Source organism: Equus przewalskii, chromosome 5 (assembly GCF_037783145.1).
Source record: "Equus przewalskii isolate Varuska chromosome 5, EquPr2, whole genome shotgun sequence".
Taxonomy (NCBI): domain Eukaryota; kingdom Metazoa; phylum Chordata; class Mammalia; order Perissodactyla; family Equidae; genus Equus; species Equus przewalskii.
The window spans coordinates 40447077-40519165 of NC_091835.1; the positions used below are offsets into that span (position 1 = coordinate 40447077).

A 72089-nucleotide genomic window follows, 5' to 3' on the forward strand; every position below is an offset into this window, starting at 1 on the left:
GATGAGTCTCATAATATCTGGCTTTGCCGGCTACTAACTACAATGGGGAATACCCCTAGAAAAGCTACTGACATAGTGGAAAAAAGCTAGCTCTTAAAGAGCCCATGCACAAATTCACCAATCTCAGAGGGTAATGTAAGATCACCAGAAAGAAAGGTACACAGTTTTTGGTGAAAAGAGACTCACTTGGTAGGCTCTGGGTGCATCTTGGTGAGAGGTGAGACCTTTCCAGAGACTGAGACATTGGTGGCAACCATTGTTGTGACCTAGTACAGGTGTGCTGACACAGACACTGGCAGACACCATTGGAGTTCTTCTCCTGGCCTGTTAGCCCAGGGGTCTGCCATGCCCACTAGGGCACAAATTTAATCCACTTCAGCTAGAGCAGGTAGCCTGGCTTAGGGACCAGCACCACCCAACAGTAAGCCCTTGGGCAATTTTTCATCCTACATGGACTGAGTGCTTGGATCCTCTACAGGCAGGTAAGTGTGCCTCTGTGGTGCAAAGCCTGTTGAGGACCAGGTGAACTGTGGTGGGCATTGGTGGAGAGGTGGGGGCCTCTGTAGTAGGGTGACTTGGTACATTCCAGGGGGTCAGGAAGTGTGCATGGGCCAGGACTGTGTTGATGGTGTGTGTAGACATGTGGGGATGGGGCTTATCAGTGGCAAAAGACCTGTGTCTCACAAACAACCACAAAGGTGATCAGCTCCACCTTCCAAAGCCTGAAACAGTTGGGTGCTCCCAGGAGCCGTGGCCAGCCCCACTCAGCTGCAATCCTAAGGGAACTGACAACAGCCTTGAAGGCCTCAGGCCTAAAGCAACTGTAAGCCTCTGAGCCTAGAAACCAGCTACACTGGGTGCCTACTCATTTAACAGGAAAATTGTGACAGGAGTGTGCTATTAGAACTTGTAGCCAATGATTCTGGGGCTCCCCAAATCCGATTTACAAACAGCCGGCCAGGGACAGAAAGCCTAGGTTCCTGGGTATCTGTAGTAAGAGCAACCCTGCCACAGCAGAAGAACACAAGTAGCCTACACAGGTGTCACTCTTGGAACATTTGAACTGGTGACCAGAGGGAAGCACACTGCTAGGCCTCAATTGGCCTCTCTTACATAAGCCCACTTCTCCAAGAACATGAGACATAGCTGACTGACCTAATACATAGATATAAGTACAGAGAAAGAGGCATAAATGAGGAGGCAAAGGAATACCTTCCAAGCAAGGGAACAGGACAAAACCCCCCAAAAAAGGACTAAATGAAACAGAAATAAGCAATCTACCTGAAAAATATTTCAAACAAAAATTCATAAGGATGCTCACTGATATTGTGAAAAGACTGGATGAACACAGTGAGAACATCAACTAAGAATTAGAAAATATAAAAAAGAACCAATCAGAAATGAAGAATACAATATCGGAAATGAACAATTCACCAGACGGAATCAATAGCAGAGTAAATGATATAGAAGAAGGGATCAGCAGGCTGAATGAAATACTAGAGGAAATCACCCAAGCTGAACAGATAAAAGAATTAAGCACAACCAGAAGGAGCTACAACTACAATATACAATTATGTACTGGGGGGCTTTGAGGAGAAGAAGAAAATTAAAAAAAAAAAAAAAGAAAAAAAGAAGGTTGCCAACAGTTGTTAGCTCAGGTGCCAGTCTTTAAAAAATAAAAAAAATTAAAAAGAATGAGAACAGTCTAAGGAAACTCTGAGACAATATCAAGCACACTAACATTCGTATTATAGGTATCCCAGAAGGAAAAGAGAGAGACAAAGGGGCAGAGAGTGTACTTGAAGAAATAGTGGCTGAAAAATTTCCTAATCTGTGGAAGGAAACAGACATCCAAATACAGGAAGGATAAAGAGCACCAAACAAGATAAACCCAAAGTGGCCCACGCCAAGACACATTATAATTAAAATGTCCAAAATTAAAGATAAAGAGAGAATCCTAAAATCTGCTAGAGAAAGGCAACAAGCAACATACAAAGGAAAACCCATAAGGATGTCAGTAGACTTATCAGCCAAACCCTACAGGCTAGAAGAGAGTGACACAGCTTATTTAAAGTGTTGAAAGGAAAAAACCTACAGCCAAGAATACTCTATCCAATAAGGTTATCATTCAGAATGGAAGGAGAGAGAAAGAATTTCCCAGACAAGCAAAAATTAAAGGAGTTTATCACCAAGAAATCAATTCTACAAGAAATGCTGAAGGGACTTATTTAAGTGGGAAAGAGAAGATCACAAATAGAGATAAGAAAATTAATCCAAAAAAAGTCAATAAAACCACTGGTAAAGGCAAAAATACAGTAACGGTAGCAGGTCAACCACCTATGAAGATAACATGAAGGTTAAAAGACAAAAGTACTAAAATTACCTATTTCAATGATGAGAGTAATGGATAGACACACACAAAATAAGAGATTAGATATGATTTGAAAAATATAAAATGTGGAATAAGGAGAGTAAAAGAATAGAGCTATTAGACAGAGGTCAAACTAAAGAGATTTGTCAACTCAATATAGATTGATATATACATAGAACACTATATATGAACCTCCTGTAATCACAAACCAGAAACCTATAATAAATAAACAAATAAGAGGAAAGAAATCAAAGATATTACCAAAGAAAGCCATCAAACCACAAGGGAAGAGAGCAAGAGAAGAAGAAAGGAACAGAGAAGAACTATTAAAACACTCAGAAAAAAATAGTAACAAAACGGCAATAAATACTTATTTATCAATAACTACTTTAAATGTCAAAGGACTAAATGCTCCAATCAAAAGGCATAGGGTGGCTGATTGGATAAAAAAAAAAACAAGACCCATATATATGCTGCATACAAGAAACACACGTCAGACCTAAAGACACTCACAAACTGAAAGGGAAAAGATGGAAAAAGATATTTTATGCAAATGGCAAAGAAAAGAAGCTGGAGTGTCAGTAACTATATCAGACAAAATAGACTTTAAAACAAAAACTGTAACAAGAGACAAAGAAGGGCACAACATAATGATAAAGGGAATAATCCAACAAGAAGACAAAACAGTTGTAAATATCTACGCACCCAACATAGGAGCACCTAAATATATAAAGTAATTATTAACAGATATAAAAGGAGAAATAGACAGTAACACAATAATAGTAGAGGACTTTAACACTGCACTTACACCAATGGATAGATCATCCAAATAGCAGATCAACAAGGAAACATTGGCCTTAAATGACACATTAGACAAGATGGACTTAATAGATTTATATATATAGAACATTCCATCGAAAAACCGCAGAATTCATGTTCTTTTCAAACGCACATGGAACATTCTCCAGGACTGATAATATATAGGCCACAAACCAAGTCTCAATAAATTTAAGAAGATCAAAATAACACCAAGCATCTTTTCTGACCACAAAGATATGAAACTAGAAATCAACTACAGGAAGAAAATCAGAAAAGCCACAAAAATCTGGAGATTAAACAAAATTCTACTGAACAATGATTGAGTCAATGAAGGAATTAAAGGAGAAATCAAAAAACATCTGGAAACAAATGAAAATGAAAATACTTGTATGGGATACAGCAAGAGCAGTTCTAAGAGGGAAGTTTATAGCAATTCAGGACTACCACAACAAAGAAGAAAAATCCCAAATAAACAATATAACAGTGCACCAAAAGGAAGTGGAAAAAGAAGAACAAACAAAGCCCCAAATCAACAGGAGGGAGGAAATAATAAAAATCAGAGCAGAAATAAGCAAAATAGATACTACAAAAACAATAGAAAAAATCAATGAAACCAAAAGCTAGTTCTGTAAAAAGGTAAACAAAATTGACAAACCTTTAACTAGACTCACCAAGAAAAAAAGAGAGAAGGCTCAAAGAAAATCAGAAATGAAAGAAGAGACATTACAAAGACACCTCAGAAATACAAAAGATTATAAGAGACTACTGTGTAAAACTATACACTAACAAATTGGATAATCTAGAAGAAATGAAAAAAATGTTAGAATCATACAACCTTCCAAAACCGAATCAAGAAGAAGGGGAGAATTTGAATAGACCAACACCAGTAAGGAGATTGAATCAGTAATCAAAAACCCCCCAAAACATAAAAGCCCAGGACCAGACGGCTTTCCTTGTGAATTCTACCAAACATTAAAAGAAGACATCTATCGTTCTCAAACTCTTCCAAAAAAACTGAAGAGGAGGGGAAGCTTCCTAACTCATTCTACAAAGCCAATACTACACTGATACCAAAACCAGGTAAGGACAACACAAAAAAATAAAACTACAGGCCCATATCACTGATGAACATTGATGCAAAAATCCTCAACAAAATATCAGCAAATGGAGTACAACAATACTTTAAAAAGATCACACAACATGATCAAGTGGGATTTATCCCAAGGATGCAGGGATGGTTCAAAATCTGCAAATCAATCAACGTGATACACCACATTAACAAAATGAAGAATAAAAAACCACATGATCGCCTCAATAGGTACACAGAAAACATTACACAAGATATAACATCCATTTACAATCAAAATTCTGAATAAAATAAGTACAGAAGGAAAGAATCTCAACATAATAAAGGACATATATGAGAAACCCACAGTGTATCATTCACGATGGATAAAAACTGAAAACTATCCCTCTAAGAACAGGAACCAGAAAAGGATGCCTACTTTCACCACTCTTATTTAACGTAGTATTGGAAGTCCTTGCCAGAGCAATCAGGCAAGAAAAAAAACAAAAGAGATCCAAATTAAAAAAGAAGTGAAACTGCCACTATTTAGAGATGACATGATTTTATATATAGAAAACCCTAAAAGTCTTTTCCACTAAAAAAACTTTTAGAAATAAGAAATGAATACAGTCAAGTTGCAAGATACAAAATCAACATGCAAACATCAATTGCATTTATATACACTAACAACGAAGTAACAGAAGAGAAATTAAGAATACAATCCCATTTACAATTCCAAAAAATAAAATAAAATACCTAGGAACAAACTTACGCTGAAACTATAAAGCATTGTTGAAAGAAATTGGAGACAACACAAAGAAATAGAAAGATATTCCATTCTCTTGGATTGGAAGAATTAACATAGTTAAAATGTCCATACTTCATAAAGCAATCTATAGATTCAATGCAATTCCTAGCAAAGTCCCGACAACATTTTTCAAAGAAATATAATAAAGAATCCAAAAATTTATACAGAACAGCAAAAGACCCAGAATAGTCAAACGCATCATGAGGAAAAAGAACAAACCTGAAGGTATCACAATCCTTGATTTCAAAATATACTACAAAGCTATAGTAACCAAAACAGCATGGTACTGCCACAAAAACAGACACACAGATCAATGGAACAGAATTGAAAGCCCAGAAAAAGCCACACATATATGGACAGCTAATTTTTGACAAGGGAGCCAACAGCATACAATGGGAAAAGGAGAATCTCTTCAATAAATGGTGCTGGGAAAACTGGACAGCCACATGCAAAAGAATGAAAGTAGATCATTATCTTACACCATGCACAAAAACCAACTCAAAATGGATTAAAGACTTGAATGTAACACCTGAAACCATGAAACTTTTAGAAGAAAACCTAGACAGAATGCTCTTCACCATCGGACTTAGCAGCTTTTTTCAAATACCATGTCTGCCTAAGCAAGGAACACGACAGAAAAAATAAGCAATGGCATGATATCAAACTAAAAAGCTTCTGCACAGCAAAGGAAAGCACCAACAAAATGAAAACACAACCTAAAAACTGGGAGAAGATATTTGCAAACCATATATCAGATAAGGGGCTAATATCCAAAATATACAAAGAAATCATACGTCTCAACAGCAAAAAAACTAGCAACCCAATTAAAAAATGGACAAAATATCTGAACAGAGATTTCTCCAAGGAAAATATACAGATGACCAACAGACACATGAAAAGATGTTTAACATCATTAACTATCAGGGAAATTCGAATCAAAACTACAATGAGATATCACATCACTCCCATCAGAATGGCTATAATTAAGAAGACAGGAAACAGTAAGTGCTGGAGAGGATGTGGAGAGAAGGGAACCCTTGTACACTCCCAGTGGGAGTGCAAACTGGTGCAGCCACTATGGAAAACAGTATGGAGTATCCTCAGAAAATTAAGAACAGATCTACCATATGATCCAGCTATTCCACTGCTGGGTATTTATCCAAAGAACATGAAAATACGAATGCATAAAGATACAGGCACCTGTATGTTCATTGCAGCATTATTCACAACAGCCAAGACTTGGAAGCAACCTAGGTGCCCATCAAGGGATGAATGGATAAAGATGTAGTATATACACACAATGGAATACTGCTCAGCCGTAAGAAATGATGAAATCTGGCCATTTGTGACAACATGGATGGCCCTTGAGGGTAGTATGCTAAGCGAAATAAGTCAGAGGGAGAAAATCAAATACCGTATGATCTCTCTCATATGTAGAAGATGAAAACAACAACAATCAAATGCATAGCAACAGAGATTGGATAGGTGGTTACCAGAGGGGAATTGGAGAGGGAGGAAGGCAAAAGGGGTGATTACATGTGTGTGGTAATGGATTGTAATTAGTCTTTGGGTGTTGAACATGATGTATTCACCTCAAAAATCAACATATAATGATGTACACCAGAAATTTAAATAGTGTTATAAACCAATGTTACTGAAATTAAAAATAAAAAGTTTTTATAACTGTATAGAGGGGGTTCTAAAATAAAAAATATAAAGAATAAATTATCAGTAAAATAATCTAAGATAACTTTTCTAAAGTGAAAATTATTCCAGACTCACTAAGTGCTAATAGAAAGTGATGTTAAAAACACTCCCAGAAAGAATCTGGAAAAATTTATGAATTCAAATATAAGGAGAAAGTTAACAAGCCTTCCAAAGGTACAATAGGAAACTAAAACGTAGACATCTCCAGCAAATAAATGAGCATCATGTTGACTTTAGACTTCTCATCTGAAATTTTGCAAACTTAAGATATTAAACTAATTTTTTCAAAATTCCTGAAGGATAACTTCTTAAACTAGGATATATACCATTTAATTGTCAAAGCACATGAGAACATTTCAGAATTACAATGATTTTTGAAAGAATTTGTCCACTAAAATGAACACAAAAGGGGCCAAGAAAAAAGAATAAGGACAGAGGATTAGAAATAATAATTTTCTCAATAATTACTAATGAAATAGCAATAAAACTTAAAGAAATCAGAAATAATGTCCAAGAATCTGAAGATAACTTTTTTAAGCTAAAACAATATTCTAGCTAATTTTAATCGAACGTGAGTAAGAAATAGTATATTAGCGAAAGAGGGAAAACAGAGTCTTCAGAGGGGATTTGTGTTGTGTCCAGAGCAGGCCACAATAGATGCTGATTAGTTATCAATGTTGAAAAAACACAAAAATCTTAATCCAAAGAAGCCGTTTATGCATAAAAAAATTAATTAATCTCCTATCTCATGCCATTAGGAAATAAATTCCAGATGATTGAAAATACATTAACTATTCATCTCAACAAAAATGGAATAAGAACAATAGAAGAAACCTAAGGAAAAATGGGCAGGAAATCTATTACCCTAAAGAGTAAAGTTCATTAAATTACATGATTGATAAGCATTTAAAAGGCAATGGTTAGAATGTGCACAAAGGCCTTCCCGTACAGTTTTGTATGCTCAGATACATTTAATACGTTATGTAAGTACAAACAAAATTTCTGACTTAAGGGCCTTAATAGTCTTTCTCAACGGGACCGCCCTGTGCTGAAGTTTTAAACCCTCACTGCATTGCCTCTCAGTAGCCACAGGAACGGTTGAGTTTAAAATTCTGTACTTATTCCTAATAGACATCCCTTAGTAATCAATGTTGAAGGACAGCTCATGACAAAGGGCATCAGTCAACACGTTTCTAATAGTGCAGAAGAAAAAGGAAAAACTCTAAATTGTCACAAATGAGTAAAATAAGGGATTGAAGCTGAATTGCTTGGAAATTTAAACTAGGATTAAAGAGCTACCTGTTCTCTACTTGCCTTTAACCTTGACCTTCATCCTTGGCAGGAAGTTCATACACACTTCTCTGGTACTCTTTTTGTTTCATGTAGGGATATTGTTTCTGATATTTTTTCTGTAATGGTACATTGATAACTTCTATGCATTCCCATTATTTGGGAAAATGTTAGGAAAACTTCCTGGGCTAAATGACACTTTTACAATAAGCATTACAAAACCAGCATTAAAAAAGAAACCTACACGATAAGATTGCTGACCTCAAGTCAAAAAAGGAAATTTGGATTTCCTCTGGCTCTTCCATCTATCTTGAAATTATATAGAGTGATGAGAATCTATCCACCTGAATTTCTGTGAGGGCACAGAGCCCATTCATGAACATCTCTGGAAAAGACTGACAAACTTCATGTGTTTGGAGGAGGGGATCTGAGGAACTATCCCTCAGCCACAGATTCATCCTTAACTCCAATAGTCTACTCACTATACTTCTCTTAAAGACTAGGTACGATTTTATTTTCTTAATACTGCTTACACTCTTAACGCTTACTGAGCTAGCCATTAACTGAAACAAGCAGATTTTGCTTAAACTGCTACTTGAGTAATTAATTTTTAAATCTCATAGAGAACTTCATACAAGGTTGATTATAGCTTAGAAATGAAAATATTTCAGATTCTGATTTTCATATCTACCAAATTTAATAGAATTAAGCTTTATGCCCTCAAATTGATAAATATATTCTCTATCTCTGTTCAAAATAGACATGCACTTAATCTAATTCTGGTAACTCTTGATAAGGCTTTTTCCATTTTGCGTTTGTTCTGCCAAGCTCTAAATAGAAGGCACACATTATGCCTACCGAAAAAGGCATAAAACAAAGAAGATCTGCATGAAGCCAGTTTGGGGAAAAAAAATGGCATGCAATACCAACTTTCCCCTCTAGCCCACCAAAACGCCTCCAAATATGATTGGTCTGGAACAGCAAAAGGGGCTCCAAAGAGACAGAATATGACTCTTGTTGCAGCCAGTCGGCAACTTTAGGAAATCCAATATATGGAATTTTACAGAATAATTCTGAGTTGTTTCATAAAATGTGTGTTACTACCTTACTGACATAAGTCGAGTAGTTTTTGTTTGAGGAAGAAATACCTCAAAGTGTGTGCTTTGCAGTTAGCGCTCTTTTATCCAGCAGGATCACTTTGGCTCCGAATGCAAGAAACCCAACTAAAATTAGCTTAAGTAAAAAAGGAAAACTGAATATGCAAATAATGGGGACCTAGAAACTACTCCTTTCCTCCCACAAAGCCCAGCTAGATCCATTCTGCTTTCCCATGCAGCCAGAAAAGAATGGCCAACTGCTACTGTATCCCCCATTCTGGAATATAGCCATAATTATGCCAGGAAAAAAAAAAAGAGAAAAACAGTCTGCCTGATCACCTTGCAAGGGCAAAGTTATCTGGAGCAAATGCCATTGTACTAGAAAACTTTCCTTTAATGTTTTGTGCAACAGTTTAGAAAGGGCCAGACTCACACAATCAGGTGCGTAGCACAGGATCCACTTATCCACAGTTCTCAAGGGCCTGTCTTGAGGGCTTCCAGCCACATGGCCCTCCTTGTGATATCCCATCCAAACTATCCGCAAATTCTCTCTAGCCCTGCGCAAAAACTGAACAACATATCAGAGAGGGCACAACCCAGACACTCACGGATCCACTCATCCACATTGCTCATGAGGCCTACATTTAGGGTTTCCAGCCACATGGCACTCCTTGTGATATCCCAGCCTAACTATCTCAGATTCCCACTAGCCCTGCAAAAAAACTGAGCAATAAGACGAGACCTATACTTGTTCTGAGATAAGTGGCAGTTGATGACACTGAATCATCTTGATTTTCACTGAGAAGGATTAGCTGACAACTACTGAGTATGACAGAATGACCAGCAGCTGAAAGGGCAATGAATGCAGGTAACTTAAAAGACCTTTTTGGAAACACGAGAATTTGGTGCGAAATTTTACGCACAAAAGCAACAAAGCTATTGGAGAGCTGCCCCTGATTTAGATGATTAAATAAAGGAATTCTCCCAAAATGCATAGCCAAAAAAAGAAAACACAGACAAAAAGCTGGAAATGAGAGGAAAGGAAACATAGGGCAGATTGATCTAAGAGATTAAATAGCAACAAATAAGTTTCAGAGGGAGATTGGGGAGAAATGAACATCTGAATATTGCAGAGAAATTTCCCTGTGTTGAAGAAGCATCTGAGAAAACACATTCCAGCACAGAACCGGAATGAAAACTAGACGATCAGTGTAATGCAAGAGAGGATTTTTGGTGGGCATCCGGCTATATTATTGGAGTGGATAATTTTAGCCACTAATTGATAAGTGGGGGTGGTAAAATGTATTTCCTAGAAGAAATAAGGCCCAAACTGAATCCTACAGGAGACTCTAGAAAAGGGAAACAGCATAGAAGTCTTAGAGACATAAAATAGCATGATTCATTCAAACGACTCTGTGTTCATTAGTTTAGATATAGAAATCCCACAGTGGCTTCTGTGTCCACCATTGTTTTCACTAAATATCATAATGCCTAAGAATAGTAATAAGAACAGACAGTTTTAGTTCACCTGTGTTCTACAGAGCCACTTCCCTGATTAAAGACAGATGCAGAGAATCTGGAATGATCTCTGTGAGCCCGAACAGGCTGAGGGTCAACTTTCTGTCATCCATGTGAGCCCAAACATTTGTTTTCCTCACACATTTCAATGTTACACAGAAATGATCTAATTTTCATCAAAAAATTTTGATAAATATCATAAAGACAGGTACACACACACAATGATTCATAGAGCCAGAGGTGTAATAATGGCCAGAGATAAGGACCTTCTTCACTTTTGGCTATAAGATCACTGTCAACACATACACACACATACACACACACACAAAAGACAATGTTAGTACAGAGAAACACTCTCACCATCAGTCTGAAAATCAGATGATGACATAAACATTTCTAACATCAGTACTGACTGCTTGGACACAGTTCCTTCAAAAATGACCCAAGTCACATGTGGTGCCTTTTAAGAGTGAGACAGCAACAACAAGCTCTCCACACCATCTTGCTGGGCAAAGTCCCAAAAGGAAACAAGGGATGCACTTGACTTGACTGAGTAAACTCTCACGTAGTCGATCAGGTGACGAGGTCCATCCAGAGTGGAGCTCAAAGATTCCATTGTTCTGTTGTCTTTATAAAGGAAGCCGCCCGGGTTCTCCCAGCACAGAGTCGGGAGCAATTCCAGAGCTTCCTCCAAGATGCTGCTGGTTGTGCTCTCAGTGGCCTTGCTGGCCCTGAGCTCAGCTCACCGCCCAAATTATGGTAAAAACACAAAAATGGCGCGGGGGGTATTGGGACTCTGCTTGGGGCTTGGCAGATGACACTGCAGTGAGGAAGGAGGTATGGAGGGGAGAGAAATGAGAGGAAAGAGGAAGCTACAGTGGTCTTAAGACAAAGATAAGGCCAGTCATGTCCTCATTGCATGCCATGTCCTTATATTTTATTTAAAGTGCAGTTGGAACCCAAGAAAGAATTTCAGCCATGGGAAAAACAAGGTAGGGTTTATGTTTTGAGAAAAGTCTCTCTGACTGTGCTGTGAAGGATGCACTGGACGATGGTGAGACTGGTACAGGAGACGTTCAGTTATGAAGATATTATGGTAATGAATATAGACAGTGAGTGAGGTAGCATTGCTAGGGGATGCGATATAGACGAAGATGAACACACATCAGAGCTATTTTAGAGACAGAGAAAAGAATAGGAGATTTCTTTCTCTCTACGTAGAGATAGAGAGATACCAGGGCCCAAGATTCTCATTTTTCTCCCACCCACATTTAATATTTCAGTGTGCTGTGGGCGATTTATGGAAGACTGTATCCAAATATTTTCTCCTGGTCACCCCTTTTGAACAGCATGTTAATATAAATCTAATAGTTAATGATGAAAGAGGGCAGAAGTATACTAAAACATGAAATACTATAGCACTTAGCTTAAATTAGCATTAGGCTTTGAAGGATCCTAGGTTGGTTGATTCTCAGGATACTAAAATCCTTGCCATCCCCTTACATCTTCCTCCCTATCCAAGGGCATCACAGACCATGACAGACAAGCTAACTTATGAGATATACAGGTAGTTGTTGGAAGGGTGTCTTTCCCTGTAGAACAGTTGTGAGCTCTCAAAGATTTGGGACTTCATTTTTCACTTCATCCTGTGCTTCTTTTCCTAGATGATTCCTATGAAGTGTATGCCGACCTTATATCAGGTAAGTCCCAATTAATCCTCAATCAAAATTCATTCCTTTCTTTTCTCAAGAATTTTTCAATTCTCCAATGTTTTATTATCATCATTTTCTTGTCAAATATTGATTAATGTTAGTACCCTAGAGAAATAGGCCATCCTTTAACCAACCTTAATTCTGGGAACCAAGAGCAGGTCCCCAACTTGAATAACAGAGATGTCTCTGGCCTGGATGACAACAGGAGTGTGCTGCCTGTTCCCTCAGGCCCGGAATGACTGCTGAGAGGTGACAGAAAAAGGGCAGAAGTCTTAATTCTGACTCCTTCATCCTACTGAAAACCAACCCCTAGGTTTTTTCCTTCTTCCCCAGTGTTCCTCTCTATAAACCTGTGGTCTAACAAGAAATGCAAAGAAATAAGGATCTGGATCCCTTTTCTCCATGTTTCTGCACTTGACTGTGTCCCTGTGGCCAATAACAATTTGCCACAGATCTTTAGTGAATCCTGTGTGGGCCATCACTGTCTCTCTCTCTCTTAGTATTTCTCTACCTGGGTCTTTCAGCCTGAGGTTCCCCCATGGAGCCCAAGTGGCCAGACTGGGAGTCACAGTTGGCAAGTTATGTCAGTGGCTCGAAATAAAACTGGCAATATAAGTGAAATTAATAATCACTTTTCTTTTACTCTGCCTTTGGAGACATTCTCTGGGAATTTTAAGATATCTAAGAACTGCTGCTTCATCAAACTCAAAGTCACATGTTTGTCTCAGGAGCAAAGAACTAGCATTTCCATATCACTGGTGTGCACATTAAGATTTTACTGCATAAGGGAGCTGTGGACAGGAGTGAGGTTGGAAGTTAGGAGGCAGGCTCTGAGAAAAAAGGGTGTTGGAAAAGGTCATCAGAAATGAAAAGGAAAGGGGAGAATTCGATCACTAAGCTCATCTATTCTTCTGTCATACCCTTGCAGATGAAGATAACTCAAGCCAGAGCCAAGAGCAAGAGCCTCAGAGACCACCTCCTGGAGGAAGACCACCTCCTGTAGGACGCCCACCTAGACCCCCTTCAGAGGATGTAAACCTAGGGGATGCTCCTGAGCAGCAACCACCCAGACCACAAGGCAATCAAAATCCTCCTCCCCCACCTCCTCCTGGAGGGCCCCAGGGACCACCACCCCCACCGGCAGGACCTCCACCTCCAGCCCCTCCTGCTGATGGAGACCAACAGGATGCTCCTGAGCAGAGAGGACCCCAAAGAGGAAGACGCCCAGAAAGATCCCCTTCTAAGGATGCTCCCCAGCAGCAACCACCCAGACCACAAGGCAATCAAAATCCTCCTCCCCCACCTCCTCCTGGAGGGCCCCAGGGACCACCACCCCCACCAGCAGGACCCCCACCTCCAGCCCCTCCTGCTGATGGAGACCAACAGGATGCTCCTGAGCAGAGAGGACCCCAAAGAGGAAGACATCCAGTAAGATCCCCTTCTAAGGATGCTCCCCAGCAGCAACCACCCAGACCACAAGGCAATCAAAATCCTCCTCCCCCACCTCCTCCTGGAGGGCCCCAGGGACCACCACCCCCACCGGCAGGACCCCCACCTCCAGCCCCTCCTGCTGATGGAGACCAACAGGATGCTCCTGAGCAGAGAGGACCCCAAAGAGGAAGACGCCCAGAAAGATCCCCTTCTAAGGATGCTCCCCAGCAGCAACCACCCAGACCACAAGGCAATCAAAATCCTCCTCCCCCACCTCCTCCTGGAGGGCCCCAGGGACCACCACCCCCACCGGCAGGACCCCCACCTCCAGCCCCTCCTGCTGATGGAGACCAACAGGATGCTCCTGAGCAGAGAGGACCCCAAAGAGGAAGACATCCAGTAAGATCCCCTTCTAAGGATGCTCCCCAGCAGCAACCACCCAGACCACAAGGCAATCAAAATCCTCCTCCCCCACCTCCTCCTGGAGGGCCCCAGGGACCACCACCCCCACCAGCAGGACCTCCACCTCCAGCCCCTCCTGCTGATGGAGACCAACAGGATGCTCCTGAGCAGAGAGGACCCCAAAGAGGAAGACATCCAGAAAGATCCCCTTCTAAGGATGCTCCCCAGCAGCAACCACCCAGACCACAAGGCAATCAAAATCCTCCTCCCCCACCTCCTCCTGGAGGGCCCCAGGGACCACCACCCCCACCGGCATGACCCCCACCTCCAGCCCCTCCTGCTGATGGAGACCAACAGGATGCTCCTGAGCAGAGAGGACCCCAAAGAGGAAGACATCCAGTAAGATCCCCTTCTAAGGATGCTCCCCAGCAGCAACCACCCAGACCACAAGGCAATCAAAATCCTCCTCCCCCACCTCCTCCTGGAGGGCCCCAGGGACCACCACCTCCAGGGGGCCAGCCACAGCAGTAATATGGAATTCAATGGGAGGTATGATTCTATTTCACTCTCCATCAAAGGCCCTAATACCTACAGTTTCAAACTTCACTTTGCCAATGAATCAACTGGAAACATGTTGGAAGTGCAGAGTCCTAGGGCCCATTTATAAGGATTTCTCTTTGGATATTCTAAAATAGGGTCAAGACTTTATTTTTAACAATCTGTTCAAGGTAATTTCCATTTTGAGATACACTGCCATAAGTCTCAAATGTAGACTTTTTCCCCAAGATTACCTGTCTTAAAATGGGCTGGTAAAGAGGAACTAGAGCAGTGTCCTCCCTTTGGTCCTCCCTTCTGCTCCTCCTCAGGCTCACAGACTTCCCATCTCAAGTTTCCACTGGACCGCTCTTTGCTCTGTCCTGCCTCACAACAGGCTTCCTGGGTCCAGTGTCCCTGCTAAATGATACTTCAATTTTATACTGCTAAAACTTACATAGTCTTTTAAATATTTACTTTTAAATTAGTATATGCTCAAGATAAAAAAAAATAACACTAACAGAACAGAGTGGTGTGAAATTAAATCTTAAAGGCTTGTCTCGCCCATCTCCCCACATCCTCCCCAAAACCAACCACTATAACACTTTTGAACATCTTCTTAGAATAATTTATGCTTATTTAAACATAAACTAATCTTTTTATTTTTGCAAATGATATCTTAATATGCAGAATTAACATTGCTCATTTCAAATAACGTTTCTTAGAAAACTTCCTTTTCAGTTCATAGAGGTACAAGGCCCTGTTTGGTCTTTTTTGCTTTTGTTTTATGATTGGACACTAATTCATTGTGTGGCTATGTCAAGATTTCTATAACCAGCCCTCTGCTAGTGGACATGTAGGCTGTTTCCATTTCTACTGTGATAGAATATGTTGCATCTTTGTAAATATCTCTTTGAACATTTTCAATAACAAACAAAAGATAAACTCTCTGAGAATAATCTATTTCATTCATCTTCCAAGCGACTACTTAGGGCACATTATCTCCCAGGTGTGTAAAAAAAGGAAACAAAAAGAAATTAGGAAGGAACAGGGAGAGCGAGAGAGGGAGAAAGATGGGGTCCCACTTACTTCACTTCTGTAACTCCAGCAATGGATTAGAAACTACCTGCCATGTCTTGCCTTCTCTATCAGCTTCCTTTCTTGTCTGTTTCAGAAAAGGAATATGAAGATAACAGCCGTTCAGAAAGCAATCACGCTGGAATAATCAGTCTGTCTTCAATACCAATAAAATAATCAGCATCCAATTTCTGAGTGCCATCTCTCATTCTGGGTGTTTGTGAGTCTGGAATTTGAGGGCTGTGAACACAGCACAGGACCATCAAAACCCCTTCTCTTTCATGCTTTCAACAAGCTTCATCCTGGGCCATTTTCCTAGAAAACATTTTTGCTTTGCTCTTTCTTTGGGAACAGGAATAGATCTCTCCTCTTTCTCCCTCCTTCTGACACCTTGATTCACAAGCCAGCTGCCAACTGAAAGAATGCCAGTCTTCCTCCCTTCTCTGGATGATACATCACAAGTACTATTTCTTAATATCATACCTCAGAGCTTCGATGGAAATTAATGTTAAAGAAACAAGGAAAATATAACAAATGTGAGGAAGTTCCATTGACTGATAGAATTCTCAAAATTTACAAAATAATTTCTCTTGCTCGCTAGGGACACGGATGTGGTGCTAGGCCTCTTCTCCCGCTAAACCACTATACCCCATTCTCTCATTTTTATCATTGCTCAATTCTCTCACACCTAAGGCCACCCACATTCTTTAACAAAACCTGAGTGGATTTCATAACGGAGGTAGCGTAGTGCATTGTAAAATAGAAGCAAGGAATTTGGAGTCCTTCAAACTGAGTTGAAGTCCTAACACTTTTTCCTCCAGGGCTGAACATTCACCACACTACTTCAACTCTCAGAGCCTCAGTTTCCTCATCTGCAAAATGAAGATATAGTAAGACCTACACTAAGGGATCCAGAGTAAGGTACCTAAAACCTTCCAGAGATTGACCTCACCTCTTCCTAATAACTATCAGAGGAAAGAACAACACACACAAAGTTTTAAGGAATTAAATGTTCCCAAATTTAGAAATTTGAGAAGGCTTTGTCAAAAGATCTAATTACTACATTCTCTGACAAGGTCTCTTCTGCCTTTTAAAAGAAAAAAACTCACTTTGTCTATATTTATTAGCATTTTCTTCCTTACCATTCTATTTGGAAATGCCTTATTAGGAATTTTCTCTGAATATCTACGCATCTGTTGTGTATATTGTTACACATTTCACATTGATATTTAAATCATGACATTTTGAAATGTAAAGTCTTCTTAAGCTTCTCCCACATCAGGAGTGTGTTAGAGAACACAACGAAGTATTGCTCTCATCAGATCAAAGTTGGCCCACCACTCAACTTAGAGTATCCAGAATGAGAATACAGGAAAAAAAATACTCTTTTCTAACAGATTGCATAGCTGGTTCTTAGATGAAAACAATGAAAGAGACAAAGTTCTTACAATTCTAATAAAGGATAAAAGAACTAGAAAAATACAAACCAGAAATGAAAGATTAACTCTAGATGCATCAATTTTAAAAAGAACACGAAAGCATGATGTAAAACTCTATTCTGATATGAAACTTTCAGTGATGTTGATGTTATTGTAAGATGACTTAAATTACCAAATTTGACCCAAGAAGTTTAAGAAAAGTTGAGTAGAAAAGAGCCATGAAAGAAATGGAAGATGTTGATCGGAAACTGTCTCCAACAACCTATCACTATTGCCTCCAGCATCAACGGACATTGCAAATTTCAATATCTAACTTTTTATATCATGAAAGAATGTGTCACTCTTGTAATATTGAAATTGTTCTCAAATATAGAAAAGGTTAACAAGTTTCTAAATTCATTCAGCGTGGTTCACAAAACAAAATACATGAACCTGAAAAAGTGTTTCATATATAATTCTCTGCACATGTTCAGAGCAGCATTATCACAATAGTAAGAAGATCACGGCCACAAAAATGTCCTTCCATGGACAACTAGATATACAAAATATGATCTATGCATACATTACATGCAATGATTTATAAGAAATATAAATATTTGGTTATTCAGGTGACCACCATATATTTCTCAGATATATTTGGTCTTCAGCCACACTACCTGGCTCCCATCTCCCAAAATCCTTGGAATCTCCTGACTGATAAGAGCAATGGGAGAATCTTGTGTGATCATATTTGGTCTCTTGCCCTCAGTTCCTGACAATGCTTCAGTGCCATAAAGGTGAAATGAGTGTCTTATTGTTCATAACATGCACTTTCTACCACAACATAAACTCTGATAATCAAGGCAACTTTTGTAAAGCACCTAAGGAGAGAGACTGGTTGCCAGGAAAACCAACCATGAGGAGAGTTTTGGAACTTTCATTCCCATTCCCTGATTTCCGGGGAGAAGAGTAGTGGAAGAGGTCACATCAATACCAAAGGCCAGTAGATAATCAATCATGCGTATGTGACGAAGCTTCCATAAAAATCCAGAAAGAGGGGATTGAGAGAGTTTCCATCTTGGGCAACGAAAACACTTCCACATGCCACATGCTGGGCCCCAAGCTCTACAAGCATAGAAGTTCCTTTGTTCAGGACCTCCCCTTATGTATCACTTCATCTGGCTGATGATTCCAATCCTTTAATCTCCTTTGTAATGAAACAGTAATCTAGGAAGCGGACTGATTTTTCTGAGTCCTGTGAGCTGTGTTAGCAAATGAATGGAACCCAAGAAGGGCATCGTGAGAATCTCCAATTTATAGCCTGTCTGTCAGAAGTGCAGGGAACAACCTGAACTTGCACTTGGCATCCTGAGTTGGACAGAGTTGCTGGAACCTCCAATCTGTAGCCAGTGGGTCAGAAGCAGAGGTAACAACCTTGACTTGCAGCTGGCATCAGAAGTTGTGGGTGGTCTTGTGGGACTGAGCCCTTCACCTGTGGAATCTGGTTCTATGTCTAGGTAGACTGTGTCAGAGCTGAGTTGAATTCTCAGACACCCTGCTGTTGTCCAAGAATTGCTTGTTGGTGTGGGGAAGGCTCCACATACAAAGGCTGAAATTGGGTCCAGGGACTCTTTCAACGGAATATAGTCACGAGACATGTAACCATGTTTCGGTCAACAATGCACTGCATATACAATGGTGGTCCCATAAGCTTAGTACCACATAGCCTAGGTGCATAGTAAGCTATGCCATCTAGGTTTATGCAAGTACATTCTAGGATGTTTGCACAACAATGTTGCCTAGTCACTCATTTCTCAGAAGCGATTCTTGTTGTTAAGCGATGCATAGTGGTATTATTCAGCCTTAGAAAAGAAAGGAAATTCTGACACATGCTACAACGTGGATGAACCGTGAAGAAATTATGCTATGTGAGATAAGCCAATCACAAAAGGACAAATACTTTAGGATGTCATTTATAGGAGGTTCCTAGAGTAGTTGAATTCATGGGCTCAGAAAGTAGAATGAAGGTTGCCCTGGGCTGCAGAAGGAGACAATGGAGAGTTAGTGTTTAATAGGTACAGATTTTTCCTTGGGGAAGATGAAAAATTTCTGGAGATGGATAGTGGTAATGGTTGCACAACAATGTGAATGTACTTAATGCTACAAACCTGTGCTTAAAAATGTACGCTGGTAACTTTTATGTTATGTGTGTTTTATCACTAAAAACTTTTTTAAGCGTTTTTGTTCTCTGATGTTTCTTTAAATTATGAATCTCGTTCCAAAGAAATTTGCTTTATCTCTATCACACAATATTTATCACATAATGATTTCACTGTTGTTCAGCTGTAAATTTCTTTCCTCATAATTTTTCTCTAACCAAAGGTTATTTTATACTATACTAAGTTTCAAGTCGTAGGGGTTTAAACTATCCTCTCACTATCGATATGAACTGTCATATTTTCAATGAATTCCTTCCTTAAATTTTATGCCTATGGTCGATTTCTAAGAATGATTCTCGGGTGCTCAAAATAATGTCTTCTCTACTTCTAGATAAAGTTCTATATGTTATATATGTTCAAGCTTAACAATATCACTTCTATCTTTTCTTATTTTTGCCTGCTTCAACCATGAGCTTAGGATTTTAACATGCCGTCTGCTCCCTTTGGTGTCTTTTGTTCCCCAACTTTACCACAGACTGTCTTGGTATCTTCCTCACTCAGTTTGTGATTAGTATGATTATAATTTCAAGGGAAAGGATTGCCTTTTGAGACAAAAATAAATTTACTAGGTGATTTTACTCACATTACAGCCCACGCAGCTCATTTTCACCTCTGGGATATAGCTCTCTTCTTTCTGGAGGCCTTCCTCCAGAAAGGGTTTTTAGAGAGGGTCTTCTGAGGACTTATACACTAGAGAATACATGTATTGTCCCCTCAATTTAAATGATAGTTCAACGGATATATATTAGATCTTGAAAGTCTTTCCTTCAATACGTTAAAGAAAAGTTACTACACTTCTTCTCTGCCTCCAGTATTGCTGTTGAGATGTCTAATGTCAATCTGATATTTTTATTTTGGGTATGATCTTCTCTTTCTCCCTAGTCACTGTTAATATTTTCTGACTAACTCTCATGTTTCTAAGTTTCCTGTAAGCTGTTTTGTGTGGCTGTCCTTTTCTTGTTGCTCCTGTTGCCCCCCCATGAGTTCTTTCAATGTTGGATCTTTCGTCTCGTCTTGTCTGCATGCTCAAATCATTCTCCTTCATTTTGTCTAATGTTGCTCAGGATTTTCATGTATTTTTTGTAGTGAATGGTCTTTTCAGTTGTCTGGTTATTTTTCCCGTGCTCTCATGTTCCCCTGAGGGTATCAATTATATTGTGTGACAATGAGTACCAAGGAGTGGCCAAAGCACAGACTTAAGGTTTTGAGACTCCTGATGATTTTAAGAAGGTGGAGGATGTGCACTCTCAAGGAGGACATTCATGTCATGGAGTGGGACCAGCCCCTGTATGCTGACCCCCCACGAAATGACTGTTTACCTTAGGGAACTGCTATACCTCCACACCAACCATTGCTCCTTGCCAAGAACTTTTCTCGCTTAATTGTAACTCACTATCTTGTGGTATGGTAGACAAAAGAGTGAATAAATCAAAGTATCTCCCTTATCAGTGTTTCCCATCTATTCTCAACCTCAAGCTACTATTTTCACTCACACCATCTCATAACAATGTTCTATCTCTTTAAGCTTTCTCACAGTTTTTACTTTAGTTCTTCAGATCCAAATACTCTCCCCTCACTTCTATGGCATCTCCAGAATTGGATTAAGCAGAAAGCCAGGAACTGGATCTATTTCACATGTTATTTAAAAAGTCTCTGTTTTACAAACACTTTATTTCAACATTGATAAAAATAAAATAACTTCTACCTACAGTGTTGCCAAGCATCAAATAAGTAACCACATGTGAAAGTGGTTTAAAAAGCAAAAACAGGGGCTGGCCCAGTGGCGTAGTGATTAAGTTCACACACTCCGCTTCGACGGCTAGGGTTCACAGGTTCAGATCTCAGGCACAGATCCACACACCACTCAACAAGCCATGCTGTGGCAGTGTCCCACAGACCAAAGAAATAGAGGAAGATTGGCACATATGTTAGCTCAGTGACAATCTTCCTCAAGCAAAAAGAGGAAGATTGGCAACAGATGTTAGCTCACGGCCAAACTTCCTCACCAAATACAGTAAAAATACCTCACCAATGTGAATATAACTATTAGTAGGAGCAAAGTCATCATAGTTTGAATGCATTTGTCTTACAGCCGGGTCCAGTGGACAAGGAAAGTTATTTGGCTCTATCTTCAAAATATATCCACATTTGACCACTCTTCACTCTTCCTGCCGTCACCTTGGTGGAATGGTGGCTGGTCCAAGTCACCATTACCTCCCATGTAGATTATTGTGGAAGCCGCCTATGGGTCTCTCTTCTCCTGTTTCAGCACCCACAGAGTGATTCCAGTAACATATAGATCAGACCATGTCGGAATCCTGATCAAAACCTACCTGTGGCTCCCCATGTCATCATAGATCATTCATAGAGAGGCATACTTAATATTTTTAGCATGTCAATAACACAAAAAGCAATATACAGTCAAGGCAGTCCCTATCAAAATCTCAACAGTATCTTTTTGCAGAAAAAGAAACCTCTATCCTAAGATTCATACGGATACTCGAGGGACACCAAATACCCAAATAATCTGCAAAAAGAAGAACAAAGTTGGAAATCATACATTCATGATTGAAAAACTTACTACAAAGCTGTGGGAATCACTGTGGTACTGGCATAAAGACAGATATGGAGACCAATGCAACAGAATCCAGAGATAAACTCCAGATATATGTCAAATGCTTTTGGACAAGGGTGCCAAACCATTCAACAGCGAAAGGACCATCTTTTCAACAAATGTTGTCAAGAAAGCTGGATATCCACATACAAAAAAATGGAATTAGGACCTTACCTTGCACGATGTACAAAGTTAACTTGAAATGGATCAAAGACCTAAACATAGGAGCTAAAATTAGACAACTATTAGAAACCATGACATTGCACTTGGCGATGATTTCTTGGATATGACACCAAAAATGCAGGCAAAAAGAGAAAAGGAAAATATTAACTGGAATTGATCAGAATTAAAAACCTCCACATCAAAAGGAAAACACCACAAAGTAAAAAGACCACCCACAGGATGGAAGAAAATATTTGAGAATTAAAACTTTCTAAAGGTACTATACGAAAAATAAATAAAGAATTACTACAATGCAAAAGGTAAACAGAAACGCAACTCAATGACAAAATAGCCAAAGGACTTGAATAGACAATTCTCCCAAGAAGACATCCAAATGGCTAATAAGCATCTGAGAAGATGATCAACATCACTAAATGATATGAAAATTTTACTCAAAACTAAACTAAGATACCACCGCAAGCCCATTAGAATGATGTTTTTTGAAAAAGAAAACAGAAAATAACAAGTGTTAGCAAGGATGTGGAAAAATTGTAACACTTATACACAACTGGTAGGAATCTAAAGCTGTGCAGTTGTTGTGGAAAACAGTAAGGCAGTTTCTAAAATCTTAAACATCAAATTACCAAATATACAGAAATTCTACTTCTGGGTTTATACCCAAAAGAACTGAAGCAGGAACTCAGACAGAAGTCTGTACAACCTCTGAGCAAAGAGTGGCATTACTCACACTAGCCAAAGGGTAGAAACAACCCAAACATCCTTCACCGGGTGACTTTATAAACAAAGTGTGGTGTGCATGTGCATACAATGGAATATTATTCAGCCTTAAAAAGGAAGGAAACTTAGGCTTGAGAAAGGAAAGAAAGCCTAAGAGGAAAGAAATGGAGACCGATACATTTTAGGTCTCTGATAAGGGCCCCCTACCACCTGGCTTACATCTTCAAAACCTACAACAGATTTGAAGTACCCAGGAGTGAATAAGAGATCCAAAACTAAGCTCTGAAAAATGAAACAAAAGATATCTGCATCTGGCCTTCTGGCAAAGTCTGAGGAGGCAGAAAGCCTTGTGCAGAAAACCTCTTGTCCAGGTGGAAGACACATAACAGATTAGGAATGACTACAAAGAGATGCTTAGACAAATGCTCCCTGTATACACAGCACAGTCAAGTGGAAAGTCTTTTCCAAGATGACCAAGATAGGTATGAACATCCCTGGAAGATGGCTAAACCAGAGAGAGGACAGAGGGCCACAGCAGTGGATGCCAGAGTGGACTAACATCCATAACCGGGGAGAATCTCGAAAGTCTCCATCAGTGCCATTATGGGACCAACAAATGGAGACCTGAGGGATAAAGATGAAGCACAATGTGGCTACTAACCACACAGACCCCATTCCCACTAATGTCCTGGTAGAACTTACATGCCACCTGAAGTAGAGGGTTGGATGATACTTAGAGCAGAAAGATCCTGAAATAACTGGGTGTACCCTGAATTAACCAGAATGAAAAATAATTGGAGCAAGAGATAGAAATTAAGTTAAGATAGAGAAAAACAAAGAAAGCGGCATTTTTCAGACACCTGGGCTGATGGTCTTGGGTTTACATAACCACTGCATAATCAAAAAATCATGGCAGTAGGTGAGATAGAGATGTAGACAGGGCTGAGGGAACACACAGCAGTGATATCTAAGAGGCACTGCAGGACAGCCAGAGGAAGGGAACCTAAATTAAGATTGGAAAGATGGATGGAATTTTAGTAATAAAGGTCATGGAAAGAATTTCAATGCTGAGAGAACAGTATAATGCAAAGGACAGGAGTTGGGATAGGGCAGGGAGCCCTTGAATAAGAGAAAGATTTTTAAAGTGGGTAGAACATGGAATGGAATGGAGGAGGGGGAGGGACAGAATTCAATATTAAGCTGGAGTTCTGAATCCAAAAGCCGCTGGAACTAACTTCCAGCTTCCTGGAAATACAGGGGATAGCCTAACAAGTTCAACAGAACAATGAAAAGAGAGCCAACATATCCAGAATGTGAGACAATCCTAAAGACATATGACCCACTTACATCAATAAAGCAACGGCATGGGGAGAAAGGAGAGAGGACGCCCTTCTCTAGATTTCTTCATCTAGAAACAAAAACTATTTGTAACAACCAAATATAGGGAAGAATCCAGGTTTTTCTGGAGCTTAAAGCTTGTATAATTTAGATTGCTCTCTTTAAGAAAAACAATACAAAATGATGAATGCAAAATTGTTAGGCCCCTCCCAGGGCCTTGGAAGGGGCCTGTGTAGATGAGGGACCCCAAAGCTTAAGCTTCATTAACGTCATCGAAAATGCAAGACCTACTAAATGCAACAAGTAAAACTTGTTCAGATCCAAATTTGATCAAACCAGCATTTGTTCCACAAAAACCTAAAAAGACATTTTTAAGATTATCAGGAAATTCAAGGATAGATTAGGTTTAGCTAGAAAACAAACAAACTGAGTGAAATTTTCAGACAAATCCAAACACATTCTGTGCCTCATCAGAAACTTGAGTTTCTGTCTGTCTGTTTAGTAAAATGGACAAAGGATTTTCCTGTAATATTGAGAAGTTAATTTTCATAGTTCTAAGGCTGGTTAACTGGTAGACTTGAAAGTACGGGTGTCTCTTATAGGAAACTTTCTTTATCAGATTATTGGAGTAGAAAACAGTGATTGTTCACCTAAAATTGTTTTCTAGGGTTAAAAAAGTAGTTGAGCTACTCACCAAGAAAACTGTGGAAATTTACCATTGACTATGAACTCATGTTCATGGTATGTTTAATGCAGCCAGGGAAAAAGGACTGTGCTGATGCTTCTAAGTTAGGCACAGAGATAGCAATCCACCTTGCGAGTAACTTGAACAAACAAAAAAAGGAAAGAAAGAAACAAAGTGACCATTTATAGAAGCTCTTTTATGCTCTATCAAGGACTTTGTCCTTTTAATCTAAGGATGTAGGAATGCTCTCAGAGTATGAAGCCAGGAAGTTACAGGATCAGAACTACACATAAAGATACTGATTGTTTTCAACATGGGGCATTGAACACATATGTTTATTTCTGCTCTTTCCAAATGCCCCCAAAAAACCTATAAGATGACATAAAGAAGGAATGAATGCCCAGGGATCAGAGGGATGGGCGAGGAGACAACCACAAACGAGACACGTGAACAAAATTGTAGAAGTGGAATGACTAGGTGACAGGACAGCAGTGCAAATCTATTTACTCCAGAATTCCAGAAAAGCTTGGTTTTTTTAGGCTATTGCAATTTTCCATCCAGATATTTGTATTTCTACATGTTTGACTGTATAATCTGCATTTCTGATTTTTTGATTGCAGAAATTTTAAATGGTTCTTACAAACAAAGTCATTCTCTCTCCATTGCATTTCCTAAATATAGCTGATGCTTACAACGTGTGTGGCTTTGTGAAAGTCACTCAATCCTATTATGCTTTTATTTCCTCATCTCAAAAGTGAACATAATGCAGATATCAAAGGGCTATTGCGAGGACTAAAATGAATAAAAAACATTTATCACCATGCTAGGCACAAAGAAAGGATCAATAGACATTGAGCTACATAGCCACACATGTAAAGAAATTTAACATGTGATGAAGAGAGCAATTCAAATCACTGCAGGAAACTTGGTCATTCAATATAGTTTAGGGACAATTAGCTAACCAATTATCTTTTTTAAAATTATCTTATTGAGGTCGTATTGGTTTACGACATTGTGTTATTTCAGGTGAACACTATAACATATCAGTTTCTACATAGACCACACTGTGCTCATCACCAGTAGTCTAGTTTTTATCTATCACTATTTATATGTGTCCCTTTGCCCCTTTCACATACACCCTCAACCCCCTTCTGCTCTAGAAACCACTAATCTGTTCTCCTTATCCGTGTGTTTCTTTATCTTCCACATATGAGTGAAATCACACTGTGTTTGTCTTTCTCTGTGTAGCTTATTTTGCATAACATCATACCCTCAAGGTCCATCCATGTTGTTACAAATGTGGTGATTCCCTCTTTTTTTATGACTGAGTAATATTCCATTTTATACATATAGCACATCTTCTTTATCCATTCATCAGTTGATGGGCACTTGGGTTGCTTTTCAGCTCTGGTGAAGAAGGCTGCAATGAACACAGGGATGCATAAATCTCCTAGTACGGTTGATTTCACTTCCTTTGGATAAATAGCCAGTAGTGGGATAGCTGGATCCTATGGTATTTCTATTGTTAATATTTTGAGAAATTTCCATACTGTTTTCCATGCTGGCTGCACCACTTTGCATTCCCACCAGCCGGGTGTGAGGGTTCCCTTTTCTCCACACCCTCTCCAACATTTGTTATTTCCTGTCTTGTTAATTATAGCCATTTCAATGCGTTTCAGGTGATACCTCATTGTAGTTTTGATTTGCATTTCCCTGATAAAGAGTAATGTTGAACATCTTTTCATGTGCCTCTGGGTCATCTGCATATCTTCTTTGGACAAATACCTATCCATATACTCTGTCCATCTTTCAATAGGGTCGTTTGGTTTTTTGGTTGTTGAGCTGTATGAGTTTTTTCTATATTTTGAAAATTAACCCCTGTCAGATATATGATTCGCAAATATTTTCTCCCAATTGGCAGGTGGTCTTTTCATTTTGTTCATAGTTTCCTTTGCCTTGCAGAAGCTGTTAGTCTGACGTAGTCCCATTTGTTTATTTTTTCTTTTGTTTTCACTGCCTGAATAGACATGGTATTTGAAAATACGCTGCTAAAACTGATGTCAAAGAGTGTACTGCCTATATTTTCTTCTAGGAGTTTTATGGTTTCAGGTCTTCCATGGAAGTTTTTTTCCATTTGGAGTTAATTTTTGTGTATGGTGTCAGATAATGGCCTACTTTTATTCTTTTGCATGTAGCTGGCCAGTTTTCCCAACACCATTTATTGAAGAGACTTTTCCTTTCTCTATTGTATGTTCTTGACTCCTTTGTGAAAAACTAGCTGTCCGTAGATGTGTGAGTTTATTTCTGAGCTTTTAGCTCTGTTCCACTGATCCATGCATCTGTTTTTGTGCGAGTACCATGCCATTTTACTTACTAGAGCTTTGTAGTATATTTTGCAGTCAGAGATTCTGAGGCCTCCAGCTTTGTTCTTTTTTCTCAGGATCTCTTGAGCTATTCAGGAGCTTTTGCTCTTCCATACAAATTTTAGGATTCTTTGTTCTATTTCGGTGAAAACTGTCATTGGGATTCTGATTGGGATTGCATTGAATCCGTAGATTGCTTAAGGTATCATCCACATTTTAATTATGTTTATTCTTGCAATCCATGAGCGTGGACTATCTTTCCACTTCTTTATGTCTTCTCCAATTTCTTTCAATAATTCCTTATAATTTTCAGTGTATAGCGCTTTCACCTCTCTGGTTAAATTTATTCCTAAGTATCCTAGTCTTTCTGTTGCCATGGTAAATGGGATTGGATTCTTGACCTCTCCTTATGCTAGTTCGTTGCTGGAGTATGCAAATGCAACTGATTTTTCTAAGTGGATGTTTCACCCTGTAGCTTTGCTGCAGTTTTGATTATTTCTGTTTTGTTTTGTTTTGTTTTTTTCTGGAGGAAGATTAGCCCTCAGCTAACTACTGCCAGTCCTCCTCTTTTTGCTGAGGAAGCCTGGCTCTGAGCTAACATCCGTGCCCATCTTCCTCTAGTTTATACGTGGGACGCCTACCACAGCATGGCTGCCAAGCAGTGCCATGTCCGCACCCGGGATCCGAACCAGCGAACCCCGGGCCGCCGAGAAGCGGAACGTGCGAACTTAACCGCTGCGCCACCGGGCCGGCCCCCAGTTTTGATTATTTCTAATAGTTTTCTGGTGACTTCTTTAGGGTTTTCTATTATTGAATCGTGTCATACAGAACCAGGGAGAGTTTTACTTCTTGCTTTCTAATTTGGAAACATTTTATTTCTTTTTTCTTGTCTAATTGGTCTGGCTAGGACATCTAGTACTATCTGGCATAAGAGTGGCAAGAGTGGGCATCCCTGTTCTTAGAGGAATAGCTTTAAGTTTTTCATCATAGATTGTGATATTGTCCATGGGTTTGTCATATACAGCCTTTATTGTGTTGAGGTACATTATTTTTTTTTTTTAAGAAACTTTTATTACATGTGAGGTTATCCTTCATAGCATCTCAAATCACCAAGGACACTCTACAGGACATCTTTGGATAACTGAATTTTTCTCTTTTTTTAGGAAGATTAGCCCTGAACTAACTGCTGCCAATCCTCCTTTTTTTTCTGAGGAAGACTGGCCCTGAGCTAACGTCTGTGCCCATCTTCCTCTACTTTATACGTGGGACACCTACAACAGCATGGCTTGCCAAGTGGTGCCATGTTCGCAACTGGGGCCAAACCAGTGAACCCCAGGCCTCTAAAGTGGAACCTGCACACTTAACCACTGAGCAACAAGGCCAGCCCTGACATACATTATTTCTTACCCATTTTATTGAGACTTTTCAGCATAAATGGAAGTTGGATCTCATTGAATTCTTGCTCTGTATCTATTGAGATGATCTTGTGATTTTTGTTCTTCATTTTGTTTTTCTTTGTTTGCTTTGCTTTTTATCCATTTTGGTAGCCTTTTTTCTTATCTAGAGCATTCAGTCTACTTATATTGTTTTCAGATGTACATCATAATATATTTCGAACTCTGTGTAGATCACATCATGTTCACCACCAAAAGACTAGTTACAATCCATCCCCACACACAAGTGCCTAATCAACCCTTCCACCCTCCTCCCTCCCCCTTCCCCTCTGGTGACCTCTAATCCAATCTCTGTTGCTAGGTGTTTGTGTGTCATTGTTTTGATCTTCTACTTATGAGTGAGATCATATGGTATTGGACTTTCTGCCTCTGACTTATTTCACTTAGCATAATGCCCTCAAGGGCCAGCCCTGTTGTCACAAATGCCCGGATTTCACCAAGTCTGTGGCTGAGTAGTATTCCATTGTGCATATATACCACATCTTCTTTATCCATTAATGCCTCAATGGGTACCTAGGTTGCTTCAAACTCTTGACTATTGTGAACAATGCTGCGATGAACATAGGGGTGCATGTATCTTTATGCATTCGTGTTTTCATGTTCTTTGGATAAATACCCAGCAGTGGGATAGCTGGATCATATGCTAGATCTATTCTTAATTTTCTGAGGAAACTCCATACTGTTTTCCATAGTGGCTGCACCAGTTTGCACTTCCACCAGCAGTGTATGAGTGCCCCCTTCTCTCCACATCCTCTCCAACATTTATTGTTTCCTGTCTTGTTAGTGATAGCCATTCTGATGGGAGTGAGGCGATATCTCACTGTAGTTTTGATTTGCATTTTTCTTATAGGTAATGATGTTGAACATCATTTCACATGCCTGTTGGCCATCTGTATGTCTTCTCCGGAGAAATCTCTGTTCAGATCTTTTGCTCATTTTTTAATTGGGGTTGCTAGGTTTTTTGTTGTTGACATGTATGTGTTCTTCGTATATTTTGGATATTAACCCCTTATCTGATATATGGTTTGCAAATATCTTCTCCAAATTGTTAGGTTGTCTTTTCATTTTGCTGATGGTTTCCTTTGCTGTACAGAAGCTTATGAGTTTGATGTCCTGTGATTGGTGTATTTTTTTCTATTGTTTCCAATGCCTGGTCAGACATGGTTTTTGAAAGAATGCTGCTAAGACCAATGTTGAAGAGTGTACTGCCTATGTTTTCTTCTAGAAATTTCATGGTTTCAGATCTCACATTCAAGTCTTTAACCCATTTTGAGTTGATTTTAGTGCATGGTGTAAGATAATGGTCTCCTTTCATTCTTTTGCATGTGGCTGTCCAGTTTTCCCAACACCATTTATTGAAGAGCCTCTCCAATCCCATTGTGTGTTCTTGGCTCCCTTGTTGAAAGTTAGCCATCCATATATGTGCGGGTTTATTTCTGGGCTCTTGATTCTGTTCCGTTGATCTCTGTGTCTGTTTTTGTGCCACTACCATGCCTTTTGGTTCATAGCTTTGTAGTATATTTGAAATTCATGAGTGTAACACCACCAGCTTTCTTCTTTTTTCTCATGATCCCTTTCATTATTTGGGGTCTTCTGTGGTTCCATACAAATATTCAGGTTCTTTGTTCTATTTCTGTGAAAAATGTTGTTGGAACCTTGATAGGGATGGCATTGACTCTATAGATTGCTTTAGGAAGTATAGACATTTTAACTATGTTAATTCTTCCAATCCAAGAGCACAGAATATCTTTCCATTTCTATGTGTCTTCTTCAATTCCTTTCAACTATGGTGTATAGGTGTTGGGGTACAGCTTTCACTCCTTTAGTTAGGTTTATTCCAAGTATTTTATCCTTTTTGGTGCAATTATAAATGGGGTTGTATTCTTAATCTCTCTTTCTGCTACTTTGTTGTTAGTGTATAGAAATGCTTCTGATTTTTGTATATTGGTTTTGTATCTTGCAATTTGGCTGGATTCACTTCTTATTTCTAAAAGTTTTTTAGGGAATTCTTTATGGTTTTCTATGTATAAAATCATATCGCCTGCAGGTAGTGACAGATTCACTTCTTCCTTTCCAATTTGGATCCCTTTTATTTCCTTTTCTTGCCTGATTTCTTGGCTAATACTTCCAGTACTATGTTAAAAATAAGAGTGGTGAATGTGGGCATCCTTGTCTGCTTCTCGTTCTTAGAGGGAGAGCTTTCAGCTTTTCTCCATTGAGGATGATATTTGCTGTGGGTTTGTCACATATGGCCTTTATTATGTAGTGGTATTTTCCTTCTATATCCACTTTGTTTAGACTTTTTATCATAAATGGATCCTGTATCTTCTCAAATGCTTTCTCCACATCTATTGGGATGATTGTGTGAATTTTATTCTTCATTTTTTTACCGTGGTGTATCACATTGATTGATTAGTGCATGTTGAACCATGCCTGCATTCCTGGTGTAAATCCACTTTGATCATGGAATATGATCCATTTCATGTACTACTGTATTCAATTTGCTATTATTTTGATGAGAATTTTTGCATCTATGTTCATCAGCAATATTGACCTGGAAATTTCCTTCTTTGTATCCAATTATCTTTAAACACTAATTTCAGAGGTCTATCACAGAGCAATCACAAAAATTAATTTCAAATGGTTTAAGGAGGCAAACGTGATTTTTACAAAATTTATGTATGTTTATGATGTTGAGGTGAAGAAGTAGAGTGAGAATGTCTATAACAGTGAGGTGGGGAGGTGAAGTAGAGGTGTTTAAGGTAGTAAAGTAGGAAAACAAATCTGAAATGACACACAAAATGCAGGGATGTAAACAAAAGGTAAGCAAACTGAAGTACAACAAAAATTTAAAGTCTTTATAATAAAAACCACCTAAACAAAGTGAAAAGACATTGAAGGGATAAGGAGGAAATATTTATAAAAGGTCTCTCATACGCAGAATTAATATCCACAATATAGAGAGAAACTAAATGAAACACTAGGAAAACTACAAAATAACCAATAGAAAAATTAATAAATGTCATAGAAAATGTTATTGTTTCACGTCTACAGGTCTATATTCAAGAAAGTACTGGAACGACTATAATAGGCTGAAGAGCAAAGGGTGAGAATGGAGCTCATGTCTGGATGTATGGTGCTTTACCACATAGTCATCTGGAAAATTTTAAAACTCTGATATGGACAGTGGTCCTGGCCATATGAGGTGTTTATGGCATTAATACACATCGGCTTACACACTCTCAGACACAGTCATCTCAGCTGAGATGAACTGCTGAGCCCGGAGGGGACAGTCCAGCTTCCAGGAAATCTGACACTCACTGAGTCCCACTCATCACCCATAACTATGAACACACTGGAGAGGATTTGGGGGGTCAGAACACTACCTGCACTCTCCTGGATAATGGTGCGCATCCCTCCATGAGGCATTCCGACAGTCAGTCCTCTCTTTTCTTTGAACAAGTTAGCCTTATCTGATTTATCCATCCGCTGCCTGTGAACCTTCTGACTACTACTCAGAAACAGATACGAGCAGTCATTTCACACACACAAAAGTACACATAAATGGCCAATAATCATACAAAGCAATTCCACTCTCACTGATAATCAGGAAGATATACATTAAGATGAAGTACCTTTTGTCTTCTAGAGTTACAAAATTATAAAAATACCAGATATCAAGGAATGGAGAAGATGTCAGCAAACCAAGTATCTTCATGTACTGCTCCTATCATCATAAATTACCACAGATTTTCAGGGAAGCGTATATTGACATTGTAGAACTGCAGACATTAGGACACAGAATTCCATTTCCTGACAAACTCTTGCTATCCTTGAAATTCTCTATAAAATACGCAAAAGTAGTGTTAGTGTCCTTAAACAATATTGGCACTACCGTGTACAGACTTTTCATTCTTATTGCGTTTCACTGAATTAGCATGCTGTGGATTCTCAAATACACCATCATTTTATGTGCCACTAAAAAAGAAAAAGCATAGCCAATTAAGCTAACATGTATTATCTATTGAAAGACCCATTCTGTTTCAGTTAGTACTGCTTAGAACAAAACACCCCGAAACTTAGCGATAATATAACTTGACTGTGGTGAGAAATCGTATTACTGCTGAAAGTCATAATGTTGTTATTCTGAGACTGTTTACGTAATGTGAGAACATCCCATCACCCCTCGTGTCCCCTTAATTTTTCAATGAGTCAAGAATCCATAGATTCTGAGACATAGAAATATGTCTATCACCTGCGAGGCAGTGAAACTAACATGGTAATATCTAATGTTGCCGACTATTTCTTTGATTAGGGAACGAAGGGCTGACAGAACCACCCTTTGAACAACCTCTACGACTCTTGATGTGCTGAAATTCCCACCTCATTGCTTATTGTAAAATGATAATTTTTGCTCTCTCCTTTTCAATACACCCTAAAGACACAGTTCTTACATGGTTCTTTCTGAGGACATTAAAGGTCTCAATGTCCAAGACTCATAAGACCTGCCATCAGGCCTTTACTTCTCTTGGCCTTGGATACTTACCAGTTCTTCAGCCTCTCAACCTTATGCCTGGGCTCAGGGTCTAATGCCATCTTTCCCCCACAAGGAAATGTCATGCCTTGGAAACACCCTTCTTTCTCATGGTTGACTGCAACCATCATTGGCAGAATGATGTTCCCCTGATCTACTTCAACATTTAAAGCTTAACCCAGCTGACACGCCCAAGCTTCAAGAGTACGGGATACATCTGTTCTCACTTCAACGGCAATATTAGCTACTGTGTGCCTCACTTTATATGAGAGTTTCCATATTTGAAGGAAATTTAGAATCTGAGATAGGAGTCTTAAACAATTATTATCCATGCCCTTCTCTTTATTGATGCTTTCCTATGAATCATAAGGAAATGAACCTCTTCAGTAAACTCTGTCAAGGCTTCAATTCCCTTCCCGAGGTTTCTGAAAACTCTCACTATCTTCTTAGGAGTATTAAAAGATTTGGTGAAGAGTTCCTTCAGGTTGTCTTGCACCATCCACTGAGGGTCGCTAAAGCACAAACGACCTTTGATTTTCCACACTCATCTCCCTACACTAATTATGTACTAGCTCCAAACCATTTTCCAAAACAATTATGGTCATGGTGGGCAAAACAACTGCCTTCATCTGTAGACCTACAATCTTGGATACCTAGGTACTCTGCCTCCTCATTGGAGGTTGGACAGAGAACACACACTTAGTATTTTAACCTGGTGGTGAGTGCACTGGGGTCTTTCCTCCCACAGCCATGGAAGAGGTAGAGAGTTGAAGACCCAGAATTTCAAACGAAGTTTATCTCTATTAATCATCCTGACGTTTTCTCCAGGGCCACTTCCCACTCCTGATATCTACTCAACTCTGACTTCCAACACTCTGAACCATTCTCACCTCCTGAGATGTCTTCTCTTGGATGTGCTTTCAACTATGACTTTTCTTCCATAATGCTTCTCTGTCCCTCTAAAGCCCTGCTTTCTACCCTTAGGAAGTCCTCATAAATTTCTAATCTACACTTAATACTCTATTTTTCAAAAGTGTTTTGAATTCATTCTTTTATGAATACTTTCTATTATTTTAGAGAATTTGCCTCAAAAGGCAATGTAAATACATGACTTCTGTTTCATTTTCCTGATCAAATCTCATGCAGAATAATTTTTAATGGTTACCTGAAATGACTAAAGAACAGCAAGTTTCTTTTCAATATTTACAAACACTCCAAGAAATTTATAAGCATATATACATTTTTGGGGGGGTTTCTCCATAATGAAATGCTTCTCATTATACAGATTATTTTGTTATCAGAATGATTGTAGCTTTATGAAAATAAGTGCAAAATATTCCTTCTTTCTATGCTGTATTATAATTGGAATAGCATATTCATGGTCTAGTCCTTGACGATTTAAAAGAACTAACATTTAAAACCATGTGGAATTCTCTCTTTTAAAGAGGTCATTTTTACCATCTTTCTCAATTTCAGCCATGGATTTTGGTTTCTTTGTGTCAATCAGATATTTCCGACTCAGTTGTGTGAATTTATATTTTACTAAGTGTTTGTTTTACTCAGAATTTAATGTAACTCGGCATAGAGTTGTAGTTTCTATTTTTTAATCCATTTCCTTTCATCATCCACAGTTTCTTTCTCAATTAGGTAAGCTTATTTATTTATTTCAAATTATACGCTTGCATTTATTTAAAATTTTGCTTTTATTTTTATTCTGAGGTTAGCATTGTATTTGCTGATTATTGGGTTTACTTTGTTTTTCTTTCACTATGTCCTTGAATTTATTATTTATTTCACTTATTTTTATAATATTTTCTTTAGTAACAAAGGCGTTTGATTCCAGAAATTTTTATGAGGAAAATGTTGATCTAATCCATAGGTTTTAACAAATTGAATACTCGTTTTCTAAATTCTTGAATAGTCTGTGATTTCACATTTGACTTTTTTCCACCTAAGAATTCCTTAGAAATGCTTTTGCTTTTGTCTTCAAGTTCTTAGAAGGGTTTGTCAAGGATTAATTTCTAAATTCTAACTTGTGTTTCATGGTGGACAAGAAAGCTGTTTACTAAGTTTCTTTCTTAGGATTGGCTGTTTTTCTAGTACTTTAATTGGATAGCTGTTCTCTAGTTTTAAAGTGTATCAAAAGCATCGGGGTGTTTGTTAAAGTGAAGTTCCCAGAGCTTTGGTTCTGCAGCTACTTCTTTACTCTGCCTCCAAAGGAGGCTGAAAACTTGCAGTTTAATAAATATTCCAAGTGATTCAGATGCACCTGATCTACAAACAACAGTCCTAGGGATATTGTTATAAATAATCAATACTGGGAAATCTTCCAGGGGCACTGAACAAAATCCTTAAATTTCTTGAGGGAATGCTTGTGGATACCTTAACATAGTAGAACAGTCTTATGATTGGTTATTTACATCACCTATAGCCCTTTATGTCCACACCTATGAAAAAACAATGAATGTATATAAACCTATTGTGATGTTGTAGTGTTTCTGCCCATTTCTTCCAACAATTTTTGTTTAAACACAATATTTCATGGATTCCTGAACATATTTTTTCTTATTGCAAAGCTGAAATCAGTCTGTATCATAAAATTAATGACATCTTACAATTTCTTTGGGCCTGATGAATCATTACTGGTGCAGGTACAAAAATCAGGACTGCCAGCTTAATATCTGTAGACTGATTGTCATTGGTTTGAACAAAAGTCTGAAGGACGATTGTAAAGCAGTCTTTTAGATCATGATAACTAAACAGTTGTGGGAGAGGTGGTGAGTACTAAATCAGAAATATCTGTCAATATCCATGAGACAGGAGTCAAAGATAGGCTAACTACACAACAGTAGCAACAGCATAAGACAGCAACAAAAACAGCTTTTTTAAAAAAATATAATCTTTTTCTTAAACGTTGCCTTACAAACAGATTTAATGGATTTTACTATCAGAAACTGCATTCGCTGACTCCAACAGGATTTCTCATCTCGGCTGAGGATGCATAGTCCAGCTGTCAATATCGTTTGATCTAGACCCAGTTCATCAATGGAGCTGATTCTCTAAATGCTGCCAAACAAATGAAGGAACAAGTGTCACTTAAAGAAGTTACTATACACTCAAACAAACCCAGTTCTGTACTACGTCCACCTGTAGGAAACAGAAAAGAAAAGAGGCAAAAAGATGTAAATGAAACAGTGTCATCAGGAGCACTAAATAGGAAAGTAGGCTGCCATAATAGAAGGCAAACAGTTATGATAAATTTACAACACTGTTTTAAAGTAGGCAGCCTAAACAACAGAATGAACAGAGATAAAGATTGAAACAGGGAGGAAAACAGAATATTAACGTATTTCCCACGATACAATGGAAAAGAGGAGAGAGAAAAGAAGTGTAAGGGAAAATTTCAGAACACAGAGAACAGATTTAAACATTTTAATAACTGTTTAAAAGGGTTCTAAAATAAAGATTATAAAGAATGAATTATCAATAAAATAATATGACAATTTTCTAAAGTTAAAATGATTCCAGACTCTCTAAATGTTAAGGGAAAATAATGTAAAAACTCCCCAGGAAGAACCGGGAGAAATTTTTGAATTCAAATCTAAGCAGAAGATTCAAAGATCCTTCTAAAAGTACAATGGGAAGCCAAAGAGTAGACATTGCCAAGAAACAAAGGAGCATCATGTTGACTTCAGACTTCTCATTTGAAATTTTGCAAGCTTTAAAATATTAAACTAATCTGTTCGCAATTCCTGAAGGATAACATCTTCAACTAAGATAGCTACTATTTACTTGTCAATGCAAATAAGAACTTTTCAGACTTGCAAGGATTTTTGAAAGAATTGCTCCACTAAAACCAACACAAAGGGGGCCAAGAAAAACAAATAAGGAAAGAGGATTCTAAATAATAATGGTCTCAATAATTACTAACGAAATAGCAATAGAACTTAAAGAAATCAGAACTAATATCCAAGAATGTGAAGATAATTTTTCCAAACTAAAATAAAATTCTTGGAGATTTTAATCAAAGGTGAATAAGAAACGGTATCTTGGAGAACCAGGGAAAACACAGTCTTCAGAGGAGATTTGTGTTGCGTCCAGAGCCGACCACAATAGATGCTGATTAGTTATCAACATGCATAGAAAAATATAAAAGTCTTAATCCAAATAAGCTGTTCATGCAGAAAAAATTAATCTCCTATCTCATGCCATAAGGAAATAAATTCCAGATGATTGAAAATACACTAAATAGTCATCTCAACAAAAAAGGAATAAGAACAATAAAAAGAAATCGAAGGAAAAGCAGGCAGGAAATCTATTACCTGAAAGAATAAAGTTTGTTAAATTACATAATTGGTAAGTATTTAAAAGGCACTTGGTTAGAATGTATAAAAAGGCATTCTCACACAGTTATATATGCTCAGATATATTTCATACGTTAGCGAAGTACAAATAAGATTTGTGACCCAACGGATTCTTAGTCTTTGTCAACGGGACTGCCCTATGCTGAAGTTTTAAACTCTCAATGCATTGCCTCTCAGTAGCCACAGAAAAGGTTGAGTTTAAAATTCAGTACTTAGTCCCAATAGAAACCCCTTAATAATCAGTACTGAAGGATAATTCATGATAAAGGGCATCAGTCAGCACGTTTCTAATGGTGCAGAAGAAAAAGGAAAAACCAAATTGTGATAAATGAGCAGAATAAGGAATTGAAGCTAGACTGCTTGGGAATCTAAACAAGGATTAAAGAGCTATCTGGTTCTCTACTGCCCTTTACCCTTGACCTTCATCCTTGGCAAGAAGCTCATATACTCCTCCCTGGTGCTCTTTGTGTTTCATCTGGGGATATCGCTTCTGATATTTGCTCTGTAATGGTACATTGATAACTTCTATGCATTCCCATTATTTGGAAAACTTCCTGGATTCAATGACACTTTTACAATGAGCATAACAAAATTGGTATTAATAAAAGACACCTACGCAATAAGGCTACTGACCTCAAGTCAGAAAAAGGATTTGGGATTTCCTCTGGCTCTTCCTTCTATCTTGAAATCAGAAAGAATGATGAGAATCTATCCAGTGGGATCTCTGTGAGGGCACAGAGCTCATTCATGAACATCTCTGAAGAAGATTGACAAACCTCATGTGTGTAGAGGAGGGGATCTGAGGAACTATCCCTCAGCCTCAGATTTATCCACCACTCCAATAGTCTAGTCATTATACTTTATCCTGTGAATGATTAAGTAGGATTTTGTTTTCTTAATCCTGCCTCACACTCTTAACTCTTACTGAGCTAACCATTAACGGAAATAGATTTTGCTTAAACTGCTACTTGAGTAATTAACTTTTAAATCTCATAAACAACTTCATACATGGTTGATTATAGCTTGGAACTGAGAGTATTTCACATTCGGATTTTGATATCTATGAAATTTAACAGAACATTCAGTTTTATGTCCATAAACTGAGGAATATATTCTCTATCTCTGCTCAGAACAGACGTGTCCTTAATTTGATTTCGGTAACTCTTCCTAAGGCTTTTTCTATATTATGTTTGTTCTACCAAGCTCTAAATAGAAGGCTCACATTATTCCTACTGAAAAAGGCATAAAACAAGAGGACCTACATAAAGCCAGTTTGGAAAAACAATGGCATGCAATGTCGACTCTCCCCTCTAGCTCCCCAAAACACCTCCAAATATGATTGGTCTCTGACAGAATAAAGGGCTCCAAAAGGGGCAGAATATCACTAGTTGAAGCCACTCCTCCAGCTTCAGGAAGTCAAATGTATGCAGTTTGACAGAATAATTCCAAACTGTATCACAAAATGCGTGTTACTACCTTACTGAGAGAAGTCCGGTAGTTTTGGTTTCAGGGAGAAATATCTCAAAGTTTGTGCTTTGCAATTAGCCCTCTTTCCTCCAGCAGGATCATTTTGGTTCCAAATGCAGGAAACTCTACTAAAATTAGCTGAAGTAAAAAAGGAAAATTGAATATTCAAATAATGGGGAACTCAAATATGACTGGATTCAGTGGTTCAAAAATGTTGTCAAAAGGCTTTAATCAATCTCTCAGCTTTCTATGTGTGGCTGCCACAATAAGTGCCGGCAGCTTCATATTCCACCTCCTTATCTCAGCAACTCATTCATATATGAAACACTTGGAAGACCCTGATGAGATATGTCTTAATCACATGTCAATTCCTCAGCCGGGAATTGTAATAAAAGCTAAGTACTGTTCTTAGCGAACCAGGTTCATTTTGCCTTTCACGCCAAATGCTGATCACCAAGATGATGAGTTTGCAGCAGAGAAAGGGTTTATTCACAAGGCAGCCAAGTGAGGAAATGGGAGAACAAGTCTCAAATCTGCCTCCCCAAACATGAGGACTAGAGATATTTATGGGGTAGAGGGGCAAGGTGGTCTGCAGTGTGGAGGGAGATGACTGGAGGCAACGAGGAAGGAGAAAACTGACGATCTGCACAAGTGTAGTCAAGCTTCATGGCTCTTCATAGGAAACAAACTCTCAAAATGGTGGCATTAACATGATCTTGGTGTGGAGTTTTTGGTTCCATGATGTCAGGAGGCCGCCTATTGGACACTTGTGCAAGTCCAGTTTGTGGGGTGCTACTCTCAGCCAGCAAGAAACAGACAGAGGTTGACTCTTAGTTCCTTAGGCATCTGTTACCATGGTGACCCAAGACTCAGAGAGATGTTATCTGGGAGGAACCAAGGGGGAGTCCGATAATATATTGTCTACCTATATGACTTTTTAAAAATTATCTTAGGGAAAGACCCGAACTGTGTGATATTTTGCAGAATGCCCTGCTCTCCTCCAGTACTCACCAAGCTGAAGAGAAGCCTGCCTTCCATCAGGACTGCCCCTTCTGCAGCCACCCACACAATGTCACTAAGTCTGCATGGCACTCCCTTCTCACCCTTATGTCTGACCCTCCTAACCAACCTGAGAGTCTGCCATAAGCCGCCTCGTCAGGACTGCTCATATCCAGTCTCTCTTGTAAAATACATACGGAGAAATCAGAGACAGTCATCCCAATAACAGAAGGGAAACTGAAGGCCCAAGACATCTCCCTTCCTCACACAAAGCCTAGCTAGAACCATTCTACTTTCCAGTGCAACCAGAGAAGAATGGCCAACTGCTGCTATCTCCCCACTTCTGGAATTTATCCATAATTATGCCAGGAAAAAAAAGAGAAAAACAGTCTGCCTGGTCACCTTGCAAGGGCAAAGTTATCCGGAGCAAACTCCATTGTATTAGAAAACTTTCCTTTAATGTGTTGTGCAACAATTCAGAGAGGGCCAGACTCAGACAATCATGTGCGCAGCACAGGATCCACTCATCCACAGTGCTCAAGGGCCTGTCTTGAGGATTTCCAGCCACATGGCCCTCCTTGTGATATCCCATCCAAACTATCTGCAAATTCTCACTAGCCCTGCGCAAAAACTGAACAACATATTAGAGACGGCACAACCCAGACGCTCAAGGGTCCACTCATCCACATTCCTCCTGAGGCCTACCTGTAGGGTTTCCAGCCACATGGCACTCTTTGTGATATCCCAGCCTAACTATCTCACATTCCCACAAGACTTGCAAAAAATCTGAACAGTAACACGAGATCTACACTTGTTCTGAGATCAGTGGCAGTCGATGACACTGAATCAGCTTGATTTTCACTGAGGATTAGCTGACAACTACTGAATATGACAGAATGATCAGCAACTGAAAAGGCAATGAATGCAAGTAACTTAAAAACACCTTTTTGGGGGCTGGCCCCATGGCCAAGTGGTTGAGTTCGCACGTTCCGCTGCAGGCAGCCCAGTGTTTCGTTGGTTCGAATCCTGGGCGCAGACATGGCACTGCTCATCAAACCACACTGAGGCAGCGTCCCACATGCCACAACTAGAAGGACCCACGATGAAGAATATACAACTATGTACCAGGGGGCTTTGGGGAGAAAGAGGAAAAAATAAAATCTTTAAAAAAAAAAAACACCTTTTTGGAAACACGATGATTTGGTGCAAAATTTTACACACAAAAGCAACAAACCTGGTGGAGAGCAGAACAGCCTCTGATTAAGATGATTAAATAAAGGAATTCTCCCAGAATGCATAGCCAAAAACAGAAAACACACACACAAAAAAAAAGCTGGACATGAGAGAAAAGAAACCTAGGGCAGATTGATTCAAGAGATAAAATAGCAACAAATAAGTTTCAGAGGTAGAGTGGGGAGAAATGAGCATCTGAATATTGCAGAGAAATTTCCCTGTGTTGAAGAAATATCTGAGGAAACACATTCCAGCACAGAACCTGACTGAAAACTAGACGATCAGTGCAATGCAAGAGAGGATTTTTGGTGGGCACCCGGCTATACTATTGGAGTGGATAATTTTAGCCACTAATTGATAAGTGGGGGTGGTAAAATGTATTTCCTAGAAGAAATAAGGCCCAAACTGAATCCTACAGAAGATTCTAGAAAAGGGAAACAGCATAGAAGTCTTAGAGACATAAGATAGCATGATTCATTCAAGCAACTCTATTCATCTTGTTCAAATTTAGAAATCCCACAGTGGCTTCAGTGTCCACCTTTGCTTTCACTAAGTTTCATAACCCCAAGAATATTAATGAAAACAGAAAGTTGTAGTTCACCTGTGTTCTACAACACCAAGGCTTCCCTGATTAAAGACAGATGCAGAGAATCTTGAATGATCTCTCTGGGCCCGAACAGGCTGAGGGTCAACCTTCTGTCATCCATGTGAGCCCAAGGTGTGCTTTCCTCATACATTTCAAAGTTCAACAGAAATGTTCTCCGGACCATCAAAAATTTTTCCTAAATATCATACACATAGGCACACACATGCACCATGATTCATGTAGTTAGGGGAAAAATAATGGCCAGAGATACGGACCTTCTTCACTTTTGGCTATAAAATCACTGTCAACACACACACACAAACAGACACACTCATACAGAGAAACAAACAAGACAACGTAAGAATAGAGAAACAACCTCACCATCAGACAGAAAATCCAATGATGACAGAACATTTCTAACATCTGAACTGACTTCTTGGGCATGGTTCCTTCAAAAACTACCCAAGTCACACATTGTACCTATTAAGAATGAGACACTAACAATATCCTAGACACACCATCCTGCTGGGCGAAGTCCCAAAAAGAGACAAGGGATGCACCTGACCTGACTGAGTAAACTATCACCTAGTCTATCAGATGATGAGGTCTGTGCAGTGTGGAGCTCAAAGATTCCATTGTTCTGTTGTCTTTATAAAGGAAGCCACCCGGGTTCTCCCAGCACATAGTCAGGAGCAACTCCAGAGCTTCCTCCAAGATGCGGCTGGTCATGCTCTCAGTGGCCTTGCTGGCCCTGAGCTCAGCTCACAGCCCACATAATGGTAAAAAAATGAAAATGGGGAGGAGGGGATTGGGACTCTGCTTGGGGCTTGGCAGATGACACTGCAGTGAGGAAGGAGGTATGGAGAGGAGAGAAATGAGAGGAAACAGGAGGCTACAGACTTCTTGACACAAGAGAAGGCCAGTCATGTCCTCATTTCATGGCAAGACCTTGTAATTTATTTAAGGTACTGTTGGAACCCAAGAAAGAATTTCAGCCAGAGGGATGACAAGGTAAGGTTTACATTTTCAGAAAACTCTCTCTGACTGTGCAGTGCAGGATGCACTGGAGGATGGTGAGACTGGTACAGGAGAAGTTCAGTCATGAAGATATTACAGAAATGAATATAGACAGTGAGTGAGGTAGCCTTGCTAGGGGATGTGATATAGACGAAGATAAATACACATCAGAGCTATTTCAGAGATGGAGAAGAGGATAGGAGATTTCTTTCTCTCCACGTAGAGATATGGAGATACCAGGGCCCAACATTCTCATTTTTCTCCCACCCACATTTAATATTTCAGTGTGCTGTGGGCGATTTATGGAAGATTGTATCCAAATGTTTACCCCTGCTCACCCCTCTTGAAAAGTATGTTAATATAAGGTTAATACTTAAGGAAGAAAGAGGGCAGAAGTACACTAGAACACGAAATACCACAGCACTTAGTTCAAATTAGTTTTAGGGTTTGAGAAATCCTAGGGAGGACAAAAAGGGCCTGTTCTATTTGCAGTTTGTAGTGGATTCCCAGCATAGTAACAACCTTGCCATCCCCTTACATCTTCCTCCCTTTTCAAAGGCATCACAAACCATGACAGACAAGTTAACTTATGAAATATACAGGTAGTGGTTGGAAGGGTGCCTTTCCTGGTAGAACAGTTGTGCACTCTGAAAGATTTGGGACTTCACTTTTCACTTCATCCTGTGCTTCTTTTCCTGGATGACTCCTAAGAAAAGTAGCTCCACCCCTCGTATCAGGTAAATCCCAATTAATCCTCAATAAACATTCTTTCCCTTCCTTTCTTGGGAATTTTTCAGTTCCCCAATGTCTTATGACCATCACTTTCCTGTCAAATATTGATTAATGTCATTACCCCAGAGATATAGGTAATCCTTTAACCAACTTCAATTCTAGGAACCAAGAGCAGGGCCCCGACTTGGATAACAGAAGTGACTCTGGACTGGATGACCACAGGAGTGTGCTGCCTGTTCCCTCAGGCCAGGAATGATCGTTGGAGAGGTGACAGAAAAAGGGCAGGAGTCCTAATTGTGACTCCTCCATCTTACTGAAAACCAACCCCTCAATTGTTTCCTGCTTCCCCAATGTTCCTCTCTATAAATCTATTGTTTAAGGAGAAATGCAAAAAAAAATAAGAATCTGGATCCCCTTTCTCTCTGTTTTTCTACTTGACCATGTCCCTGTGGCTGATAAAAATTTCCCACCATTCTTTGGTGAATCCTGTGTGGGCCATCACTGTCTTTCTCTCCCTCTTAATATTTCTCTCCCTGGGTCTTGGAGCCTGAGGATGTCCCATAGACTCCAAGTGACCAGACTTAGAGTCACAGTTGTCAAGTTATGTCAGCGGCCTGAAATATAACTGGCAACATAAGTAACTTTAATAATCCCTTTGCTTTTCCTTTGTCCTTTGAGAAATTCTCTGGGAATTCTAACATATCTACAACCAGCTCTATTGTCACAATAAAAGTCACATGTTTGTCTCAGGAGCAAAGAACTAGAATTTCAATATCACTCTTATGCACCTTAAGAGGACTACTGCATAAGGAAGCAGTTGACAGGAGGGAGGTTGGAAGGTTTCAGGCAGGTTCTGGGAGAAAGGGGACCATAGGCTAAGGTCATCGGAGATCAACATGAGAGGGGAGTCTTTGATCCAAAACCATATCTATGCTTGTGTCTTACCTATGCAGATGTAAAGGCCCCAAGCCAGAGCCTAGAACAGGAGCCTCGGAGACCACCTCCTGGAGGACCTCCACCTGGACTCCCTCCTGCTGATGGAAACCAAGAAGATGCTCCTCAGCAAGAACCACCACAACCAGGAAGACACCCAGCTAGATCCCCTGCTGAGGATGACAAGCCAGAGGATGCTCCTCAGCAGAAACCACCCAGACCACAAGGCAATCAAAATCCTCCTCCCCCACCTCCTCCTGGAGGGCCCCAGGGACCACCACCTCCAGGGGGCCAGCCAGCCCAGTAATATGGAATTCAATGATAGGTATGATTCTATTTCACTCTCCATCAAAGGCCCTAATACCTACTGTTTCAAACTTCACTTTGCCAATGAATCAACTGGAAACATGTTGAAAGTGCATAGTCCTAGGGCCCATTTCTAAAGCTTTCTCTCCAGATATTCTAAAATAGGGTCAAGACTTTATTTTTAACAATCTGTTCAAGGTAATTTCCATTTTAAGATACACTGCCATAAGAGGCCTTTTTCCCCAAGATTACCTGTCTTGAAATGGGCTGGTAATGAGGAAGTAGAGCAGTGCCCTCCCTTTGGTCCTCCCCTCTGCACCTCCCCAGGCTCACAGACTTCCCACCTCAAGTTTCAACTCAACCACCCTCGCTCAGTCCTGCCTCACAGCAGGCTTCCTGGGTCCACTGTCCCCGATAAGTGATACTTCAATTTTGTACTGTTAAAACTTATCTAGTTTCTTAAATATTTACTTTTATATTAGTATATGCTCAAGGTAAAAAAAAATAAAAGTAACAGAACAGAATGGTGTGAAATTAAATATTAAATGCTTACCTCGTCCGATCTCCCCACATCCCTCCCCCAAACCAACCACTATACCACTTTTGAACACCTTCCTACAATAATTTATGCCTATTTAAACATAAACTAATCTTTTTATTTTTGCAAATGATATCTTCCTCATATGCAGAATTAATCTTGCTCATTTCAAATAACATATTTCTTAGAAAACTTTCTTTTCAGTTCATAGAGATACAAGGCCCTGTTTCGTCTTTTTTTGGTTTTGTTTTACGATTGGACACTAATTCATTGTGTGGCTATGTCAAGGTTTCTATAACCAGCCCTCTGCTAGTGGACATGTAGGCTGCTTTCCATTTCTACCATTATAGAATATGTTGCATCTTTGTAAATGTATCTTTGAACATTTTCAATAACAAACAAAAGATAAACTCTCTGAGAATAATCTATTTCATTCATCTTGCAAGCGACTACTTAGGGTACATTATCTCCTAGGTGTGCAAAAACAGGAAACAAAAAGAAATTAGGAAGGAACAGGGAGAGCGAGCAAGGGAGAAAAATTGGATCCCAGTTACTTCGCTTCTGTAACTCCGGCAATGGATTAGATACTATCTGCCATGTCTTGGCTTCTCTGTCAACTTCCTTTCTTGTTTATTTCAGAAAAGGAATATGAAGATAGCATCACTTCAGAAAGCCTTCACACTGGAACAATGCAGTCTGTCTTCAATATATCAACAAAATAATCAGCATCCAATTTCTGATTGCCATCTCTCATTCTGGGTGTTTGTGAGTCTGGAATTTGAGGGCTGTGAACACAGCACAGGACCATCAAAACCCCTTCTCTTTCATGCTTTCAACAAGCTTCACCCTGGGCCGTTTTCCTAGAAAACATTTTTACTTTGCTCTTTCTTTGGGAACAGAATAGATCTCTCCTCTTTCTCCCTGCTATCACGCCCTCCCTCCTCCCAACACCTTGATTCACAAGCCAGCTGCCAACTGAAAGAATGCCTGTCGTCCTCCCTTCTCTGGATGATACATCACAAGTACTATTTCTTAATATCATATTTCAGAGCTTTGACGGAAATTAATGTTAAAGAGACAAGGAAAATATAACAAATGTGAGGAAGTTGCATAGGCTGACAGAATTCTTAAAATTTATGAAATAATTTCTCTTGCTCGCTAGGGAAACGGATGTGGTTCTAGGCCTCTTCTCCCCCTAAACCACTATACCCCGTTCTCTCATTTTTATCATTGCTCAATTCTCTCACACCTTAGGCCCCCCACATTCTTTAACAAAACCTGAGTGGATTTCATAAAGGAGGTAGCGTAGTGCATTGTAAAATAGAAGCAAGGAATTTGGAGTCCTTCAAACTGAGTTGAAGTCCTAACACTTTTTCCTCCAGCTCTGGACATTCACCACACTACTTCAACTCTCAGACCCTCAGTTTCCTCATCTGCAAAATGAAGATATAGTAAGACCTACCCTAAGGGATCCAGAGTAAGCTACCTAAAAACTTTCAGAGATTGACCTCACCTCTTCCTAATAACTATTTGAGGAAAGAACAACACACACGAACTTATTAGCAATTAAATGTTCCCAAATTTAGAAATTTGAGAAGGCTTTGTCAAAAGATCTAATTACTACATTCTCTGACAAGGTCTCTTCTGCCTTTTAAAAGAAAAAAACTCACTTTGTCTATATTTATTAGCATTTTCTCCCTTACCATTCTATTTGGAAATGCCTTATTAGGAATTTTCTCTGAGTATCTACTCGTCTGTTGTGTATATTGTTACACATTTCACATTGACATTTAAATGATGACATTTTGAAATGTAAAGACTTCTTAAGCTTCTCCCACATCAGGAATGTGTTAGAGAACACAACGAAGTATTGCTCTCATCAGATCAAAGTTGGCCCACCACTCAACTTAGAGTATCCAGACTGCGAATACAGAAAACAAAATACTCTTTTCTAACAGATTGCATAGCTGGTTCTTAGACGAAAACAATGAAAGTGACAAAGTTCTTACAATTCTAATAAAGGATAAAAGAACAGAGAACAATACAAACCAGAAATGAAAGATTAACTCTAGATGCATCAATTTTAAAAAGAACACGAAAGCATGATGTAAAACTCTATTCTGATATGAAACTTTCAGTGATGTTGATGTTATTGTAAGATGACTTAAATTACCAAATTTGACCCAAGAAGTTTAGGAAAAGTTGAGTAGAAAAGAGCCAAGAAAGAAATGGCAGATTTTGATCCAACACTGTCTCCAACAACCTATCACTATTACCTCCAGCATCAATGGACATAGCAAATTTCAATATCTAACTTTTTATATCATGAAAGAACATATCACTCTTGTAATATTGAAATTGTTCTCAAACATAGAAAAGGTTAACAAGTTTCTAAACTCATTCAGTGTGGTTCACAAGACAAAATAAATAAACCTGAAAAAGTGTTTCAAATATGATTCTGCACGCATGTGCGGAACAGTGTTATTCACAATAGTCAGAAGATCACAGCCACAAAAATGTCCTTCCATGGATGACTAGATAAACAAAATGTGGTCTATGCATACATTGCATGTGATGATTTGTAAGAAATATAAATGTTCAGTCATTCGGATGACCAAAATATATTTCTCAGATATATTTGTTCTTCATCCACAGCTCCCGACTCCCATCTCCCAAAACCCTTGGAATCTCCTGACTGATAAGAGCAATGGGAGAATCTTGTGTGATCATATTTGGTCTCTTGCCCTCAGTGCCTGACAATGCTTCAGTGCCATAAAGGCGAAATGAGTGTCTTGTTGTTCATAACATGCTCTTTCTCCTGCCACATAAACTCTAATAATCAAGGCAACTTTAGCAAAGCACCTAAGGAGAGAGACTGGTTACCAGGAAAACCAACCATGAGGAGAGTGTTGGAACTTTCATTCCCATTCCCTGATTTCCAGGGAGGAGAGTAGTTGGGGGGGTTACCTCAATCACCAAAGGCCAGTAGATAATCAATCATGCATATGTGACGAAGCTTCCATAAAAATCCAGAAAGAGGGGATTAGGAGAGTTTCCATCTTGGGCAACCAAAATCCTTCCACATGCCACATGCCGAGCCCCAAGCTCCACGAGGATAGAAGTTCCTTTGTGCAGGACCTCCCCTCATGTATCACTTCATCTGGCTGTTGATTCCTATCCTTTAATCTCCTTCATAATAAATCGGTAATCTAATAAGCAAACTGATTTTTCTGAGTCCTGTGAGCTGTGCTAGCAAGTTAATGGAACACAAGAAGGGCATCATGGGAACCTCTGATTTATACCCAGTGGGTCAGAAGTGCAAGTAACAATGTCAACTTGCACTTGGCATCCTAAGTTGGAGGGACTTGCTGGAACCTCCAATTTGTGTCAGAAGCAGAGGTAACAACCTTGACTTGCAGCTGGCATCAGAAATTGAGGGTGGTCTTGTGGGACTGAGCCCTTCACCTGTGGAATCTGGTTCTATCTCGAGGTAGATTGTGTCAGAGCTGAGTTGAATTTGCAAACACCCTGCTGTTGCCTAAGAGTTGCTTGTTGGTGTGGGAAGACTCCACACACAAAGGTTGCAATTGGGTCCAGGGACTCTTTCAATGGAGTACAGTCATGAGACATGTAACCATGTTTTGGTCAACAATGCACTGCATGTACAATGGTGGTCTCATAAGCTTAGTACCACATAGCCTAGGTCTGTAGTAAGCTATACCATCTATGTTTGTGCAACTACATGCTAGGATGTTCTCACAACAACTAAGAAATTGCCTAACAACTCATTTCCCAGAAGGTATTCTTGTTAAGCGATGCGTGACTGTATTATTCAGTCTTTAAAAATAAAGGAAATTCTGACACATGCTACAACATGGATGAACCTTGCAGACATTATGTTCAGTGAAATAAGCCAGTCACAAAAGGGTGAATATTTTATGATGTCCATTATATGAAGTTCCTAGAGTAGTTGAATTCATGGACTCAGAGATTAGAATGAAGGTTGCCCAGGGCTGTGGAAGCAGACAATGGAGAGTTAGCATTTAATGGGTACAGAGTTTTGTTGGGGAAGACGAAAAATTTCTGGAGGTGGATGGTGGTAATGGTTGCACAACAATGTGAATGTACTTAATGCTACAAACCTCTTTACTTAAAAGTGTAAAATGATAACTTTTATGTTATGTGTATTTTATCACTATAAAAACTTTTTAAGCATTTTTGTTCTTTGATGTTTCTTTAAATAAAGAAAATTTAAATTATGGATCTTGTTCAAAAGAAATTTTCTTTATCTCTATCACACAATATATATCATGTAATTATTTCACTCTTGTTCAATTGTAAATTTCTTTCCTTATAATTTTTTCTTTAATCAAAGATTATAGTATATTATTTAAGGTTCAAGTCACAGAGGTTTAAGCAGTCCTCTTACTATCGATATGAACCTTCATATTTTCTTGAAGTTCATTCCTTAAAATTTATGTATATAGTAGATTTCAAGAATTATTCATGGGTGCTCAAAATAATTTGTAGTCTCTACTTCTGAATAAAGTGTTATATGTTATATATGTTCAAGCTTAATAATATCTTTTATATCTTTCTTTATTTTTGCTTGCTTGAGCTATGAGTTTTTCAGGAAATGTGTCCAAATCTTCCCTGTTGCTTGTTCTCTCTTTATCACACAATATTTCACTCCTTAATGTATATATTTGTGATAGCATCCTTGGGCGCAATATATTAATAGTTGTTATGGTTTCCTTATCTATCCTTTCTTTTACCATGATACACATGCCTCCTTGCTTTTGAGATTCATTTTTTTGGCACTGCATTCTATTTTGTCTGATGACAAATTTACTACTCCAGATTTCCTTCAATTCATGGTTTCCCGGTGTCCGTTTTCATATCTTTGTTCTCATTTTGCCATCTCTTTTATCCATATTATCTTATCTCTTATTAACAAATTTCTTTTGGACTATTCTAATCAATCTAAAGTCTTTGTCTTTGATCTAGGAGTTTAAAGTAATTATGTAATTTATTTTGATTACTATTTTATTCAGTATTCCTTCTACCAGCCCATTTCCTATTCTCTGTTTTCCATCATTTCTTGTTGTTTCTTGTCATTTCTCCTTTCCCGCCTTCCATTGCATAGATCAGATTGTTTTATGTTGGTGTGAAAAGTATATATTCTACTCAAAATATAATAAAGCCTTAATTGTGTTTATTTTTTCCTTTAATTTTCTGAAACTTAGCAAAATGCACATCTTCTCACTGAACAGGACAGTAGGACTTTAACATGCTGTCTATTCCCTTTGGTGTCTTTTGTTCCCCACCTTTACCGCAAACTATCCTGATATCTTCCCAATTTGGTTCTTGATTTTTATGAGTGTAATTTCAAGGGAAGGGAATTGCCTTTTTAGATAAAATTAAATTTATTAAGTGATTTTACTCATGTTACATGCCACACAGCTCATTGCCACCTCCCGGATATAGTGCTCTTCTTTCTGGAGACCTTCCTCCAAAAAGTGTTTTAAGAGAGGGTCTTCTGAGGCCTTATGTACCAGAAAATACATTTATTGTACCCTTAATTTAAAAGATAGTTGCTTGGATGTACATTAGATCTTTAAACTTTTTCTTCCATACTTTAAAAAAAATTACTCCATTTCTTTCCTGCCTTCAGTGTTGCTGTTGACTTCTAATGTCAATATATTTTTATTTTATGCACGATCTTCTCTTTTGCTTTAGTCACTGTTAATATTTTCTCATCAACTCTAATGTTCCTAAATTTCCTGTAACCTGTTTTGCACGGCTGTCCTTCTCTTGTTATTCCTGTTGCCCCTCTATGAGTTCTTTCAATGATGGGTCTTTCATCTTTATTCTGTGAAATAATATGCCATTATTTTTCTTCACATGTCTTTTGCTTCATTTTCTTTTCTCTTACTTTTGAGAGACTCATTATATGCATATTAGCATTTCTAAACTTTTATTCTTCTTCTCTCTCTCTCCATATATATGAATATATATACATAAATACATATAGTATCTTTATTTTTTGTGATACTTTCTAGGAGAGATCTTCACATGATTTTCAGTCACTACCTTGTTCTAAATCTGGTTCTATTCTACTGCCTATCTCAACAATTATGTTCTTTATTTATGTATTTTTTCATATCCAGTATTCACAATTTTTTCTTTGTTATAACCTATTCTTCCTACTTGATGTTACCAGTTATCCCATTATCTTTTTTTTATTTTTTATTGTAGTAAAAAAAAAAAGTAACATAAATTGACCATCATTTTTTTTTAGTTTAGCTTTTAGGGTTTTTTTTATTTTCAGTAAAATTGGATTATAACATTATATACCTTTCAGATGTATATTGTAATATATTTCAAATTCTGTGTGGATTACATCATGTTCACCACCCCAAAACTACTTATAGTTCATCACCACACATGTGTGCCTAATTTCTCCTTTTGCCCTCCCCCTCCCCCTTCCCCTATGGTAACCACCAATCCAATCTCTGTTGCTATGTGTTTGTGTGTCATTGTTTCTATCTTCTACTTATGAGTGATATCATATGGTATTTGACTTTCTCCCTCTGACTTACTTCACTTAGCATAATACCCTCAAGGGCCATCCATGTTGTCACAAATGGCCAGAATTCATCCTTTCTTATGGCTGAGTAGTATTTCATTATGTATATATACCACACCTTCTTTATCCATTTGTCCTTTGATGGGCACTAGGTTGCTTCCATGTCTTGGCTATTGCAAATAATGCTGCAATGAACACAAGGGTGCATGTATCTTTATGCAATTGTGTTTTCAAGTTCTTTAGATAAATACCCAGCAGTGGAGTAGCTGGATCATATGCTAGATCTATTCTTAATTTTCTGAGGAAACTCCATACTGTTTTCCATAGTGGCTGCACCAGTTTTCACTCCCACCAGCAGTGTATGAGGGCTCCCTTCTCTTCACATCCTCTCCAACACTTGTTGTTTCCTGTCTTGTTAATTATAGCCATTCTGATGGGAGTGAGGTGATATCTCATTGTAGTTTTGACTTGCATTGCCCTTATAGCTAATGATGTCAAGCATCTTTTCATGTGCCTATTGGCTATCCATATATCTTCTTTGGAGAAATCTCTCTTAAGATTTTTTGCCCATTTTTTAATTGGGTTGTTGGTTTTTTTGTTGTTGAGACGTATGAGTTCTTTGTATATTTTGTAATTTTGTATTTTTTTATATTAACCCCTTATCTGATATATGGTTTGCAAATATCTTCTCCAAATTGTTAGGTTGTCTTTTCATTTTGTTGATGGTTTCCTTTGCTGTGCAGAAGCTTTTTAGTTTGATGTAGTCCCATTTGTTCATTTTATATTTTGTTTCACTTGCCCAGTCAGGCATGGTACTTGAAACTATGCTTCTGAGATTGAGGTCAAAGAGCACACTATGTTTTCTTCTAGAAGTTTCATGGTTTCGGGTCTTACATTCAAGTCTTTAATCCATTTTGAGTTGATTTTTGTGTATGGTGTGAGATATGGTCTATTTTCATCCTTTTGCATGTGGCTGTCCAGTTTTCCCAACACCATTTATTGAAGAGAACTTCCTTTCTCCATTGTATGCTCTTGGCTCCCTTGTTGAATATTAGCTGTCCATAAATGTATGGGTTTATTTCTGGGCTCTTGATTCTACTCCATTCATCTGTCTGTCTGTTTTTGTACAAGTACCATGCTCTTTTGGTTACTATGGCTTTGTATTATATTTTTAAATCAAGGAGTGTGATACCTCCAGCTTTGTTTTTTATTCTCAGGTATCCTTTGGCTATTCAGGGTCTGTCATTGCTCCATATAAATTTTAGGATTCTTTGTTCTATTTCTGTGAGAATTGTTGTTGGAACTTTGACGGGGATTGCATTGAATCTATAGATTGCTTTAGGAAGTATGGACATTTTAACAATGTTAACTCTTCCAATCCAAGAGCACAAAATATCTTTCCATTTCTTTGCGTCTTCTTTGATTTCTTTCAACAATGTTTTATAGTTTTCAGTGTACAGATCTTTCATCTCTTTGGTTAAGTTTATTTCTAGGTATTTTATTCTTTTTGTTGCAATTGTAAATGGGATTGTATTCTTAATTTCTCTTTCTGCTACTTCGTTGTTAGTGTATAGAAACACAACTAATTTTTGTAGGTTGATTTTGTATCCTGTGACTTGACTGTATTCATTTATTATTTCTAAAAGGTTTTTAGTGGTTTTCTATATATAAAATCATGTCTTCTGCAAACAGTGACAGTTTCACTTCTTCTTTTCCAATAAGGATCCCTTTTATATCTTTTTCCTGCCTGATTGCTCTGGCTAGGACTTCCAATACTTTGTTAAATAAGAGTGGTGACAGTGGGCATCCTTGTCTGGATCCTTGTCTGGTTCTTATAGGGATATCTTTCAGTTTTTCTCCATTGAGAATATTTAAGTGGGTTTGTCATATATGACCTTTATTATGTTGAGGTATTTTCATTCTATATCCATTTTAATTAGAGTTTTTATCATAAATGGATGCTGTATCTTGTCAAATGCTTTCTCTGCATCTATCGAGATGATCGTGTGGTTTTTGTTCTTCATTTTGTTAATGTGATGTATCACGTTGATAGATTTGCTGATGTTGAACCATCTCTGCCCCTGGAATGAAACCCACTTGATCGTGAGGTATGATCTTTTTAATGTATTGTTTTATTCGATTTGCTAGCATTTTGTTGAAATTTTCATCATTGTTCATCAGTGATATTGGCCTGTAATTTTCTTTTTTTGTGTTGCCTTTGTCTGGTTTTGGTATCAGGATAATGTTGGCTTTGTAGGATGAGTTAGGAAGGCTCCACTCCTCTTCAATTTTGTGGAAGAGTTTGAGAAGGATAGGTATCGTGTCTTCTTGGAATGTTTGGTAGAATTCACCAGGGAAGCCATCTGGTCCTGGACTTTTATTTTTGGGGAGGTTTTTCACTGCTGTTTTGATCGCCTTACTGGTGATTGGTCTATTCAAATTCTCTACTTCTTCTTGGTCCAGTTTTGGAAGGTTGTATGTTTCTAAGAACTTATGCATTTTTTTCTAGATTATCCAATTTGTTGGCGTATAGCCTTTCATAGTATTCCTTTATTATCTTTTGTATTTCTGAGGTGTCCGTTGTAATCTCTCCTCTTTCATTTCTGATTTTATTTATTTGAGGCATCTCTATTTTTTCTTGGTGAGTCTAGCTAAGGGTTTGTCTATTTTGTTTATCTTTTTAAAGAACCAGCTCTTGGTTTCAATAATTTTTTCTAGTCTCAATGTCGTTTATTTCTGCTCTGATTTTTGTTCTTTCTGTCCTTCTTCTGATTTGGAGCTTTGTTTGTTCTTTTTCCAGTACCTTTAGATGTGTTGTTAGATTGTTTATTTGGGATTTTTATTCTTTGCTGAGGTAGGCCTGAATTGCCATAAACTTCCGTCATAGAATTGCTTTTGCTGTATCCCATAGATTTTGGCATGTCGTATTTTCACTTTCATTTGACTCTGGGAATTTTTTTATTTCTTCTTTGATTTCTTCATTGACTTAATCATTGTTCAGTAGCGTTTTGTTTAATCTCCACATTTTTGTGGCTTTTCTGATTTTCTTCCTAAAGTTGATTTCTAGTTTTATGCCTTTGTGGTCAGAAAAGATGCATGGTATTATTTCAATCTTCTTAAATTTATTGAGACTTGTTTTGTGGCCTAATATGTGATCAATCCTGGAGAATATTCCACATGCATTTAAAAAGAATGTGTATTCTGTGGTTTTTGGAAGGAATGTTCTATATATCTACTAAGTCATCTGGTCAAATGTGTGGTTTAAGACTAGTGTTTCCTTATTGATCTTCTGTTTCCATGATCTATCCATGGGTGTAAGTGGAGCGTTAAAGTCCCCTACTATTGTTGTGTTACTGTCTATTTCTCCTTTTATATCTCTTAATAATTGCTTTATATATTTAGGTGCTCTTGTGTTGGGTGCATAGATATTTACAAGTGTTATATCTTCTTGTTGCATTGCTCCCTTTATCATTATGTAGTGCCCTTCTTTGTCTGTTGTTACAGTTTTTGTTTTAAAGTCTATTTTGTCTGATATAAGTATTGCTACCGCCACTTTCTTTTCTTTGCCATTTGCATGGAATATCTTTTTCCATCCTTTCACTTTCAGTTTGTGAATGTCTTTAGGTCTGAAGTGTGTCTCTTGTATGCAGCATATACATGGGTCTTGGTTTTTTATAAATTGACCATCTTAACCATTTTTATTGTACAGTTCAGTTGTGCTAAGTTTATGCACTTTGTTGTGCAGTAAATCTCCATACTGTTTTCATCTTGCAAAACTGAAATTCTATACTAATCAGACAAGTACTCTCATTTTTTCCTCCCTCCACCCTCTCATTTATGTTTTTGACGATATCGTAAAACAGATTTTAAATTCCTTATCTTCATGCTCAAATAGTTCTCATTCATTTTTGTCTGGATTGCTCAGGATTTTTATATATTTTTTGTAGTGAATGGTCTTTTCAGTTGTCAGATTATTTTTTCCCATGCTCTCATGTTTCCCTGAGAGTACCAGTTATTTTGTCTGACAATGAGTACCAAGGAATGGCCAAAGTACAGACTCAAGGTTTTGATCTTCCTGATGATTTTAAGAAGGTGGAGCATGTGCACTCACGATGTGTGTCACTAAGGGAAACCACATGATCTGCTGAACCCTCACCAAATGACTATTCACCTTGGGGAACTGCTATTCCTCTACACCAGCCATTGCCCTTTTCCAAGATCTTTTCTTGTTTAATTGTAACTCCCTAGCCTTTGAGGTAAGAAGAGGAACTTGGAGTGGCTCAAGGTCTGCCAATCATGTGTGATTATCTCTTCCCTTCTTCAGCCCGGGCTATGGAGCCCAGATGTTATACCATAGACCCTGCAGCTCTGAGCTGGCATTGCTATTTGTCTGCCTTATAATGGATGGGCCAGAAAGTGATCTTCAGTATGGTAGATAGAAGAGAGTATAAATCAAAATATCTCTCTCAACCATGTTTATTCCCAGGCTTAAGCTACTATTTTCTCTACACAATGTCACAACGACATTCTATCTTTTTAACGTTTCTTGTAATTTTTACTTTATCTTCAAATCTAAATACTCTCCCCTCACTTCTATGGCATCTCCAGAATTGGAGTAGGGAGAGAGCAGGGAACCTGACCTGTTTCAAAAGACTTGTTAAAAAGTCTATTTCTTACTAATACTTTATTATACTTTATTTCAGCATTAGTAAAAATAAAATAATTTCCACCTACAGGATTTCTAAGTATCAAATAAATAACCACTTGTGAAAGTGGCTTAAAAAGTAAAAATAAGCTTCCCCACTTCACTCAGAGTAAAATCCACAACCCTCATTGGTCACAAAACTCTACATGATCAGCTCATTATCCCCTACCCCAGCCCCCTGTCTGACCTCTCAATGAGCCACTCTCTCTTTCTCACCCCCTTTGTTGCTCCACTGCCTTTCAGGTGTTCCTCAAACACCCTAGGCCCCTCCAGCCTCACAGGCTTGAGGGATATTCCTTCTGCCTGAAATCTACATGGTTCACTTTAACTGCCACATGTCTCTATGCAAAAGTCCCCTCTTCAATGAGGCCTCCCATTGCCATCACCCCTGTTAATTTATATCTCTCTGCCCTGCTGTTATTTTTTTCCATAGCACTGATTACTAACAAATATTGATTAAATTATTTTCTTTTTTCTTTGTTTGTTGTTTTTCTTGCCTCTAAAATGCAAATTACATGAAAGCAGTGGTTTTGCCAATCTTACTCACTCCTTCATTTGCAGCACTTAGAATATGACTGAGGAATAAATAAAAATCTTACTTTTTTAAAAAAGGAAAGAGCACCCTTGTTTGTATTCCAAGTATTCGTGACTCCCCAAATACCTGGAATCAGGCACAAGATCACAGATACAAAACTACAAAGGTTGTCATAGCAAATTGCTTTGACTGAGTCTGCAGAGGGAGCATCTGGTGTCTCAGCAGACACTGAGAACTGCCAAGAACATAAAGCAATATACGAGAAAGATAAACAGATACTGCATCGAATCACTTATATTAGGAATCAAAAAAAAAAAAAAAAAAACAGACAAACCATAGAAAAAGATAGTAAAAAGTGGTTGCCAGGGCCTAAGGGGTGGGGTCAATAGGGAGAGGTTGGTAAAAGGGTACAAACTTTCAGCTATAAAGTGAATAAGATCTGAGGATCTAATGTAAAACACAGTGACTATAGTTCATAACACTGTATTGTATAATTGGAATTTGATTAAAGAGTAAAACTAAATGCTATCACAAAAAAAGATAACTATGTGAGGTGATAGATGTATTAAATAACTAGATGGGGGAATCTTTTCACAATGTATATTCACATAAATTCACCATGATGTACATTTTAAATATCTAAGTATTTTATATGTCAACTATACCTCAATAAAGCTGAAATTGAAAAATATATATATGTAATAACTTCCTTTTTCAATTGACACTAATAGATTGCAGGTCAGGAGTGCTACCTATTGGCAACATTTCTAAAGTGCAGGAATAGTTTTTAGGGAAGAGAGTTAGTTTCAAGGTTGAATCTATAGAACTAAATACACGATGAGATCATCTATCTCAAGTATTAAGAAGTCAGAATTAGATTTCTAATTTAAAATTGTAACTAGCAAGCAAATCCTGACACAACTTTTCCCAAACTTCAGCAAATTTATTCATAAAGTCAAAAGAAAAGCACAAACTGCAAGCATATTGAATATCAACAATAACTTAAACCAAGTGCAAAACTCTGGGAGTAATTTTTATTGATTAAAAGGAGAATTCATTGGCTTAATAATGCAATTTATTGTATACTTAGATTTCAGCACTTTAGAAGCTTTTTAGAGAGAGATAGAACCCATTTTATTAATTCAGACATTTATTGAACAACTATTTTCAGAGCATCTTCTAGGTGTCAGGAACTGCTCTAGGTGCTAGAGGTATCACAGTGCATAAGATGGGGGTCCCTGCTCTTGTGGAGTTTCTGCCCTATGAGTACATATGTAAAATAACTAAGAAATCAATTAAAAGTAAACTTTCAGATGGAGATAAGTCTTTGAGGAAGCAAAGCAAAATAACTGGACAGACTGATTCTAAGAGCCAGAGGGCTTTTAACATAGGGGGTCAGAGAGGGCCTCTTTGAAGAGAGGATGAATCAATTAATAGTTACTGCATAAGAACCACTCAAAACCTTAATGGCTTAAAACAACAGACATACCCTATTTTTCATCCTTCTTTGAGTTGGCTGGGTCATTCTCCTCATCCAGGCCAGGTCAACTGTAGCTCAGTGATCCTGGAGGGCCTGACCCACAGCCTGAGGTATAAGCCCAGATGGATGGAATGGCCGTGCTTCTCTCCAAAGGTGATGGCAGAGGGGTTCCCAGGAACAGAAGAGAAAAATGGGCTCATGATAAAGGGAGGTGGGTGGGAAGTAACATACATTAATGATGAATAACTAGTACTTTCTATCTTTAAGTGATTTCTAAAAATCAATCAATTTACTGGACACAATAACATAGATTTACTTATTTGATCAGCGTGTTAGTCTCCCAGTGCTCCTGAAAAAATTATCATGAATTTAGTATCTTCATATGCACAAATTTAATGGAAAGACGTTTCATGTTCATAGATGAAGACAATATTGTTAAGATGTCAATACTTCCAAAAGCATTCTACAGATTCACTTCAATCCTTATCAAAATCCCAAACAATGTATTTTGCAGAAAAAGAAAACTATCCTAAAATTCATGTGGATACTCAAGGGACGCCCAGTAGCCAAATAATCTTTAAAGAGATGAACAAAGTTGGAAGACTCACATTCCTGATTTCAAAACTTACTACAAAGCCGTGGTAATCAGTGTGTTACTGATAAAGACAGATTTACAGACCAATGCAATATAAAAAGCAGACAAGAAATAAACTCCATATATATGATAAAATAGTTTTTGACAAGGGTGACAAACCATTCAATGGGGAAATGATAGTCTTTTCAACAAAAGGGTGTTGGAAAAGCTGGATATCTACATGCAAAAAAATGAAGTTGGAACCTTACCTTGCACCATATACAAAAGTGAACTCAAAATGGATCAAAGCTCCTAAACTAGGAGCTAAACCTATAAAACTATTAGAAGAAAACATAGGGGGAAAGCTTCGTAACATTGGATTTGGCAATGATTTCCTGGATATGACACCAAAAGTACTGGCAACAAAAGAAGAAAAAAATATTAATTGGATTTCATGAGAATTAAAAACTTTTGCATCAAAGGACAATGGCCACAAAGTAAAAAGGCAACAAATGGAAAGGAAGTAAATATTTTCAAATCATAAATCTGAAAAAGGACTAATTTCCAGAATATACAAAGAATTCTTATAACTCAAAGAGTGAAAAAGCACAACTCAATTAAAAAATAGCTAAAGGACTTAAAGAGACAATTCTCCCAAGAAGACACACAAATGGCCCATAAGCACATGAGAAGATGCTTGACATGACTAAGCATTAGGAAAATGTTAGTCAAAACCAAAATAAGAGGCCAGGCCAGTGGCACAGTGGTTAAGTGTACACATTCCACTTCGGCAGCCCAGGGTCTGCCAGTTCAGATCCTGGGTGTGGACATGGCACTGCATGGCAAGTTATGCTGTGGTAGGCAGCCTACATATAAAGTAGAGGAAGATGAGCTTGGATGTTAACTCAGGGCCAGTCTTCCTCAGCAGAAAGAGGAGGATTGGCAACAGTTAGCTCAGGGCTAATCTTCCTCAAAAAAAAAAAAAAATAAGATACCACATTCAAGTCCATTAGAATGGCTATGATTTAAAATGAAAAAAAAATCCAAACACAGAAAATAACAAGTGTTAGCGAGGATGTAGAGAAACTGTAACCCTTTTTCATATGACAGTTCCTCATAAACTTAAACATGCAATTACCATATATCCAGCAATTGTACTTCTGGGTTATAACCCAATGGATTGAAAGCAGGAACTCAAACAGAGTAGCATTATTCATAACAGCCAAAAGGTGGAAACAACCCAAGTATCCTTCAACAGATGACTAGATAAACAAAATGTTGTGTGTGTATATGCATACAATGGAATATTATTCGGCCTTAAAAAGAAAGGAAATTCTGACACATGCTACAACATGGATGAACCTTGAAGGCACTATGCTAAGGGAAATAAACCAGTCCCAAAAACCAAATCTTGTATGATTCCACTTATATGACGTTTCTAGAGGAGTCAAATTCACAGAGACAGAAAGTAGAATAGAGGTTGTCGAGGGTGGGGGTGGGGAGGTGGGGTGAGGCAGGAATGAGGAGTTAGTATTGAAAGGGTACAGAGTTTCAAACAGGGAAGGTGAAAATGTTCTGGAGATGGATGGTGGTGATGGTTGCACGACAATGTGAATTCACTTAATGCCACAGAACTGTACACTTAAAAAATGGCTAAAATAGTAACTTTTATGTTATGAATATTTAACTACAATTTTAAAAAGCAGACTAGTTTATTACTACATACTTCTATAGGTTAGAAGTCTGACACGGGACTCACAGAGCTAAGGTCAAGGTGTTGGCAGGTTTGTGTTCTTTTCTGGATGCTCCAAGAGGTGATCCTTGCCTTTTCCAGCTTCTAGAAGCTGTCTACATTCCTTGATTCATGGCCTCCTCCTCCATCTTCAAAGCAACCTGCATAGTAATCCCCCTATCCTATCACTGCGTCTCTTTCTCTGACCATGGCAGCGAAAGATTCTCTGCTTTGAAGGGCTGTGGTGATTAGATTGAGCCCACACAGAAAATCCAGGATAATCTCCCCTATCTCAAATCCCATACCCTTAATCATATCTGCAAACTCCCTTTTAGCTTATAAGGTAACATATTCACAGGCTCTGGAGATTGGACATCACTGGGCATCACTATTCTGCCTCCCACAGTCAGTTCACCCCAACATCACAGGGAGAGAGGGAGTTCTTCAAAACTACTCTTCTGGGGGATCTTCAGGCAGTCAATATACTAAGAAGACTCCCCATCTAACATGTCATTGACTATGTCTCTATTTTGTACTGTGCCATACGTTCTATTATCTTCCTCTCTTAGGGACACCTTGAAGATCTCTCTCTCTCAATCTTGAAGCCTGTATCAAATTATGTTTAGTAACTTTTATACTCATAAGGTATTTTCTATGGAATAAGCTAAGTACTTTACGAACTTTGCTTCATTTAGTCCTGCTAATAACCCTAGGAGTTAAGTGCTATCACTATCCCCATTTAGGGGAATATGTCAAAACTGAGGTAAAGAAAAGGTTAAATACCCTGCCCAGATTCACCAGCTAAGAAACAGAAGAGGCAGGATGCAAAGCCATTCTACCTGATTCTAGAATCTATGTTCTTACTCACTATATCATACTGCCTTTCACTGTTATTTCTGCTATTTTATTCAGTCAGCTTACATGAATAATTTTGTCTCACTCATGCCATTGTGAGAACGTGGAAAGGATACCTGAACTGACTCAAAGGTGGTTGTGCTGAGTTTCTTGTTCTGGATGAGGAATCCTGGGTTGGAAGACAATAGGTATTAAGAGAGAACTTTTAGTGGCTTCTTTTCCTACGGATTTCAGGGGCTGAGGCTGTCGAATAAAGGCTTAAACAGGAGAGCCTGGGACAGCCTGGCTGAGTATGTCTGAGAGTTAAAGGCTAAGGATTTGTGTTGTGCTGGACACATGTGCCTAAGGGGAAGCCCTTCCTCACTGCAAAGTAAATAAAAATCATTTTTATATCACATAAAATTTTGGATTACACAAGCTTGTAAGAATCACTAATTCCATTCACCATTTGCTAAAGGGTTTATCTCTGAGGCACACACCAAAACAGAGATTCCAAAACACCTTAACACTGCTCCTGGCAGAATCATCAGCTTGTGAAAAATACAGATTCTAGGATCCAACCCAAAATCCAGTAATCCAGACTCTCTAGAGGAAGGCCCTAAGAATTTTATTTTAAGATACCTCAATAATTCTGATGTAGCTAGCCCAGAATTGGCACTTCTTAATCTACACATTGGGCAATCCAATAAAAAATACAGCAATAATACTGTGCATTCAGATGGAAAGCATGGCAAAACTTACACTTTAATATTCTGTCTTTTCAAACTGAATGATTTCAAAATCTTCACCAAAGTCTCATGCTTTTGTTTCCAAAAAGAAAACTCACAGTCATTTAACCCAACCCCTTGAGTACGCTAGGAGACAATCTGTAAATAAAAATAAAAATAGCAGGTGAAAACCAAAATTTTATGTATAGATGCCGAGAGTCTTCCTGTGTGGAGCAAAAAGAAGATATTATTTTCCTGTGTCATTATAAACAGGCTACATGGCTGTTAAACATATAAAAAAATATTTGAATTCACTCATAAGAGAAATAAAAATTGAAACTATAACTCATTTATCAGATTGGCAAAAATTTTAAAAAGCTTCTCAACATAGTTGGTGAGGCTGTAGGGAAAGAGGAAAAATCATTGCTGGTAGATTTGCCAATTCATATAACGCCTATAGAACATAAATCTAACAAAATGACATATGTGCTTATCTTTTGACCTAGCATTTCCTCTTCCCAGAATTTACTCTGAAGATGCGATTCCAACCACAAGGAAATAAATATGAACAAAGTTAATCATTATAGTATTGTCTGTATTCCCAAAATATTGAAACAACCTAAACGTTACTTTCTAGGAGAGTAGTTAAGTAAACTATAGTGTACCCATCCAAGGAAGTACTAAGCAACTGCAAAAGAGAATGAGGAAGATCTCTTTGAATTGATATGGAATGATCTCCAAGATATAATCTCAAAGGGGAAATGCATAAATGCTACCATTTTTGTAAGAAAGGAAGAAGAAAACAACATGTTCATATATCTGTTAATTTTTGCAAAAACAAACACAACACAGATAAGCCAGAAATTAATAAGATTAGTTACCCAAAGGAAGTGGGTGGAAAGGGGGTTGCAGGGATTGGAGATTGGCAAGATATAGCTTTTTGTATAATTTTGACTTTGGGTATCATTTTAATGATTCATATACTCTAAAAATGAATAAAAACAAAGATGGGGAATAAAATAGAAATTTAAAACACACAAAAGAAATAAAGCTAATTATATTTCAAATAAATAGCATAACCAAACTAAAATAATTCACCTTGGAAGATATTACTTTGGCTATATGCACTCAATCTAAAGACAAAAAGTCATTGCAAATAAATATTAAATTCTAGTTAGTGTTATTTTGCCCCCAGTGATAAGTAGCAATTCTGAAACCACTTTCAGATTTTTAACATTGGGCAAATGAGTAAATATATGGAGCACAGTGGGAGTCAGATTTCTTAAAATTGAACAAGATAACTGTAAATATAGAAAGGGGAAAACTGTCATGTGCTCTTGAATCAGAATGTAGGTATCAGTAGGAGCTCATGGTTTTTAAGAGACACAAATATATGTGCATGTGTGTGCCTGTGTTTTTCTTAGCTCTGCCGGCTGAAAAAACCTAAAGGAAATAATACCACAAGTACTAATGTGCATAACTACTTCCAAGAAATTGCTTTCTAATTACCACTCTGCACTAGAAGAAACTAGAGATCCCTGGGAATATAGCTGATTCTACCCCTGAGACAATAAAAGTAGCAGATGATCTTAAAATACCTTATTGGGCTATAAAAGGATAGACTTAAAAAAAATGGAGACATAACAAAATGACACAGGAGCTAGCTTGAAGCTTTCCCATTGGACAATTTCAGGATTATATGAGCATCAATGTAAATAATAACAACAATGAACTATAGCCTACCAAATGAAATATGAATCTAAATTCTATACTTTAAGAAAGAAAAAAGAATGAAAGAAAGAGAAAGAGAGAGAAAGAGAAAGAAAGAGAGAGGTAGGGAGAGAGGGAAGAAGGAAGGAAGAAAGAAGAGAAAGATCTTCCTTACCTTACTAAGACAATATTTGAGTGCAGAAGAAATGATAGAGTTAGAAAATGGCTGTTTTTGCCACTTTCATAGTAATTAACAATCTGTTTAAACAAGAATCATCAATGGATGCTAAAAGTAGTAGGTGAATTTTAATGAACAGAGTCTTTACATAGTCTCAAAGTTTTCTCCACAAATTACTTTTCAATTACCAAGGAAGAAATAATCATTTTAAAGCAGAGAAACCTGGCAGACACCACCTTAATCAAGTGATCAAAACTAACATCACCAATAGTGAGACAAACCAACATCATTACCTTCTGATCTCTGCTTCACTGAGAAAGACACAACATCATCTTTGTGGCATTTCTCTCAAAAATGCTTTCCACCTAAAGCTAATCATGAAGTAACTTCCAACATACTCAAATTGAGAGACATTCTACAAAACAACTGGCTTGTATACTTCAAATATTTCAAGGTTATGAAAGACAAAGGAAGGCTAAGGAACTGATCCACATTAAAGAAAACTGTATAGCTATTGAGGCATAAAACTAATGCAGTGCATGATTCTGGATGGGATCCAGGACCATGCAAAAGTCTTATCTATAAAAGGCACTAATGGACAATTAAGTACATTTCCATGTGACTGTGGGTTAGATAATTGAGGCTTTATGTATTAAATTTCCTACTTTTGACTACTGTACTGTGGTGAGACAATGTCCTTGTACCTAAAAAATATACTTTAAAATATTTCAAAGTAAAGGAGCATCATATTGCAACTTACTCCCAAATGCATCAGAAAACAGATATGGGTGTGTATGTGGGTGTGTTGGGGTGTGTGTGTGTGTGTGTAAGAGAGAGAGAAAAAACACAAATGAGAAAACAATTGGGGCAAAAGGTTAACAATTAGTGAACCTGAGTAAAGGATACGCAGGAGTTATTCCTACTATTCTCACAACTTTTCCAGTGAATTTGGAATTACGTCCAAATAAAAATTACCAGAAAAGCCGTTGAAAAGTGATTGAATTAAATGATTGCTATAATTTTTCCCCACTCAAAACTCCATACAGCTGGGATTCTGATTTTGAAGATCTGGTTTCAATTTCAACAAGTATAGTTTTTAAGCCCTTATAGGCAATATTTTACCTGTCCCTACATTGAAATTTCCTAGGGCAGTCTTAAGCAAACATCAGTGCAAAATAAACAATAGCCATTCTATAGGTAAGAGAGAGAAGATGAGTTTTACTGGAAGCTGAGAAGGCAGTTTCCACAAAGGAAGAATATCTTCCAGAGAAACTTGGTTTTCTGTACAGTTTTATATCTTTTTAGAACAAAGAACACAGATTAAACATGCCCAGGATACATATTCATCAAAATTTCAAACAGATATTCAGCTGGAAATTAGTAAGTCAACATGACCCTGCTGTCCAAGAAAGAGAATTTATCCTCGGGAGTACTAAAATGTGTGTCACCAATAGGGCATTACTGAGACAAATATTGTAGGATGGGAAATATGCATTCTTTTCTTAAGAAAGTGTAATCTTTTACTTTGAGATAACGTTTAATGCACTCTTTACAGTAATAGTTAAAGCAGATGTACAATGTATGTTTGACAGGCCATAAGTCAGGCTTCTTTAGCTCAGACTGAATCAGTTTTAAACCAAAATGGCTACCCCACATAGCTCAATACGTGAAAATCTCTTGTTATGATACCAAACCTCTTAATCTCAAGTTCATGAAATAAGACAATCACTGAGATATCAGTGTTGGAGATGGAGAAGACTTTATTCAAATCGTCCAAAACAAGAAGGCAGGAGGATAGGTCCCCTCAAATCTGCCCTAATGAAAGAAGAAAGCAGGGGGTCTTTTTGGAGCTAAGGGGTTTGGGAGGAGGAGTTTTGGAGAAACAAAGGGGAAATTCATGTTTCTTTCACTCCAGATAAGTCCGTGGGCAATCAGACTTCTGGATGTCAACAGCAGCTGGGGCTGTTTATCTGGTGATCATAACTTCCTTAAAAGCATTCTTTTTCTTTTGCAATACAAGCTCATACATCCTTGTGACCCCTGAGTCACCCTTCACGTTAAACAAGAAAACAGCAAATTAACAACATTAAATTTTTCTTCTGTGTCTGTATTGGGAACAAGGTCAAAGGGCAATCATGTTCTTACTGAATATTTACAGTTACTTTCAGGTACCTGGCTTCAGTTATTTACACCTTTTGATCAACAATCTTTCAATAGAAAGCACTGATGATCAAGATATTGTCCCTTGGTGCAAAGGTGATTGATGCCTGCCTTTGGTTCATCATGTCCGTCAGTTCTAGGCTTTTATTTTATTGACTTGCCCAGTTATCCACATTCAGGGGAAATAGTCATGTATTGTGGCCAAGCATAACAGTATATATCAACAGGGAAGCATTTCATAGGTTACGTAACATCAATTATCTTTAGATTATCACACAAACATTGGAAATGTGATTTTGCATGACTTCCATGACTAGTTTAAAAGAATAAGTTCTAGGCATAGTCTTTGTCAGGAAAAGAATTCATCTAAAGTTATAAGATTGATCAACTATCTCAAGTTTTTGAGCAATCATCGCTCTAGCCTGCATTCCAATCTTACCAAAAAAAGGATTTAAATGAAGAGATATAAGATTGGAAATACAGACCTGGTCCAGTCTTGGGACACCTATCAACAACAAATCCCATATTATCATCCTGGTTTGGAGGTATTTGTCTTAGTAAGTCAAAATCAGGTGTGAGAAATAGAAGTTGAAATCCACCCAGGCAGAGAGACCTTTTTTCAAATGAGAAATGTGAATCCATGAGTCCATGCTCTTTAATTTTTCAGTGAATGGATTGCTTTTAACCATGCACTTTATCCATGGATTGGTTAAAAGTACTTGATATAGTCCTTTCCATCTGGGCTGCAGAGAGTCTTTTAATTGATCTTTCTTCCAATAAACAAAGTCTCCAGTTTGAACTTCATGGTCCTCCTGGGAGCTCATTGTGAAAGAAATCAGCTACCAATCTTTCATTTCTTTTGTGTCTCAATGAGATCTTGACAATGATGTAAGATATCTCCTTTGTGTAAACTTGGTTCATACATTCCTTCATCTAATTCCATATGTTGTCCTGTTATTATTTCAAAAGGAGACATCCAATGTTTACCAAAGGGTGTAGATCTAAGATTGAGGAGCACTAACTGAAGAGCTTTTGGCCATTAGAGAGAGTAAATACTTCTGACAGATTTGTCAGTTGAGTTTTGATAGTGCTGTTAGTTATTTATACCAAACCTGAGGATTGGGGATGATAAGACTTGGTAAGAGTTTCCCAAACAGGAGTTATTCTTTCCAATAACAATTTGCCTACTTCTAGGACCACTGCTCTTCTACAACGAAAGGTCTCAACCCAATGTGAGAACATACAGATCACTACTAAGATATAGAAGTGTACCTTGAGATGTTTACATTTGAACAAAGTCCAATTGCCATACCTCAAAGGGTTCCTTAGGAAGAGGAAAGTGGTCTTGTGACCCATATAGTGTTTTCCTGGATTATATTTAGGCCATATAATACAAGAAACCTATGCTTTATGAGCCACTGTGGGTGAAGGTTTCAAAATAATATGGTTCTCCCCATAAAATAATCTTTTCAGTGCCCAATGAGTTAATTTATATATATGCTGGAGCAGTAGCAATTGTGCTCCAATAGACACTATGGGTTTTTTATCAGGCCCAAACCACATCTGTGTGGTCATGTGAAAAATTCCCCCTTCTCGTTGCCTTATTTGTTTCTCTTCTTCCATGGCAATTTCTTGAGCCTATAGAAGGAAATCTTTCATTGGGTTAGCAGGGTTAAGAGCAGTAGGCATTCTCAAGGCTGGAAAAGATCTCCAGCCCAGTAATGTCCCTGCTCATCTTTTGAGTAAGATCCATCTGTAAACCAAATTAGATAATAAAATGCAGCCATGGTCATTTTCCTCCTGCTATACTGGAAGAAATGTAGTAGGGTTACAATAATGACTAGAGTTACAAGTGATAACATTATACCAGGATGCATTAGAAATTTTTTCAGAAATTTTATATAATTTCTAAAACACATATTTATAACCTACAGGCATAAAAAGATATTCATACAGGAGGCTAAGCGTCACTTATTTGACAATACTTCCCATGTAATTTAACATACCAAACAAGCCTAATTAGTTTAATATCTCCTTCTTTATAAGAAGAAACCAATTGTTTGAGGTGTCCCAGGTGCCTGCTGAAAATTCTTATAGTTGCTTATGTCAAAAGAAAGACTTCATTTAGGATTTGAATTTTGGGAAAGCTTGTCAAAATGTTAAAACACTTAGTCAAACAAGATCATAGGTCACTGTGAAATAATGCTTAATTATCCATTTAACTATGGTGACAATTAAATATTTTCAGGAAAATGCAGAAAATTAAATAGCTGTAAGAAAAACCTTAGCTCTTATGATTAAAACCTAATAAAAAACAATACAGGAAATTAATTTTGATAAAACATAAAATACCTACCATTCTGATAGACTACTCAAAAGTAAATAAAAAAGTTTCCATAATCTTTTTATCAAGAGCAGACTAAAAGCCCAAGAAAATTATCCTTTAAAGAGAAAGAAAACTAAATTCTAATTTTTGTACCAGCTTACATTTGATATTAAAACTATTCACCTAATTAAATTCATTTCAATCTTAGTCAACTTGACCATGCACAAAACTCCTTCCTCGGGGTTCCTGTTCCACAAACCTTCTATAATTTTCCTTTTTACATCCAGAATTTGTTCCATATCTTCCCTCTTTTCTAGTACTTTCGGACAAAAATGTCTCCATTCCTTACACCTACCTTCTTTACTAGAAATATGCTTCTTACTTTCCTGGAATACAAAGATGTTTCCCTAACTAATTTTCAATGGCTTTAATCACATATATTAATTAGAATTTTTAGCCTTTAGAAACTTTAATTTTTAGTGAAAACTAAGAAATAAGCAATTATGAACTTTCATATCAACATTCTGTGTCTTGACAAATTTATAAATACTTTTTATAATTTCTAGAAGCATGGTACTTCATAGTAAAGTCTTTTAATAGAGTACAAGACTTGTTTACTAATAGTCCCAAACATCTTTTAGTTTCTCTGTAATAAGAAGCCAAAAGTAGATAAACCTATATTTAATCATTAATGTCTACTATTTTATCTTATGTGGAAATGACCTAGATACTCAATAAATTTCTATCATTTAGCTTTGTTTAACAAAACTCTAATGTTTCAAGTTATCAAAAGGTTTTGAAATTATTCTTAGTACATATATACCATAACACATAATTATGATTAAAAGTTCACCTAAAAGTTTTATCTTACCTGCATCTATTTACTTGTTTCCAATAATTATGTTTAGATTGCTTACAAAAACTTCATGAGATATTAGACAAAATGAGCTATTATTTTTCCTGACTAATTTTTTAACAGAAATAACATCAGCTCATTTAACTACTAAACCCAGGTGAAATGAAGATTGCATGTCTGCATAATAGCCAATGCTGATAACCTTAAGGACATGCTTATTTCAATCAAACCAACAAATTTAAATAAGCTTTCATTTACTGAAGATTATTTTATACCACATTCACTTGAAAGATATTTGAGTTCGTTTCTATTACATTTATGTAAGTACTTACTTTAAGCCAATTAAGTAGAGCTCTTTTAGAAATTATACAATCCAGAGGCAGAAAAATATCACACGTATATAACAAATTTATAGACACACACATAAATACACAGATAGATGTAACAAAAATTTTATAGCCTCCATTTGTAAAAGTTTCCTTAGATTTTTGGGCAAGTGTGCTTTCATAACAGTCTGCATCACAAAAAGCTTTTCCTCCCTTTTTTTTTTTACTTCAGTCTCAGGAATCTGGGAGGATCTAGATAATTGCTTCCAGAGAGGTCACAAGATTTTTTAGATAAACAGAGGAAGTTAACTATTTATCAAAGTACTGACACCCCCCCCCCATCCAATTATATTGTCTTTAATTTGCTTCTTTCCCTCTGGGTACATAATTTTATCTTAATTTAGGGAATAAAGCCAAAAAAATCCCTATCAGGCTTTGAATATCAGCTCCCAATTTGGCCAAATTTCTGATCATACATTGCTAAATTCTTTTAAGTATCTAGTCAGGTTTCAGCCAAGACAAAGAGTACCTATTCCTGGCAGCAGTAAACAACTCCATTAGTTTTTAATTTTAGTTTCCCCCTGACTGTTTAGGGGTAGCAGTTTCCCAGGAAATCTCAGTCTCATTAACTTGAGGAGGAGCTCATCTTAGTCCCTCCTTCACAGGTAGATAATGGGAGTGTCAGTAAAGATGATTTAATAGACTTTCCCTTTAGGTACCTCTTATACCAATTTTTTTATTAGATTTTTGCAACAAAACTTTCAATAAGGTGATTTTGGAATTTTGAAGCCTTTGGTTTCAAGTGCACTTCTTAAATGATCTTACCTCATTGGAACATTCCTTCTAATGGCCAATGCAATTCCCTTGAGGCTGGCAGCAGTCTGGTAGGACTCTTAGCTGCCATTGGGGTGCAACCCAAATTTCTTTCTGACCATCTCTGACTGCAATGGGGTACAACAACATTTTTGGGCCCCCCAACCTGAGGATTGTCAAACCAAGTCCTCAGGGGATAAAACAAGCTTAGTAAGGTTATGCTGTTCTTTGCAAATATTTACAGCTTCCAGAGCCTTTAATTTTTGAAGAATTGTGTCAGAAGGTGGCACTCTTGACTCTAGTTATTAAATATTTCTCTGTTCCATGGCTCTTAAGCCTAGTGGACAAAAGACAAATTTTGAAAGTTCAAAGGAGCCCCAAAGTAGCCACCACGATTTTAAATTATCCTGGCTGTTTTGATGCAAAGATGCAGCCATTTACAGTTATCATCATTTTGTTAAGCACTTGCAAGTATCCAGAGTTACAAGAGGAGGCTGCCCATTCAAGAGTTGGCCAGCTTTTAGAAGCATGATTCCCTGTTTTTAATTTTTAACTATAACTTCTGAACAATTTCTAAGGACAGGGGTCAGAAGTGTGCTGCTTATAACTGTCACTTCCAAAATGACATGAACACTCATTTATGTGTCTTGGTTTCTCTCACAAGCATCCTAAAACTACTGTGGGGGCTTGGACCACTTGATGACTAATCTATATGTGTGCATCCCTGGACAAGCTTTTAGTTAATTTATGTGAATGATCACAATCCAATTTCCTATGGGACCACTGCATGTCATGAGGCTCAACTTAAGACACTTCCATGAAGTTCTCAGTCACCTGAGAATACCTTAAACCTGTAAGGAGCTGGTATCCCTTCTTTTCGGAGATAAATGAGTTCCGTCTCTCATTTTGTTGTTAAATAGTTTGTTCAGACTTTATAGACACAATTCTTTCCAATTTAAAGCCAAATTAAAAGATCAGCCTGCCCAATTCACTCCAAAGTTCCCCCTAGCC

The 72089-nt window shown here is 37.9% G+C and overlaps 1 protein-coding gene across 2 annotated transcripts; it reads left to right on the forward strand.

The window, feature by feature from the left end:
• Window positions 1–11342: 11342 nt before the first annotated feature.
• LOC103546714 (proline-rich protein HaeIII subfamily 1-like) lies at window positions 11343–46265 on the forward strand. Of its 2 annotated transcripts, XM_070619112.1 has the most exons (5): window positions 11343–11435; window positions 12341–12376; window positions 13317–14735; window positions 44766–45013; window positions 46172–46265. In XM_070619112.1, exons 1-3 carry the CDS (start codon window positions 11372–11374, stop codon window positions 14537–14539), a joined length of 1323 nt encoding a protein of 440 aa, XP_070475213.1. In that variant the 5' UTR covers window positions 11343–11371; the 3' UTR covers window positions 14540–14735; window positions 44766–45013; window positions 46172–46265. The 2 variants fall into 2 exon arrangements, with proteins under 2 accessions (XP_070475213.1, XP_070475212.1); XM_070619111.1 differs by lacking the exons at window positions 44766–45013; window positions 46172–46265 and adding an exon at window positions 15930–16018 and having other exon boundaries at window positions 13317–14770.
• The last annotated feature ends 25824 nt before the right edge of the window (window positions 46266–72089 follow it).

Coding starts and splice junctions, on each gene's coding strand:
- LOC103546714 (XM_070619112.1), top strand. CDS start 11,372: ATGCTGCTGGTTGTGCTCTCAGTGGCCTTGCTGGCCCTGAGCTCAGCT. Junction 11,436..12,340: donor AGCTCACCGCCCAAATTATG/GTAAAAACACAA, acceptor TTCTTTTCCTAG/ATGATTCCTATGAAGTGTAT. Junction 12,377..13,316: donor GTATGCCGACCTTATATCAG/GTAAGTCCCAAT, acceptor ATACCCTTGCAG/ATGAAGATAACTCAAGCCAG.